Source organism: Humulus lupulus, chromosome 2 (genome assembly GCF_963169125.1).
Source record: "Humulus lupulus chromosome 2, drHumLupu1.1, whole genome shotgun sequence".
In the NCBI taxonomy this organism is placed as follows: Eukaryota; Viridiplantae; Streptophyta; class Magnoliopsida; order Rosales; family Cannabaceae; genus Humulus; species Humulus lupulus.
This window is the reverse complement of record NC_084794.1, coordinates 234,210,947-234,283,035: the sequence shown is the minus strand read 5'-3', so window position 1 is coordinate 234,283,035 and position 72,089 is coordinate 234,210,947. Positions and strand designations below refer to the sequence as shown.

Genomic DNA, 72,089 nt, shown 5'->3' with positions numbered 1-72,089 from the left:
AACAAAGCCAGGACCCTTCAGCGGCAAGCTGCTAGGTATATCCTGGTCGATGGAATCTTGTACCGAAGGGGATACTCAATGCCACTCCTCAGATGTATTACAAAGGAGAAAGCCAAAGACTTGATGAAAGAGGTGCACGAAGGTTTTTGTAGAGACCATGCTGGGGGGCAGAGTTTGTCAAAAAAGATCCTAAGGAAAGGATATTTCTGGCTAACGATGAATGAAGACTCGATGGAATTCGTGCGGAAGAGTGACAAATGTGAAAGATTCTCCAAAATCCCACGAGCAGCCCCTAATGAGCTTAAACAGATGCAAAGCCCATGGCCGTTTCCAGTTTGGGGTATCGACCTAATCGGATCTTTGCCCATGGGAAAAGGCGGTGTCAAATATGTTGTGGTTGCCTTCGACTACTTCACCAAGTGGGCCGAAGCTGAACCGCTTGCAACCATAATGACCAAGAAAGTGTTGGATTTCGTGATCAAAAACATCATTTGTCGCTATGGATTGCCAAGGAAGATCGTCTCGGATAACGACACCCAGTTTGACAATGATTTATTCACGGACTTCTGCGAGCGGTATGGTATTATTAAGAGCTTCTCTTCAGTCGCCCATTCCCAAGCAAATGGACAAGTTGAAGCAGTCAACAAAACGCTGAAGGAAACACTGAAGAAAAGACTAGAAGAAGCAAAGGGGATGTGGCCAGAACAATTTCCTGAAGTACTTTGGTCGTACAGAATTTCCCACCGAACAGCAACGAGTCATACTCCGTTATCTTTAGCTTATGGATATGAAGCTATGTTTCCTGTTGAGTTAGATCCGCCTTCACATCGCAAAATATCATACGACCAAGGCTCAAACAGCCAGCTATTGATGGAATCCCTCGATTTAATCAATGAGAAACGCGATCAAGCCCAACTCCGAGTAGCTGCGTACCAGCAAAAGGTCACCCGGTATTTCAACTCTAAAGTGCGAGAAAGAAAGTTCAGCGTTGGAGATCTTGTACTCCGAAGAGTTTTTCTAAACACCCGCGACCAAGCTGCTGGAGTACTCAGACCTAATTGGGAAGGGCCATACCAGATTGAAGAATTCCTTCACCCAGGCACCTATAAACTTGCTCGCTTAAACGGAGATCTCGTTCCTCGCTATTGGAATGGAGAACACCTGCGCAAGTAATATCAATAAACAATTCTTCCTAAAGAATTGGCTTGTATTAATTTTACTTTTTACAAGTTTTAAAAAAGGGTTGGTCATTTTATGTGACCGATCGCTTATAAGTGTATTGACGGTGAGAACTCGTCAACCAAGTTAAGTTAGAAAAATAGAAATGTAGAGATTATCAAAAGAAAAACTTTAAAGATCTAATTGGAAACTCAAAGAACACTTGCAGAAGGAAAATGGTGAACTAAATTTGTATTTCTTATGGTGTAGTGCTACAGTGTTTTTTCCAACCCCCCTCCAAGTGGAAGTGGAATTCTTTTATAGTGGGCTCTAATGGCCCCTGATACAATGTGGTCCAGGGGACCAGATAGTATTCAAGTACGGTGTCAGGAGAGTGGTATCAGGTGTAGTGGTGTTGGCTCCAGTACATGATCAGGGTTGGTGGGAGCACCTCCACTTTAGTACTTGATTGTGCCTCCACTACTTGCCTAGTACGAGTGTCAGGAGAAGTGGCACCAGATGTAGTGGTGCAGGTGGCTGTGGTGTCGACCCTGACACATGGTTGATGACGTACAGGTAGTGCCTTTGCCATTGGTACTAACTTGTACCACAAATACCTGTCTAGTACGAACCCCAGAATCACGCCCCTGTACTCCTCCTGGTCATACAACCCGTTCCCATACACTTGATTTGTATTTGAAGGTCTCTCTCGTGTATTCAAGATATGCCCTTGCTCCAACCCCTTTTCATTTTGCGAAATATAAGTGTACTTGCAACTTTGAGTATGCTAAGCAGGGGGGTGTCATACCCCGCTGGTGACGCCTTCCTAAGAGAGTAAAGAAAGGCCTCATTAGTGGGGTCTATGCTCATATCATAGGGGATGCAGGTGTGTGGGCGTAGCCAAGGCGTGCTCTGCGGACGGCCTCGTGGGAGTGGCCTCGCATATGCTGGAGCATGGATGCAGCGGAGGCGAGGCCATGCGGATGATGGGTGCGCTGAGTCGAGGCAAGGCACTGGGGATTGCCTCGCGAGATGGCCTCGCTAGAGGGGCCTCGCGAATGATGAGTGCATCGAGCCGAGGCGAGGCACTGCGGATGGCCTCGCGTGATGGCCTCATGGGAGAGGCCTCATGGGTGACGGATGCGCCAAGGCGAGGTGAGGCTTTGCGGATGGCCTCGCGTGATGGCCTCGTAGGAGAGGCCTTGCGGGTGACGGATGCGCCAAGGCGAGGCGAGGCCCTGCCGATGGCCTCGCAAGACAGTTGCGGGATATTAGGGGTGCGCGAGACCCTCACGCACCTGCGAGGCTACATGGGCACGAGGTGCCGTATGCACCCGTGAGGTGCGAGGCACCTTGGCTGGTGCAAGGCGACGAGTCCTGCGAGATGTCTGGGATGTCCGTGGGGGTCCGAGGCAAAGTGGTCATTTGGAGCAGGATCGATTTGAGCACTAATTTAAGGGTTCAAATGGACTTCAAACATGGTTGCTTTGGACCTTCCAGGGACCTGAGGCATGAGAGGTAGGTTCTTTACCGGTGTGGAATTTTGAGATCCCACACTATCCCCCCAGTCTAGGAGAGGACCTTTAGGTGCTCTGGTAGACTCTTCTCTTTGATTCTTATAAATAGGCCCTCATGCCAAGCCTATTATTTACACTTCATCTCCTCAGCTTAGTGGCATTTAGATCCTTGCTCCTTTCAAGAGGTAAGGGGTTCAATCCCCCACAACCTCACTTTTTCTATAGTATCCTCCCTTTTTTTATATATATTTGAGCTAATTTTTGGTATGTTTATATCCCTTCATATATTTGAAGGCTAACACATATTTTCTGTTTATTTTTGCAGACGCGTACTTTCGACCACTTGCCTCTATTTGACTGTGACGGTGCTTTTGGCCCTCGACCTCCTTTTAACCACGTCAACGCCCCATTTTACTTGCTTGAGGTATACTTTCTTTCTCCCCTATGTTTATTGGGTCCACATTAGCACCACTTGGGACGGGGTACTTTGGCCTGAGCTCGTCGTGAGTTAGCCTTGATGCATTCCCCTTTATTCACACCCCGTAGTGGGTCATTTAGAGTGTTTGTTCCTAGAGGTTTTGAGCCCATTCCTTTGTGTTTTGTAGCAATCCTCTCATTTATATGTGAACCCTTTTCGCTTTCGGGAGGAGGTCTCATGACAAGTGAAGGTCTGTTCGACATTCCTCTGGGGGTTGAGTTTGTTGACTTGTCTTCAGACTTAGAGTCCCTTGAGGAAAATCCTTACCATGACCATGACACCTTAAGGAAGGCCCGTATTCGTCATCTTGAGCACATGGCTGAACTTAGGCGTAAAATTTGGGTGGTAGAGAGTGAAATTGACTCGGTGTTGAGAGGAGCCGGAGTACCTTTCCCTCCTGACATTAGTGACCATGTAGCGAACCTTAGGGTGACCCTTTTAGATTTGCAGGGGGAGTTGGAGTTTATGGAGGGACATAATTCACCTGAGCCTCCTAGACCATCCTTGCCTAATGACTGTCATGGGGCCGCTCCTGCTTCTCTTCAGCCCTTACTTTCTATCTTCCCTAGCTTAGCGCTTCCGCAGCTGGTGCCCCAGTGGAAGACTCTTGCTAGAAAGAGAAAATGGAGGGTCAAGTGCTCTGTCTCCTCCTCACCTTTTTCTTTTGGTTTTGCAGATATGTTGAAGAGAGGACGACGACAGGTGTCCGTTAATGACCGGGACGACTCCCCCTATTGGCATCCACCCTAGTGTCCCACGTGTCTGAAAATAAATTGATGGAAATTGTAGAGCACTACTGTGTTACCCCGGAGTACGCATTATACACCCCTACGGACAAGTGTCGGGCTGACTGCCCTAATCCTAGCTTTGTGGCCCTTAGCGAGCATATCCTGAAGGCGGGTGGTACCATCCCATTACACCCGTTCTTTGTTGCGGTTCTCAACTATTTTGACCTCGCTCCACTTCAGCTGGCACCCAATAGTTGGCTGACCTTGAGCTGCCTCTTTATCGCATTTATGGAACTCGCCAAATGTGCTCCTACAGCCCAAGAGGTCCACTTCCTGTACAATCTCATGCCCTCTCCCAAATCCAAGGGCTTTTATTTCCTGCAAAAAGTTAATAATAAAGTCCCTTTGATAGATGGCGCAGTGTCCAACCCGGGGTCCTGGAAGCAGGACTTTTTCTTTATGAAAGGCCCTCTTTCTGTTCGTGAGCACTTCCGTTCTGCTCCCAGTAAGTACCTCGAGCCACCTTTTCTTCTTTTTTTTTGGTTGAAACTTATTGTTTTATAACTTATGTTTGTGTAAACAATGGTGTGGATCGTGCAGAACAGTTCGCCATACCTGTAGTTGTTGGGTCGAAGGTGAATGCCGTGAACGACCTTATCAGTGCTGACCCCGCTGTGAGAAAGGCTGCATACCTATTCACTGTGGAAAATCTTAACTTTCACAAGTTGTCCCCGGTTTCCGATCCCAGGTTGTTGTGGTCTATTCCCGGGTCAAAAAAGATGAAGGCTGCCTCGGCTGAGCCTCGTTCGGGTGAAGGTGAGGCTGAGGGTGTGCCGGAGGGACTCTCCTTTGGACACGGGCAACCTTACCAGCTATCTTCGCCCCACGGGGGATGTCCTCCCTTTGTCCCTTTCGACCCTGACATGGCTTCCCAATCCCAAGGTCAATAGGCCATGTCGGGGCACTTTGTTTGCCCCGACCCCGCGGACTTTGACACTTTTCCTCAAGCTCCCCTTGACCCTGGTCCATCGGGGGCTTACTTTCCCGATCTTCCTACACCCCCTCCTAATCTACCCAGGGCTCATTTTTCTGATCTTCCTGTGCCCCTTCCTGTTTCGGCGAGCGGGTCGTCTGTCCTTACCCAGCCAGGTACCCTTGGCTCGGAAGGGGCACCCTGGGTGGGTCGCATGGCAGCCTCTTACGGGCGGCAGTATGTCCAAATCATCTCAGACCTCCTAGAAGCTGATTGGAGTGGTCTTGGGTGTTTCGCCATGTCGGATCTTGGGGAGACTCTTACGCGCACTACTGCTTGGGTGAGTTCATGCATCTTGTGTCGGCGTTATCTTTTTTTTTTGTTACTTATCATTGTTGTTGTTATCTTTCTTGTACAGGCCTATACCGTGGCTCAGCGGTTTGCCGACTCGACTCACAACCTTTCCGCGTCGAATACCGAAAGGGACCGTCTTGCGACTCGGGTCCAGGAGCTCGAGAGGGAGCTTGCTGAGACCAGGTCTAGGCTAGAAAAGGCCTTGGTGAAAATTTCTGCCTCATCAAAAAGGAAGAAGAGGGCGGTTGCCCAGGCCACGATGTTGCAGGAAAAGGTCACCAGCCTAGAAGCCAAACTACAGGGTGCCAAGGCTACAGCGGCTGCGTCGCAGGAGAGGGTTTCTTCCTTAGAGGCCGAACTTGAGGGTGCTAAGGCTACTGTATTTGTGTCACAGGAGAGGGTCTCCCTTAGAGGCGGACATGGCAGCTATTGAATATAGGTCCATAGAGCGCACCTTTATGGTGTATGGAGGCAGGATCCAAACTTCGATTTCTCCTCCTTCGACGAGCACGTCGTTGCCTGGGCGGCTGGATGGAACGCCCGTAGCAGGAGGCCTTGAGATTTTCACTTCATAATTTTTTCCAGTTGGCCCACTGTGAATGTATGCTCGCTCGAGCCTTGTTGTGCTTGTAATAATAATTTTTCTTTTTTTTTAAATCTTGTCATGTTACCAAGACTCTCTTTTAATATATATATATACATATGCGGTTATTCATCTATTATTCCTCTATGTTTGAGGTCTTTTTGAGCCCGTATGATGGGGTTTGGTAGGTTTCCCTCTTTTATTTATCAGGCTAGAGATCCTTTGGAAACCATGTGAAAGGGTTCAATGGGTCCTTTTTTGGCGCCTCTTGGTTGTTCTCATAAGGATATATTGACCCCTTGGGTTCTAGCTATCCTTTTATGTATTTTTGCGCGCGCTTATTATTTCTTACGAGAAGTGTCCTTCTCGTCATTATTCATAGTACTATTTTTTCAACGATCTCTTTTAGGACCCTTTTTGGCTAGACGGCTTGGTGGCCGCTCTAGGCTTATTGGCGGGTGCTCTTTCTGGGGCTTCTCCCTTTGAGAGAGTATATGCCTTTATTTGGAAGCTTGTTGTTGTTTTTTTTTATAGGACCTTTTGGCCTCCTTGATGTTCGTAAGGGTAGCTAATTCTTGTGAACTTCAGGAGATGCCTTACAAGGTCTCCTCCCTGTTTGTTAGGGTTCACCATGAATTTTTTGGAGAATTCGTTTAATGCCCTGATACAAGGGGTCCTTTTGGGTTTCTCCTGATAGAGGGTCCTTTTTAGGATCCTCCTGATAGAGAGTCCTTTTTAGGATCCTCCTTTTTAGGAGCCCTTTTTAGGATACGAGGAGTCCCTTTAAGGAACTCGTTTAAGGCCCTGATATAAGGGGTCCTTTTGGGTTCCACCTTTTTAGGATCCTCCAGCTTGCTGTATGTTTTGCCCCTTGTCCTACCCCCCTAAGTGCTTGGTGAAATTTATTTCAGCAAGCACTTTGGTGGGTGCTATAAAGAAGAAGAATGACACATGAAGTTGTAAACAGTTTCATTCATAGCATGTGGGTTACAATGACATATATGAAAGAGTTACATCTAATTAAGAGGTTACCCAGGTAGCCTCTTTAATTCTTACTTACTAAGTGAACATAGCAGGGAACAAACTAAACATAGGTCTTTTTAGCCTCCGAAAACGAAGTCTCACTGTTAGTATTTCTTGAGGCGTTCCGCATTCCATGCTCTAGTTTCTTCCGTGATTAGCGTGTCCTTTTTGTGTGGGTTCGCGCCTTCATGCCCAACCATTGCCATAGGCACCGAAGGTTTTGCGGCCGTGCGGAGGGATGTGTTATAACATTCCCTCGCTTCCTTCTGTTTTCCTTTCATGCTTGCTATTCCTCCGGGAGTTGGGAATTTCATAGCCAAGTGGTACACAGAAGTTATCGCCTTCAATTCTCTCAGGGAGGGTCTCCCTAATACCGCATTGAAGGCTGAGGCGCAATCCACCATGATGAAGTTTTCCATTATGGTGGTTTGTCTGGGTTGTTCCCCCATGGTGAGGGCTAATTCAATTGCACCTAGGGGCTGAATCGAATCCCCTGTGAACCCGTAAAGGGAGGTATTGCAGGGCTTCAGGTGTCGGATGCTCAGTCTCATCTTCTCCAAAGCGGGGCGATGCAGGATGTCTACAGAGCTTCCATTATCCACTAAGACCCGATGCACTCTCATGTTCGCAAGCTGGATAGTTAGCACCAGGGGGTCATTATGAGGGAAATGTACCCCCTGCGCATCTTCTTCAATGAAGGTTATCGAGTCATTCTCACCCTTGAAAATCTTCGAGGGGTGTTGCTCCAAACTTAAGACGCACAGTGGTGGACTTTGTCTGGCCTCCTTGGCATATTTGTCTCGTCTCTTCCTTGAATCGCCTCTGAATCCTGGTCCTCCAAAGATGGTCCTGACCTCTCCCTGTACTTCTGGGGCCACCTCTCACGCCCGCGGCGGGGACACTCCTTCTTCTGTCCTCTGGTTCTCCTTGCGCACATATCTACCCAAATGTCCCCTGCGGATGAGCTCCTCGATTTCCACCTTCAAATGGTTGCATTCCGCGGTGGTGTGGCTGATATCTTTGTGATACTGGCAATACTTGCTGGGGTCTCTTTTAGACCGGTCTTTTTTCATTGGCGAGGGCCTTTTAAAAGGGACCTGGTTTTCGTTCGTAACAAAAATATGCTCTCTCGCATGGGTGAGGTCAGTATAAAAGGTGTAGGGGCCCTGTATGCGCTCATCAGAGCATTGATGCTTCCGGGGTCGATCATCTCTCATTCCCTCATAGACCCCCTTCTTCTTTACACCACTTTGGCTTTCTCAGATTGAAGGTTTCGGTGGCGACTGGCCTTTTTCGGCTTTGAGGCTTTCATGACCATCCTCCACGCGAATATATTTTTGTGCTCGCTCGTAGAAATCATCCAAGTCTGTGACCTCCCTCTTGAGCATGTTATCCCACAACTTGCTTCGTGGGCGCACTCTAGCTATGATGGCCATTTTTAGCTCTCTGCGGGTCAAGCTGCCAACTCTAGCTGCCTCCATATTGAACCTGTGAATGTAGCTCTTCAGAATATCATTTTCTCCTTGCTTCACATTGGCGAGGCTGGTGCCTGGCATCGTGTAGTCCCGCACGGCGTGGTGCTGCTGGAGGAATTCATCACAAAACTGTTGCCAAGATCTGATGGACCCCGGTCTAAGTCTTTTGAACCATTTGTACGCAGGTCCCTTTAATGTGACAGTGAAGCAATGACATCTGGCCCCGCTACTAATTCCCCTCAACTTCATCGGGTCGTTAAATGCATGTAGATGGTATTTTGGATCTGTGCTTCCTTCGTAAGGAGTCATATGGGGTTCTTTGAAGTTGACCGGAAGCCGGATGGCCTGGATCTCCTTGATGAAGGGCGACTCATGGTCGAACTCATCCTCAAAGGCTTGACCTCCAGAGGCAGTGACGATTTTGCTCCGTAGGCTTCTCATTTCTATGTCCAGGTCTTGCCTCCTCTTGTTCAAGGAATCTCTTAGCGTGGATGGGTTAGGACCCCCTTTTCCTTCGCCTCCCCGGGGCGGCGCAAGGGGTGTGGTCCTTTTACCCGCCCTCTTTTTGTTGAGTTCTTCCTGTAGATCTGAGGTGACCTCGACATCGTTATGAGGGGCAGCGTTGGTCTTCGGCCCTAGCCCCTGGGGCTGCTTCGATGGTCCGGGGCGTTCATGCTACTTCGTCCGGGGGGTGTTACTAGTGGAGAGTCGGGTCCGTCCATCATCTACTGGGACGATGGTTTCTACCCCCTCCTGGTCTCTCTCTTTCTGCTTAGGGAGTGTCACGTGTGATCTCCCTTGCAACAAACCATTTAGCACCTCTTGCATGTTCTCCAGGGTGGTTTCTAGCCTCTGATTCTTGCGGTGAAGTTCGCGTATCTCATCTTCGTAGAATTGAGACTTAGAACTATAGCTTTCTGAGTGGACCCTAGGGCGCTTATCAGCCCGGCTCTTCGATGGGCCTGGATCTTGTCAACCAAGGTTTGGCACCTGCGGCGGCCTTGGAGGCAGGAACTCACCGGCGCCCCTTGCTGGGGCAGCCGCCGACCTTGGGCGATCCTCCTCAGGTCGGACTGCCGGGGACGAGGACTCCCTTTCGTCTCTGGGCACCTCAGGCTCCCTTGGGGCCTCCATGTTTCCAGGTGGAGGAGGATCCCTCATGGAGGCTTTTAGCTGATCTCCGTCAAGGTGGAATTCCACCTTGCGCGACTCTCTCAACAGTTTTGAACGTCGCGACATTTTTTCTTATCGGAATCGACGGAAAAATAGTGACTTGCAATCTATCCTTCCCACAGACGGCGCCAAACTGTTGACGGTGAGAACTCGTCAACCATGTTAAGTTAGAAAAATAGAAATGTAGAGATTATCAAAAGAAAAACTTTAAAGATCTAATTGGAAACTCAAAGAACACTTGCAGAAGAAAATGGTGAACTGAATTTGCATTTCTTATGGTGTAGTGCTATAGTGTTTTTTCCAACCCCCTCCAAGTGGAAGTGGAATTCCTTTTATAGTGGTCTCTAATGGCCCCTGATACAATGTGGTCCAGGGGACCAGATAGTACGCAAGTACGGTGTCAAGAGAGTGGTATCAGGTGTAGTGGTGTTGGCTCCAGTACATGATCAGGGTTGGTGGGAGCACCTCCACTTTAGTACTTGATTGTGCCTCCACTACTTGCCCAGTACGAGTGTCAGGAGAAGTGGCACCAGATGTAGTGGTGCAAGTGGTTGTGGTGTCGACCCTGACACATGGTCGATGACATACAGGTAGTGCATTTGCCATTGGTACTAACTTATACAACCAATACCTGTCTAGTACAGACCCCAGAATCGCGCCCTTGTGCTCCTCCTGATCGTACAACCCGTTCCCATACACATGCTTTGTATTTGAAGGTCTCTCTCGTGTATTCAAGATATTCCCTTGCTCCAACCCCTTTTCATTTTGCGAAATATAAGTGTACTTGCAGCTTTGAGTATGCAGGGGGGTGTCATACCCCGCTGGTGACACCTTCCTTAGAGAGTAAAGAAGGGCCTCATCAGCGGGGCCTATGCTCATATCATAAGGGATGCAGGTGTGTGGGCGTAACCGAGGCGTGCCCTGCGGACGGCCTTGTGGGAGTGGCCTCACGGATGTTCGAGCATGGACACAGTCGAGGCGAGGCCCTGCGGATTGCCTCGTGAGATGGCCTCGCGGGAGGGGCCTCGCGAATGATGAGTGCACCGAGCTGAGGCGAGGCCCTGCAGATGGCCTCGCGTGAAGGCCTCGCGGGTGACAGATGCGCCAAGGCGAGGCGAGGCCCTGCGGATGGCCTCACGGGAGAGGCCTCGTGGGTGACGGATGCGCCAACGCGAGGCGAGACCCTGTGGATGGCCTCGCAAGACAGTTGCGGGATATCAGGGGTGCGCGAGACCCTCACACACCTGCGAGGCGCCACATGCACCTGCGAGGCTACATGGGCGCGAGGCACTATGTGTATTCGCGAGGTGCCGTATGCACCCGCGAGGTGCGAGGCGCCTTGGCTGGTGCAAGGTGACGAGTCCCACGAGACATCTGGGATGTCCGTGGGGGTCCGAGGTGAAGTGGTCATTTGGAGCAGGGTCGATTTGAGCACTAATTTGAGGGTTCAAATGGACTTCAAACATGGTTGCTTTGGACCTTCCAGGGACCTGAGGCATGAGAGGTGGGTTCTTTACCGGTGTTGAATTTTTAGCATCCACAAAGTGTAAGATCTTATTGATCACTCATACAGACATGATTCCTCCATTTATTACGAGAAATATAAGGGACTATGCGCAGCCAGTCATTTCTTGCCAATTATTGTATTTATTACAAGTATTTGCTCATTACGTGTGTTGTTTTGTTGTATTAAAATTTCAATTATTTTGGTCTGAGCAGCATTGTTCAAACAGGTTTTGGTCAACGCAAGTGACCAGAGACCTAAAGCTCCTCGATCTCTTGGGGGGCATATAAGGTGCAAGTAAGCAAAGCATATCATTAAAAGGTATGTAAACACATGAGAAAAATAAGTGAAAGCATGCTAGGGTACTTAGAGTATTTTTCAAAATATTTTTGTATTTTGTTAAATCAAACTAAAGTGATATGCTAAGTTCGGTCATGCGAACGGATATTATAATAAAATAAAAATGTGTTATAATATCAAAAATGAATTACTTTACACCGCGAGCAGTGCTACTCGGATGTAAATGTTTGATTAAAAGGAAAATAGTTGCCCATGCAGCAATAAAAAATTAGTCTTTACATCACGACCAGTAAGTCGTGTAATTAAAAGATTCAAAGATAAACAAGGGAAAGGACTAAGAGGTTGGAGGATCTTGAGGGGTGTCCTGGTCGACGACATCTGTAGTGTCATTGTCCACCCCGTCCAAGCCAGTCGCCAAGGAGATTTCGGGCGAGGCAGGTACCCTTGCCCTCTCCTCTTTAACTAGTCGAGCAATGCAGCGGGCTATCTCGGCATGCCTTGCGCAATCGGGAAGGTAGCTAAAGTCAACCCCTTGGTTGTGTTTCCAGAAATCATAAAAACATTTACTCGTGGTGTTCTTGTACCTTTCCAAATTGCTGGCATTGGTTTTTTCAGGTTTTTCGATCTGGCCCTCCAAGGTTGTAGTCTCTTGTCTACTCGCAATCAAGTCCTCCTCGAGCTTTTTAGCCGGCGGTAATTGACGCGGTTAGACTCCTTGAAGTTGTCTCTCTACTCAACGGCCTTATCCAGAGCACTTTGCTTCTCCTTCAACTCCTCAGCCAGTTTGTTCTTCTCCCCGAGCACTGCCTCAAGTTGTTCAGTGTATTTCGCTTTGGCAGCTTTGAGTTTGTTAGCATGTCCTTGCTCCAAAGATTTGGACAGCTCAGCGACGACGCCCGAGCGTAGCCGACCGGCAGTAAAGGTTAGAAATGCCTGCGATCAGAGTAAAGATTAGACTGACTGTAGAGTATAAAGGAAGTGTCTCAACAGAAAAAGATAACTTACACTGGAAAATTCATTCAAGGCGCGGGTTAGGATTTGGTCGACGTCCATTGTCTCAGTCGCAGCCATCGCCTCTCGGCAGCGATCGTGCTTCACAATTTTTGCGACCCTGTCTTTAACTGATCTGAAGGCACCACTTGTTATGTCGCCCCTAGTGGAAGCAGGACCATCCTGCTGAGTCTGATCAGTTGGGGCCGGTGGAGATTGTGTCGACCCGGTAGGATAAGGGGAAGTCTGCTGCTCGAGAGGAGAAGAGGGTGGCGTTGCATTGGCTGAGGATCCGTCCTCCAGGAGGCCTGCAGTGTGAGATTTCTTAGCCTGAGGCATTTTATTGCTTTTCCCGGGATGCCTCTTGCTCGCTTTATTTTTGCTCGAGGGAGCTTCAGGAGCCTCAGGGGCATTGTATATGTCGAACGCGCACTCAGAGTCCATATCTAGAAAAGAAGCAAATATTCGAACAATGAGATAGCATAAACAATTAAGTATGCTATGTCAGGAAAAGAAACAAAGAAAATTGTAAGTGAAATACCCGAGCTATCATTACTAGTCGCTACATTATATACTCTACTAGTCTTACACTCACTCTCTAGCATGAAGAAGGCTGAATCTAAATTTGGAGCGTACTTAAAATTTCCGTCCCCGTCAAATAAGTGACAGGGAATTGGCAAGATATCTAGAGTGAGAGATCAGTACTGTTCTCGTCCGAAGATTCATTGAAAGGCTCGAGAGGTTCAGTGGCTTTCTTTTTCCCTTTTCCCTTTGGGGCGGGGGGAGCAGCAGCCCGCGGGGTGCTGGAAGGTTCCCTGATTGTTACTCCAGTGGCCCTCCTCGGGGGGTTTGTTCCACGTCTGGGTGCTGCTTGGGAACTTCTCCGCCAGTAGCACTCCCCGCTGTTGACTCCCTCATGTCCTGATGAGGGGCCAAAAGGCCGACCAGCCTAAGGTTAGCCTCTGTGACCAGATGCTTGACGCTTTTCTCCACATCAGTCATACTGGCCAAGAGGGCTGATCTTAACTCCATGTCAGGAGTGGGGTCTGGTCGCAGCCATGGGCTTGAAAGGCATTAAAAGTCTAAGAAAGTGTAGAAGAAAAATTAAAGAGAGATTAACGACCAGTGGTACAAAGGTGTTACCTCTTTGAGTAAAGGCCAGATTGTTCGCGACCATGTGAGTCATAAGGAAATATTCCTGGTAGTACCTCCCCACGTTCGATATGTGAGTGGTGTCGGTCAGGAAGGTGCGCCCTGTTTCCTGATGACAAAAGTGAAAGAACCTTGTACCTTCTTGGTTGGGGTTAGACTTGAGGTCGAACAGATAATTAACCTCATGGGGTGTTGGCACAGGTCATTTTTTATGGCTATAAAGGATATAGAGTGCTGCAAGCAATCTATACCCATTGGGAGTTATTTGGAAAGGGGCAACCCCGAAGTAGTTGGCCACCCCTTGGAAGAAAGGATGAAGAGGCAAGGTAGCCCCTGCCTCAATATGGTATCTCGACCAAGTGCTGAAAGCGCCTCCAGGAAAATTCGTCCGTTGGTCTTGATTGGGTCGAACTAATGTCACCCCCCGGGAGTCCATATTTTCTAATATAGTTGGTGATCATCCTGATCGTCACCCAGCTTTCAGGTACAACATACCATTCAACATCTGGTTGAATGGCATTTCGGGGCTGAGCATGAGTTTGGATATTGGGGTCAGGAATATTTTATGCTCGACCACTAGTCGAGGGAATTTTAGCCCGAGGAGCAGGCTGATTTGAAGGATTGGGAGTTTTCTTTTTCTGGGCTTTAGTTTTTGCTCGAGCCATATTTTGGATGAGGGTAGATGGGATGTTTGAAGTGGCGCGAGAAAAGGGAATTTCAGGTATCAGCGATGGCGGTTGCTCCTCGTCCTCAACCAGCTGAGCTAATAAGTCGTCGTCGATGGGTTTTTCTCCTCCCCACGGATCTTGCATGAAAGCTGCGAACAGAGAATGGGGGAGATAAGACGTAAAGCTTAGAAGCTTGTGTTGAAAGTTGGAATAACGTTTCTCGCGTATAAAAATTATGTTTTTATACGACCAGCAGCATTCTTACAAAAACACTAAGTTCTATATGAGCAGCTTTAAAACCAGATTGAAAAGTAGAAGTAAACAGTTTTTCAGGAAAAAGCTTTTTCGACTCCGAAAGGGTGGGAAAAACCCAGTTTTTCACCTAGCTTAAAAATCAAATTTTTACTTCGATTTTACGCCCTAAATCTACAATCTCGACTGCCAAACTGGCTCCTAACTCCTACGGAACAATATTTCACTACCCTATCATCATCTGTCAACATGCAAACAATCCCCATACATTTTCAGCCAAGAACACGAAAGGATTCAGAGATGAAAGCAAGCATAAGGCAGTTTCGTATGGTAACTCAAAAGACAAGATAGTTCGTGAATCTTACTTAGATAAAGATTGAAGTCCAAAGGTGAAAGCTTTTGAACATTCGAGCATAGATGCTTGAAAATTTCTGGGCTCTAGAGCACGAGTTCTTCAATGTTCTTCAAGAAGGCAAAAGTAGGTAAAAGGTAAAAATGATAACTTGGGGGTTATTTATAAAGACCAAGGCACGTTAAAAGAGGTAATCATGAGTTACTTTTTCTAAGCATGGGGAAGTGAAATGGTGGTCGAACATATTCTTGGGAAACCGAAAAGACCTGATTAGACATGATTGGTCACCTTTTTCGAGAAAGCATGGGAGGTTCTGACAGATTTCATGGGGTATTCAAAGAGTCAGTTTCCTTAGTTTACTTATTGCTGGTCGCGATAAATAAACTTGGGGGACAAATGTTTACCCAAAAATGGCTATTGATGACGTGGCAAATATTTCTCACACGTGGATTGACACGTGGTGGAATTGAAGGGCAAAGGTGTTGTTCGGCTATCGACCAGAAGCACACCTCATCGTCAGTGTTAATTTTTTATACGACCAGGCTGATTGTGAAGCCTGATTTATTTCCTTCTTAAGTTGTAATCTAATATTAACTGCATTGAATATTTCTTCATTATTATCCTTGATACGCGGTTATTAAGGAAAGATAAGGCCCATTGGCCCATGTAACTCTCCTTGAGCCTATAAATAGGCATGAGATAGCTTAAGGAAGGGACTTTTGGATTCATTAGCTTTTTTGCTTAATATTGAGATAAAAAGAGCTATAGTGATTGTTCATCGCTCTATTGTAATCCTTCCAAGGTTTGTGGAACTCAAAGAACCCTAGTTCTTTGATCACGACTTTGAAGTTCAATAATAACAATACACTAAGTGGACGTAGGTTGTTACCAATCATTGGGGCCAAACCACTATAATTCCTTGGTGTGTTTTCCTTTTCCATTAGATTATCTTTTCAAGTGTCGTTCCATATTTTGTCGTATATTTGACTCCGTGTCGTTGGCCAATTTGAGGGTCAACACCCACTAAACCTCAAATTATACCTCAAATCTCTAATCAAATCCTCTAATCTTCCAAAAACCAATATTTTCCCCAATAATATCTCTTCCTCCATTAATTCTCAATATGTGCATAAATACTAAAATACCTCTTGGCTCACCCCGAGCCAAGAATATATCTCCATTGTGATTTTTCTACTGAATTGCTCAAAAGGATCGAATCCTGTCGAATATCATGAATATATCCACATAATAATGTGGTCTCGAGCATATAAAATATAAAATTACAATTATACCCTCAACTATTAAAAATTACGAAAATGCTCATTTTTAACAAAAGTGGGCCTTTAACAACAATTAATACACATAAACATGCATAAAAAATCATATCATATAACTCCCATAATCCACATAATCACATATATATTCGATTAAAATCACATCATTTCCAATTATGTCCTCCAGGCACACTAATCAACATATTAATCCTTGTTAGGAGTTTTGGGATGCTACAGTGAGGTTGATGTCAATGAGGTTGTAAGTGGCGATAATGCAAGCACGTCTGTCCCAAAGGAGGCTGAGAAGGAAGCTAAAATTGATGGGAAATATGAAGTCTTTGATAAAAAAAAAAAACTAATGTATTTTGGTGTTTTTAGAAAATCTTGTTCATGAGTATATGTTACCTTAAATTTGACTATTTCGATTTTATAATCTAGGTGTTATCTTGATATTGGTCCTTTTATTTTATATTAGATGATAGAAATTAAATGTAACACCCTGGGTAACCAATATCGTTCCACTGTGTGTTTAAAATAGTGCAAGACTTGCTAATCAAGTCATTTAAACAAAATGTGGATCTATCATCATCAATGGATTAGGAATAAAAGATTTTGGTCATAACAGGTTATTTTCATTACAAATGACAATTTAATACATGGAAACTCAATACAGGGTTTAGATGACATAATTACAACAAATTCCAGAAGTTATAAATAACTCAGGCCACTTTAATGGAAAAATACACATTTTAGGTTTCTGTCCCTATACAATCCCTCGACCGTGGCGGCCGAGCAGCTGAAAATGTACACCTCGCCCCCAAAGCTCTCAAACTCATGGTTGAGCCAACATACCCTTGCCTTTACCTGCACCACGTAGCACCCATGAGCCGAGGCCTAGCAAGAAAACATAATATCATAGCAAGATCAATATAAATAACCAGATTTTCCATAAAACGTAACCAAGCATTCAACAATTCATAACATTTGCCTATTCAGTGATAACAATTGACAAATCACAATTTTTCATCCAGATAATCAACATTTCATATTCATCAAATTAACAATAATAATCACATTCATAATCATCAATCTATCACAACCATTACACAATATTCAGGGTCAATGCCCTTAGGTTGCACCCTCTGTTTAACCCACTGTCTTTGTTTATCCAAAAAGCAGTTGTTGATGATGTGGCAAGAATTTTCAACACGTGGCAGAGATGCTGCTCACCTATCGACCAGAGATATTTTCATATGCGGATTTCAAGTTTTATATACGACCAGCCTGGTCGTATACTCCGTTTATTTATGTGTAAATCTGTACAATTGTAATGATATCCGAGAATATCTCTTCATTATAACCTGAATATCCGGTTATTAAGGAAAGATATGATGAATTGACTCATGTAACCCTCCTTGAGCCTATAAATATACAAGAAATAGCTCTAGGGGGATCTTTGGATCTTTTTTCGAATTGCATTACTATTATCCATCATTTGTATTGTTTTCTCCTTCTAAGGTCTGTGAAACTCAGGAACCCTAGTTCTTTGATCACACCTTTGAAGCTCAATATTAATAATAGTATTAAGTGGACGTAGGTCATTACCAATCACTGGGGCCGAACCACTATAATTATTTGTGTTCTTTACTTTCCATTAGATTGTTTTCTCAAGTATCGTACTATTTTCCTGTCGTTTATTTGACTCTGTGTCGTTGACCAAAACGAGGGTCAACAATCTTCGGCTCACTTAGGCCACCCCCAGTGTTATGTCCACTGACTCCGGCCAACTTAACCGAGCTCAGTGATTAATAAGCTGTCCTCAGCTACCAGTGGCTGAGCCGCGCCCTGTGTGCATATATTGATTCTAGCACTCTTAGGTCGTTTATCATATGTCCCCATGGCATAATACCATCTCATGACATCATATTCAAGTATAGGGAGCTCTTAGTCCCATTATATTCACATAGTCTATCACAATCATCTTACAATGCACACAAATATAGGGAACATTTAGCCCCAACCTAACCACATAATCAGGTGCAGTTTTCTTACCTCTTGTTCGAGCGAGAAATACATTACGAACGACCCTTAAGAATGATCAATCTTTTGATCCCTTAGCGGTCACCTAGTCATAACCAAATGTGGAATCCAATTAATGAAGATATCAATAAATGGGTCTTAACCTAAACCTCACTCCCGGGACCCCGAATTGTACCCAAACGGGTTGAAACCCCGAGCCAAAAACCCCTTAAAAACACCCAAAATATGCATCTGAGAAAATAGGGTAGCACTACAACCAGGGACATTTTACCCTGGCTAGCATTGTAGCACTACCCTCTGGGCGCTATAGCGCTAGGACCAGGCAGACATGTCCCTGGTTCTTCCTCCTTCGAATCCTCCATTTTCAACCTGATTCAAAAGTTTCCAAAAACCATTTAAACCCCCCAATTGAACCCAAATACCATATATACTAGTCCTAGGCATCATAACCTAACCAAGCTTTGCCAAAAACCCCATTGAATGCTCAACTTTCAAACCCAAAATCTCAACTGAACTCACTAATAAAACATAGCAGAAAACTAGAGTTCTAATGGTTAGAATCTTACCTCAAGCTCGGTTTGAACTCCTCTTCAATGATGGAACAATACCCTAGATCCTCAACACTTGATTCCCCAGCTTAATTCCTCAAAAGAAGCTTCAAAATTGAAGAAGAAAAGGAGAAGAAATGGCAGTCAGTTGAAGCAAGAGGAGGTGCTTTGTTTTCTTAAATCTTCTACAGATTTCTAATTTTAAGTATTGATATATATCCTTAAAGGTAAAAATAGACCTAAATTCCCTCAAGTTTAATTAAAGTCCATAACAGCCACCAAGGGCAAAATCGTCCTTTCGCACCTAACTCGTTAACCATAATTAACACCCTCTAATTCTCGTTATTCTCAATATTCTCGAATACCAATGATTCATATCTCGTTACCCCTTAACTCCCGGCAATGCTCTAATCACCAAATTACCCCGGGACTCACCCTGAGCCCTGAACTTAATCCCGTTATGACCAAACCGGTAACTTATACTCAAAGATCATCTCATGCCGAACAGCTCGAACAAATCAACATTATAATGTGGCCTCAACAATTGTTTACCAATATGCATACAAATATACAATTACGCCCTTAACGGGCCAAATTACCAAAATGCCCTCATAACAAAATATATACCCCTATGCATGCATTTATAATCTTATAATAATATGATCCACATAATCATGCATATAATCATTTAATGGCACAATAAATCAATTATGGCCCTCCCGGCCTCCTATTCAAGGTCTTAAACCTTATTAGGAAATTTTGGTCGGTACATTAAAGATCGTGTTCTTATCATGCACGACAAAGTTGTTGTACAATACTTTGATCCAATGCGTTTTGAACCCATGCCGTTGGTGGTTATGACGAAAATTTGACTTTCACAAGTCTTTCTTATTAAATATTAGATGTTAGGTTAAGTAAAGTATAACGTGCGACTTCCACTAGTCCTTCCAAATTCATTTATTGTGAACTCAATGTTTTTTTTAAAATAATATGATAAATTTCATAACGAGTAGTTATGGCATGCCCTAGGTATAGGCGGGTTAGGCCCATGACATGGGGCCTTATTCCAAAAAGGGCCCATATTTTAAAATTAAGAAAAAATACCACTATGATAGAATTATATTTAAAAATGGCATAAATGTTTTGAGAAAAAGGACCCAAATTTTCATTTTCCCTTAGACCCATTTCTTCCTAGGAACAGCCCTAATAACGACTAGATGTTGGCGCACTGAAGTCATTTCCATAATAATTTCCAATGATGTTGGAGTAAAGTCGCCTCCAGAATTGATCTTAGACATTATATGAACAATATAAAAGAATATTGAAAAGCGTAGGCATAAAGAAGAAGTGAACTAAAGTACTTTTAAACTTGAATATAAATAATTAAATAATTGATTTAAAGTGTCGCATGAGTTGGACCAACACAACTATAATATTTATTGTTGCATATTATTAACAATGCATGCACTTTGGCGCAATAATATTGTTTACCCTGGAAAATACTTACTTGTTGACGTGGCAAAATCAGTGAGCACATGGGTTGTACGTGACTATTTAGTGATTACATTCAGATCGACCAACGACCAAAGTATAAGCTGCTAGATGGATTGGAGAAAGATTCTGACTAGTACGGCAGAAGAGGTGCTGGCATATGCGACTAGGTCTGGTCGTAGTAACGACACCCCAGTTCAAAAACAGTTATAAGGCAAATTATGATTTCTGTTATTATTCAAATAAGCTTGTAACAAAATTAGACAGGGCCCATTGGCCCATATGTGCATCTTTGAGCCTATAAATAGGATTCATGGGACTCATTTAAGGGGGAACGCAATAATTTATATTCGGAGAGAACTAGTACTTTTTATACACGACTTTTTTAGCCTTTTTCTGGAGCTTGTGAAACTCAGTGAACTCTAGTTCGCTGATCACAGATTTCATAATACATCAATAAAAACACTAAGTGGAAGTAGGTTATTACCAACATCTGGGGCCGAACCACTATAAATCCTTGGGTTGTTTAGTTCTTACATTAAACTTATAAATCTTTATCATTTTAGTGACTCCGTGTCGTTGGCTAAATCATCAGTCAACATTTTGGTGCTTTCATTGAGAGCTGAACTCAAGACCTTCAAGAAATCAATGGCAAAATCCTCCAAGAAAGCGGGTCAGATAGGGCAGTCTTCTGGAAGTATGCCAAACCAACCTCATCCACAAGATGTAGTGGAGGACGAGCCACAGGTGGAATTGGAAGAGGAGGAGATGGATGTTGAAACCTTGTGAACAACTTTGATTGTATTGCAAGAAAATGTGGCTGAGACAATGGTGCTGCAGCAAAGGGAGAAGTACCGGTAGCACCAAGAACTGAATGAGCGGCAAGCTGACATGGATCGTCGGCAGAGAGATGCTACAGCGGCTTTAGAAGTGGCCATTCAGTTAGCACGAGGACAACCTGTACCTACCCCCCCAACCGGATTAGCCACCCAACACTCACCCTCAACAAAATCCACAGTCAAAGCATCCCCAGTACCATCACGATCCACCACAACCAAGGAATCCTCAAAGACCAGAGCAACCTCTCGCTGCTCAACAGGAAAGACCAGTCCAAAATCCTGACAGAAACAATGAGCAGCAACCACCCTCTCAATCTGGTCGAGAAAACATTCAGCAGCAAAGGAAAAATAGGGCCGAGCAGCATCCCAGAAGCCGTAGATGCTAGACAGCTGAGGAGCAAAACCCTCCTAGTAGGGGACAATGTCCCTCAGGAAACAGAAGATAAGTGGACTCAGGCTCTGGGATTAAGGGTCCCCCATGACACAGTAATGTCAGAGGACCTAATGACCAACGTAGGCCTCCCGCTGTTTATCGAGACATACTAGCAAGGAGAGAGGGGAACAGTGCGTACAGAAGGTCGCACACTCATAGGTCACAATTCAGAGATGGCCATGATTATAATGAGGTAGACTGTGGCAGGAGGAATGAGGGTCGGCAGCAGGAGGAGAGAGGCGGACGGTAAAATCCTCCACCGATGGAGAATCGATCAATTAGCCAAAATGCTTGGGGGAAGCCTAAACAGCCCAATGTCTTTGATCGACTAGGTGCAAGCGAGCAAAGGCGTAGAGATGATGACCTGAGGGATGTACTCAACAATCGAAGAGAAATACAAGACGAGTACTTCCCCCCAGCTCCAGTCGCTCCAGCAATACCGGATGTTGTACAGGCCCAAATAGATGCCTTGAATTAGGTCGTGCAGCAACTAGTTGGGAATAAAGCATCCCATATAGAATTTGATCAGAGAAAAGGCCCCCATTTGTTGATAGAATTTATGTGTCAGAGGTTCCAAGCAAATTCAAAATGTTAATCCTACCCAACTTCACAGGAGGCGAAGATCCAGTATCTCACGTGAACAAGTTTAAGATACAGATGGACATCCAAAAGGTGTTAAATGATGCTCGGTGCAGGATTTTTCTTACCACTTTATTTGAATCTGCTCAGGAATGGTATTTCAAGTTCCCCCCGGCCAGCATAGTTTCCTAGGAGATGTTTGTAAAAGAATTTTACAAACAGTTCTATGTTGGTCAAATACACCCAATAGAGGCTAATCAGCTGGTTGACATTCGATAGAAGGAGGGAGAAAGCCTAAAGGAGTATATCCAGCGATTCATGCGAGTAGCTGCTCGGGCCAAGACTGCTGGAGACGAGGGAAAGATGATGGCACTCACAGCTAGAGTACGGCGCCATTCTCCCCTCTGGAGTAGTTTGTGAAAGAATGGAGTTAAGAGCACTCAAGAATTTCTGGATCGAGCAGACAAATATATTAAACTTGAGGAGGCCATCACCAATGAAGGAAAGTCTCCTAAAGATGACCAGGGCAAGAAAGAGGACCCTACCAAAGCCATCAATGGGTCTAGTAAGCCCAACGGCAACAGCAAAGGTAATGGAAAAAATAGGGGAAAAGGGGCGAACAACGTACCAACAACATATGATAGCAAGTGCCCCGAACAAAACAGATATGAACCAAGGTTCACCAATTACACTGCCCTGGTCGATAGCCGAGCTGAAGTATATCAGGCTAGTCATACGACCGTTCCCTTTAGGCGGCCAGCCCCGATTATAAAAGATATATCCAAAAGGGATATGACCAAGTATTTTCGTTTTCACAATGACTATGGCCATGACACCAACGAGTGTAACCAGCTCAAGGACAAAATCGAGTTCCCTATCCGACAAGGACATTTGAGAAGATATAGCGTCCCAAATTTGATAATAAGGCTTAGGGCCTTGGTTAGCGTGCCTGAAGGTCAATAATTGATTTAACTACGTTAATATACGAATTTGATGATTTTTTTATTAGAAATGCATGTGTTAGGTGAATTAAATATGCATGTGGGCCCCATTTGGCTATTAGGGGCATATTTGTAATCTTAGCCCATTGAGGGCATAAATGTAATATTTGTGTACATTGTGATTGACACCAGGAGTGAGTGGTGATATATTCATGATGCACGATCCGAGATGGTCCTAGAGATCAGTTTAGCTAGAAAGTCACAATGGGGTCAAATACTCGACTCAGGAAGAGCCTAGGGGTATTTTGGGAATGTTATATGTGATCAAAAATTACCGAGTAACAGGTAGTAATTTAGCAATTATTTGGACATGATGGGATTAACCGGGAATTTATAGGAATACTCGAGGAATTAGCGAGATTTGGCAAATGACGAAATTGCCCTTGTTCGCACTTGAGGGTTTAGATAGGCTTAGGGGTATTTTAGACTTTTTGGCTAAGGGATAGGCTTAAGCTTTGGCTGCTGAGGTTCTAGGAGGGGATTAGAAGGAAAAGAAGGAAAACTCTCACACACTCTCTATCAGTCGGTTCTCACACTCTCTCTTTGGTTTTGAAGAATTTTTTAGAACCTTGAGGATTTAGGCTGAAGAACTGGTGGATTGGAAGCTTAAGGACTTAGGAAATCAACTCAGGGTCGAGTACAATTTAGAGGTAAGCTCTTAAACTTGGTCTTCAAGTTGAATTCTGTTATAATTATAAGCTTGCATGAAAATGGGTTCTAAGTGTGATCTTGGATGTTTGCTAAGTTTAAGGGAATGTTTATGGACTTGTTGTGTTGACTAGGGTATGTGAATAAGGAATTTAGGTTCAATTTTGAGTTTAATTGATATTTAAAGTTTGAAATTGGGGTTTAGGCTTGAGGAAAACGCAGAAAATAGCTGGGATTTCTGGGTATGGGGGCTCGGGCCGCGACCCTGTTCTTCAGGCGTTGCGGCCCGTGTGTGTCGAAGAGGCTGGAAGCCTCTATCTGTCCTAGCGCGCCGCAGCCAAATGTTTGGAGCGCCACGGCCTGTCTCCCTCAGGAGAGAGTCATTTTGCCTCTGACTTGAGAGTGTTGTGACCCTTAAGAGGCTAAGCCATGGCTCAAATGCAAGATATTGTCTGTTTGAAGGTTTTTTAGCTCGGGAACCCAAATGTTAAGGCTCGTGAAGGATTTTACCACCCGGTTTGGTAGAATCCTAGGTCCCGGAGGCTAGAATTATAATCTGAAGTTATTTTGTTGGATTAGAACTTGATGGATGGCTATTATGAATATGTTGTGACTAGGTTTTCAATGAGGCTCAGGTTAGAGGACTGTGTTCGGGATTGCGGTGCTCAGGAAGCTTGGGACACAGGTAAGAAAACTGTTGTACGCGTAGAGCAGGGTGTGGCCCTATTGTTTGAAATTTTAGGGCGTGGCCCTATTAATTGAATTTCATAGCGTAGCCCTATTGTTTATGTTTAGTGTATGTTTAAATATCTGTTGATATTATGCTATGTAATGCATATTTGTGAGTGAACGGCGTAGGCCAAAAATGGCGAAGGCCGAGAACGGTAGGAAGCCAAGTACGATACGGGGCCGGGGATCGGCATTGAGCATGAGGAGTACAGGCCATTAGGGCGACACCCTCCTAGGATGCTGGAGACATCCTCTCGGTGAAGACCGCGAACCCAAGGCCTGGTAAAGCTCCTGGGATGGCATGGCCGCTATGTGTTTAGCCTGTTGGCTGCTTTGTTATATGTTGTTGGTAGATATGCATATGTTATCTATTTTGTGTTGATTTTTCTTGCTAGGCTTCGGCTCACGGGTGCTCTATGGTGCAGGTAAAGGCAAGGGAAAGGTCGATCAACCATGAGTATGGAGAGCGTGGAGCGACGAGTAAATGTTCGGCTTGCCTGGCCACCACGGCCAGGGTTATTTTTTGATGATATAATGTATTCAGTTGATTTTTCACTTTGGTCGACCTTAAATGTATTTTGAGATGTAAAGTATTTTCTTAACAGTATTTTGGGATCTTAAATGTTTAACTCTTTATGTTTTCAATGAATGACCACATTTTTATATCAAATGCCTTTAAATGACTTTTTAGTACAGTTTAGCTACACTTTTATCCTAAAACCTCGATTAGCGAGCTAATGGTACGTTTTTATCTCACTTAGTAACGACTCTAAGGAAGTAGGGCATTACAACTTGGTATCAGAGCGAGCAAAGGTTTATGGTTCCTAAAGATTGACTGAACATGTACGCTCGCTACCAGTGACAAGCTCGACTCAGGGTTGGTTAGTAATTATTGAATTATATGCTTGATTGTTTGTTAAAGTGCCATGTTTCCCTGAATATTTTATATAGAGCGTGATGAATGAGTTGATATATGCATGATGCTAGGGCATGGCCCCCTTGTTTGTTGCATTCTATCTATGTTATGCGGATTTGCTGAGTGTGATTGGTTGATGAATTTGGGAGGTTATTTTGGATGTTGTTATCATGCTTGATAGGCGGCGTCATTGATTGCAGGCATATTGTGATAATTCCTCGGCGATCAATCAGACTCCGCGGCATTAGGGCCAAGGATGACGACTAGGGTCAGGACCCTACACCTGCCCCACCGAATTAGGAAACAGTTATTTGCCGAGATAGAAGCTAGACTTCACCGAACAAAAGAAGAGCTTCGATAGTTGAGGCAACAGGCCCCTCCTCAGGGCATTGGGTTGCAAGTTCCATAGGCTGTGGCACCAGTGCCAGCCTAGCCTGCTGTGGAGAATAGATGGGAACCTTTGTATGAGAGGTTCAGGAAGTAGCATCCTGCCACCTTCGAGGGTGGACCAGACCCACTACGGGCAGAGCAGTGGATGAACATGATTTCTTCCATCTTGGATTTCATGAGGGTGGAAGGGAATGAGAGAGTAGCTTGTGCCAGCTACATGTTGAGAGAAGACGCCCGCATCTGGTGGGATGTTGTGTCACAGGGAAGGAATGTTGTAGTTATGACTTGGGAAGAGTTCAAAAACATTTTCAATGAGAAGTATTACGGTGTCGCAGTCTAAGCTGTGAAGGTTGATGAGTTTACCAACCTGACTCATAATCGAATGACAGTTACTAAGTATGCTCTAAATTTTGACCGGTTAGCGAAGTTCACTCTGGATTTGGTGTCGACTGACTTGGCACGAAGAGATCGATTTATGCGGGGATTGAATGTTATGATCGCCCGTGATGTCAAGATAACTTTGGATCCAGGGACTACCACTTATGCACAGGTAGTGGACAAGGCCCTTATAGCTGAGGGGGCCGAGGATCATATATGGAGAGAAGGCGCTGCTAGGCACGATGCTCGAAGGACGATGCCTCATTTCACTAGAGTCGGGGTAGTGGCCTCAGTGAGTAGAAGAGAAAGGCCCCGAACTCTTTTGTTCCTCCTGGCATGGATAGGAGGGCACGGGGTGCTTTCAGTGGCTGTCAGGGTGGGGGAGACATTTGGAGGAGTTTCCCAGTGTGTCCTCAGTACAAACGACGACATCAGGGAGAGTGCAGAATCAGGGCCTGCTTTACTTGTGGGAATATCAGTCATTTGAGGAAGGATTGTCCACAAGCCAGGAAGGAAGAGCCAAAACACACTACACCAAATATCCATTTCCATAACACACAAATATAATACTAATAAAAAAGTTTTATCCTATAGTAATATATTGGGCCACTGAAAAAAAAAAAGGCGGTAATAATTCACCATCCCGCCACACTTAGCTTTTTTTTTCAAGACCTGAAAATATGTGAGACCCGAGAGAACCAATTCATTCCCTTCAATTCTTTCTCTTTTTTCCTCATCATTCTCTCCTCTCTCTCGGATCTCTTTCTCCCACCAGACCCGTTGAAGCTTCGACCACGCGGGCCAAGAGAGCTTCCGAGTTGTGAGGTTTAATTCTGCCAAGAGAGCTTCCGAGTTGAAGTTCTTCTTGGAGGACCCTGAAAATTTATTCATTCATTCAGAGAGAGAGAGAGAGATCGAATATTCAAAATCTAAAAAAGGTGAGAAAGGTATTGATTAACTCTGGCTTTATTCATTTCTGCAAATCTAGACTGAAAATCCCAACCTTAGAAAATAAGAAGAACAAGAAGAAGAAAGGGAGTGTTTTTTTGTTGGAAAGCTGTGATTTTTGAAATCTCTGAAGAACACTTCATTTCGTGTACCCCAGCCATTACCACGGAAGATTTCAGCAAGATCTTCGAATTCCCATTTCCCAAAACGCCATCAGAATTCGGGACAATACGACCCAGAGAGGGAATTCGTTGTTGATTTGATTCGGAAGAGTCGGCTGAAAGGAAATGGCTTTTGACCCTTTTCTCCGCTGCATTTCTTTCTGTTGTTCTCTTTAACATCCGCCGCCTTTAGCTTCTCGGAACCCTTCCCATTGATCCTTCACAAACCGCTCGCCTGTTATTGAAACAAAAATTATATATATATAAAAAAAACAATAAGGAATCCATAATCTTATTCCCTCTATTTGAAGCTTCAAGTTCATTCTCTTCTCCTCACTCTCACGGAGCTGGTTACGGTGCTTGCCCAGGTGAGTGAGGTTTTTTGAGACATTTGAATCAGAACCTTTCCTTATATAAACTTGTCAGTTTTGTTATGCTATTTGATTTTTCTACGAGTTCTATTTTGATATGGTATTGTTCTTGCCCTGATATATTACTTGTCAATATTATATATATGTGTATTTATATATTTATTTTTAGGTAAATCTTCATTTTTGTGTCTCGGTTTGGAGTTTGGACTCTTGGTTTTGATTGTAATATCTCTGGCTAGTTTTTTCCCTTATTCCTGCATCAATTCTTCAGTGCAAGAGACTTAGAGCCCTTGATAAGGCATCCTAATGTTGTAACTTTGAAAGCTTACTACTGGTCTGTAGATGAGAAACTGCTCATATATGATTACATTTCCAATGGAAATCTTTCCACTGCACTTCATGGTAAGTTTCAACATATCCCATTATCTGACTTGTGCTCATGAATTATTTAATTATTTTGATTATGGTTTTGGAGTTTGATTGATCACAGGTCTTGTGGTATTCATATTTTGATCAATTTGATCTCCTTTCATATAATCAGGGAGATCTAGAACAGAGTCATTCACACCCCTATCATGGTCTGTTCGGCTAAAAATCATGAAAGGAATTGCTAAAGGTTTGGTCTATCTCCATGGTCTGTTCAGCAACAAGAGCATGCTTTCAAGTGTTATTTGAAATTGAGTTTGTTTTTAGTATATGTGAGCTGTGCTATTACTCTTCTAAATTTTAAAACGCCTCCACCTACTAATTATTTAAACATTTATCTGCTATTATTTCATTATTGAATTGTTTTTCTCTTTTTTCTTTGCCTCAGGCCTCAAGGGTACTGAAATTGGAGAGAAATAGTCTAGAGTATCTTCTACACCACTTTTGTGGAGTAACTGCTAATAAAGAGTTGGGTTTTTTTTTCCCTTACTGATATTCATTTCTTTAAAATTTGTGGGGCGTTTTATATAGTTTTAATCTGTGTTTAGGGACTATAAACTTTCATTAAGGGGTTGTGAATGGTTTAATGTGATAAGGCTTGAATTATGGGCTTGAATCTATCTTTTGCTTTCATTGGGTAATTGTTTGTTTTATTGTGATGGCTGAGGTATTTTTATATGAATGATGATGATTTATTTACCCAATAATCTGTTGCTTTTTTGATTGATTATTCTCTATTTTCAATGCTTGCTTGTGCCTTGTACTTAGTTTCTAGCCAATCTAAACTCACTCTTCTGTTATTTAAGCAAATGGCATACGATGATCCATGAGCTAGAAAATGATTAGTTTCAATTTTTTGAATTTTAAGTAAGTAGTATAATGATCCATGAGCTAGAAAATGAACAAACAATTTGTTTCTGGATAATTCATTAGACAATAAAAAAAAAATTATCAAGATTATCCTTAAACTTTAAGCAAATGAAGCATAAAAATGTCTAGTGATGAAAAATGAGAAATCATTTTCTTTCTTGGATCTCTTTCATTATTATTATTATTCATCGAAACACAATTTTCCCTAGCATAGTATAGATTCCATAAATGTGATAAAATTAGTACTGTACCTCTATTAATCTTGGCTCAAAGTAATCCCTTTTTCAAGTGTTTGCTTCCTAGACTGAATCAAGATTTATTTACATAGATAGATACTGCACATACTATTATTAAAACTTTACTAGAAATTGACTTTAGCTTTATATGAAAAGGGTATGTGGAAAAAGTTACAAAATGAGGTGAAATTAATGTAGAGGCACATATCAAGGACTCAATAATGTATGACTATGAATTATCATTATCAATGCCCATGTAATATCTATCTTTTTTCACATAATATCTATCTATGTTGTGTCCATCAGTTTTACACGTATGAGATTGAATTCGTACATCAGTTTTACACGTAAACCTTATTTGCAAATTCTATTTTTGAACATCAGTTATAGTCTGAAGCCCTTAGATTTGTTTACAGTGTAGCTTGTGTGTTTATTTTAGGATTTTCTTATACTAACATCTATTGCATTCGGTTTCAGGTTCTGGGGAGTGGTTTTGAATTGCATTCGGTTTCAGGTTCTGGGGAGTGGTTTTGAGGTGATTTCTGTTGGAAGAAAAAAGCTTGTTCGTTCTGTTCCAACAGAGTTGAACAAAGACCATTTCATAGCTGGTGAAATGGGTGAAGCTGAGAACAGTTCAGTGCTTAGAAGAACACTCAAGAGTCTTTGTGTTAGTAATGGTTGATCTTATGGCGTTTTCTGGTGTTTCGACCAAAGAAATCCCATGTAAGTTTTTTCTTTTTGTTCGTTTTGTCTTTTCTTCTTTACACCACACTCCTTTTGTTCTTTTCTTAATCAATTCTATAACTTTTTTTAAAATTTTAAAATATTTTTCCCAGTCACATTTGAGATTTGTGTACCCATGGTTTTCTCAAATAAAGCATAGTTCTTTCTTATTTTCTTTTTAAAAGAATAACTCAAGTTGAGAAAATGAAAATGCTTTACATGGGTTTTTTTTTAAATTATTTGGAGAGAAAAATAAAAAATTAATGTTGCTCAAAACCCATATTTTGTTTTTCTTAATCTGCATTTTTCACTCTGAAATTTCATTTAACCATTATAATAAGTTAGCATCATTAAGAAGATAATGGATTTGCAATATGTATTTTCTCAATATTAATTTAGCTAACTGTGAATTATGCTCTTTGGAATGGTCTCAGGCTGTTGTCTCTTGAAGATGCCTACTTTGAGGACCCAGTTGGAGCTGTCATTGAAAATATGCTATTAAAAGTCCATGTTCTTGGAGAAGGGTATGCCCCTAAACATTTGTTTTTTTCTTTATAAATGTGTCAAATGCATTAGAGAAAATATTTGTTTCTTTTCTCTAAAAAATAATAAAGTTGATTAGAGGAAAATAGAGGGCTAATTTTTGTTGTTTGTATATGTGTCAATGTATAATTATTGGTCAAACTGCTTTAAATGGGAAGTACCGATGGATTCAAACTGATGGGCCAAGTGGGGAATGGAATTCTTTCAGATCTACTGAAAATAAACACACATTTCAGGTATTTCTTCTTTCTTTTTCAGTTTTTAGAGTTGAAATCACATACATATGTTGTATTTTTTGAAGTTAGAATTCTTGTTATGTTTGCTTATTTTGTGAATTTTCTTTCACTCTACAGGATGATTCTGAGGTTTGCTATCAGTTTTCCTCTGGAATAAAGGTACAATTTTTTTCTTTTTGAGTACTTTAATTGAGATTAGTATGGTAGAAACTTGTGTTATAAATTTTATGGTTTCTTCTCATATGTTGTCAAAGTTGTTCAATTCTAGCTCACAACTCAGAATTATTAACAATCAAACTCACTTTGTAGACCATTGTGGTAGTACTGGTTGAACCACGAGGACTAGTACAGTTTGGATCTACTGAGAAGGTTAGATCACTTCTATGAATATTTATGCTTAACCATTCGATTAGTATTCTGTGATTTTCTTATCTATTATTAACATTATTAAAAGAAATTTATATCTATTTTTACAACTGCAGCTAAAGAAAAATTTGAAAGAGGTTAAAGTAGCATGCAATCATTTGCAGAATATAAGGACTTATAAGATTACTGGGATATCGACAGAGCCACTGAACAAATTAATGTGAGTGTGCATATGTCATGACCTTAACTATTCCACGTTGGTATGTGCTATGTGCTGCTATTTGATTTTAATAATTTGGGAAGATTTTTCTTGGTGGTATTTAAACTTCTTTACTTTTACTTTCAAATTGTTTTACTAACATGTTTATATTTTATTTTAGGCTTACTCTTGATGATAAGATGACACAGATTTTAGTTGCTGCTTACTTTCAAGAAAAGTACAAAATCAAACTCAGATATGTGACATGGCCTGATTTGCAAGCAGGAAATGCAGCAAAGCCTATTTACTTACCCATGGAGGTTCCCATCATAGTTTCAATAACATTTTTTTTTTGCGTGCTAAGTTTTATTGGACAACAGCTATTTTCATGATTATATTTCTAAATGTTGTATCTGTTATAGGTTTGTACAATTGTTGAGGGGCAAAGATACTCAATGAAAGGCAAGTAACCAATCTATTGAGGGCAACCTGTCAAAGACCAAACGACAGGGAAGAAAGCATTTGGCGAATTGTTAAGCATAACAAATACAGTGATCATAAACTTGTCCAGGATTTTGGAATTAGTGTTGCAAAAAATTTGACAATGGTTGATGCTCGAGTTTTGCCTCCACCAGTGGTATTTTTCTAATATGTGCTTGCTTTTGTGTTTGACGAGTGAGTTCTACTCTTTCAATTGGAACTAAGACTTGTAACTATGAAGTTTGAAATGCCATTATAACATTTTGTGTTAGCTAAAAAACATTACATGCCTGTTCCAAGGATGATTAAACGAATTTGTGAAACTGAGCTTGGAATTGTTTCACAATGTTGTGAGCCTAAACGGGCAGTGAAGCTCAACAGACAGTTTTTGGAGAATCTATCCCTGAATATTAATAACAAGGTTCATTTACCTAAATTCTACTTTGATTTATTATTTGTTGTTGGAGCTGGTGTTGCTTTGTTGTTTATTTCTTTGTACCTATTTATATTATATAGGTTGGCGGCTGGAATACAGTGTTAAGTGATGCTATCCATAGGAAAATCCCTTTTGTGTCTGATTGTATTTTTGGTGCTGATGTAACACATCCACAGCCCGGAGAGGATTCTGGCCCTTCAATAGCAGTCGTAACCATGTGTAAGGAGGAATGATAAGGTGAGTAACCATGTGTACATTCTACTCAACTTTTCAGAATCTTCTCCATTATGTTATTCTAACTCTTTCTTTTTATTTTCCTCCAACTAGGGAACATTTAATTGCTTTCAGAAGATCTACTAGAGCCAAACCTCACCGGATTATATTCTACAGGTTATTTAGCAGACATAGTAAATATTTGGTCTTTTGTCATTACTGCTTAATTAACTCTGTTTTGTGGTCTTTGGCAGAGATGGTGTTAGTGACGGACAGTTCAGTCAAGTGATGCTTCACGAGGTAGATGCTATAAGAAAGGTATGTACTATTATCACTAAATGATTGAGGAATAGCCTTTAGAGCAGATATCAATCATTTCACAAAAACATGTAATTGATTTAACATTACATATATGCATTGTTGTTGATACCCAAATCTGCCACCCAACTGAGTTTGACTTCTACCTTAACAGTCATGCTGGAATTCAGGTTCAATTTTTTTGCTTTGGTCATGTTTAATGTCTTTGTTAATTAATATAGAGTATTAATGAAAGTTATGTCTTGTAATATATACTCTTGCAGGGAACCAGTCGACCTACTCACTACCATGTCTTGTTTGATGAGAACAATTTCCCTGCTGATGCCGGTATTTTTGCGACTTACTAATTGGTTAGTTATTTTTGAGATTCTATACTGATACTGGTTTATACATTTAAGGCACCTTTCCATTTACATGGTCCTCATGGTGTTTTGCGGCATCTGAAATACCTCATTGAGAAAAAAGGATTAGCAGTGGTCTGTGTTGCTAAGGGAGCAGGGCAGGTTAGTCATAGTATAACATCAGTTTTTCACTAGTTGAAACATGATCAACTGATTGGAACTAGTATATTTTTTTTCCTTCTGGATCTAAATATTATGAAACCCCTCCAAAAACAAAATGCCAGCCATATGTTGAGATTCAACTAGCTAAAAAGAAACAACAAATTGATGTTTATCTTTCTAAGGATCTAAGTTAGGTATGTTACATCAATGGTTTTGAAGATACAGTTGGATCATTAAATTTTGATAGCATGTTGAGTGTTTTGTTATGATTGACCTGGGAATAGTGATTTTTTTTAGTTTAGCACATTTTTTCTTGTTAACTTGTTTTTCCAGCATACTAATAGTTGTTCAAATATTGCCTTTCATATTTTGGAAAAGGCCTAAAGCAACAATTGTTTCAGATATATGATGTGGTGCCTGCATAATAGTTTCTTATTCTGTCATGCTTTATGTATATATGATAAGTTCATCTTTTCAAATGATTATTATTTAAAAAACTGAAGTTAAAATGTTGAATTTGTCTCAGATTCTGTCATGAATGAAATGGTATGGAGCTCTTTTGTTGTAGCTTCTGTTTTGAGTATCAAAAGGGTAAAGCTGCACTTCAGATTGTAAATTACAAGATACTCTATCTAGGGCTGTTGAATCATTACCATAGTTTTGGAGTTCAGCCATTAGAATAATTGGTGGGTTTTTCATCAAGAATATATGTGAAGTTGTATTATTTTGCATAACTTTTTTGTTTTTTTTAGCATAGTTTCTTGAAGTATTTTTTAAAAAAGACTTTTGTGGCTGCTTATTTCCTATGCAGAAACTGTGAAGCTATATGAAACAGTTGGAATGGGAAATGGAGAGAACGAGCCAAAGCAAGAGTGAGAGTTAGAGGATGTTATAGTAGACAATACTCTCCAAGTTTCTTGTTATAGTAACTTTTCAATATGTTGAATATTTAAGAATACTTAAATACTTAAAGAACATTTTGTTGTTGATGATAGTGTTGAATATTTTAAACTAATTTGTGGATTGTTAATACAATGTTGAATGTTTTTACTTTTTGTTATTTGAAAATCAAGTTTATTTGATGATGTTAGTATATATTAGAAAGCTAATTTTAATTATATAAATAAAAAATAAAAATATAATAGAATAAATTAGTGTTATATAAATGAATATATAATGAGAATTTAAACTTATCTAAATATTAAAATAATACAAAAAATGTGTTATAATATCTATTACAATAACACTTTTTATAAGTAAAGAATTTTGTTATGCATACTTCATTATATAACACAAATAATGTGTTATACTAAAGTGTAGTATAACAGAGAAAAAGTGTTATACTAAAGTGTAGTATAACACAAAAAAAGTGTTATACTAAAGTGTAGTATAACACAAATTTATAAGTATTGAAATGTGTTATATAATCGACTATAAATAACATAATTAAACACTTATCTATATATTAAAATAACACAGAAAGTGTGTTATCGTTGACAGTACAATAACACATCTGTATAACACTGATAAAGTGTTATGTAAAGTACCCTAACCTACGATAACATAGTCGGTCTTAACACATCAGAAAGTGTTATCGTATGTTTTGATAACACATTTTCGGTGTTATTAAAAGCATTTTTTCTTGTAGTGACAGATCGACAATCTCACTCTTGCTAGAGTATTTACCTTGACCCAGACTGAGGCTGAGGCTAGCCCCTCGATCGTGACAAGTCAGATTTCTAGTGTTGGTTCTTCTTTTACTGCATTGATTGATTCGGGAGCTACTCATTCATTTGTTTCTACTAGAGTGATAGATCAGTTGCGTAGACCTAGTGATTTGTATGCTAAGGGATTTCGGACTTTGTTGCCAACTGGGGAACTGGTAGTCTCTAAGAGATGGGTTAGAGCATTGTCAGTAGAGATAGACAGTAGGGAGTTGTCTGTGGATCTGATTAAGTTGGCAATGGATGACTTTAATATGATCCTAGGGATGGATTAATTATTGAAGTATGGGGAAACGATTGACTGCAAGTGCAAAATGGTGACCGTTAAGCCAGAACGAGAGGTACCCTTAGTATTCGTGGGGATAGTGAGTGGTCCGCGAGTACCTATAATTTCGGCACTGAAGGTTAGAGACCTGATGTAGGATGGTTGCATAGGATTCCTAGCAAACATTGTGGATACTTCTGTAGTTGTGTCAATTGGGCCGAGTGAGACCAGACTTGTATGTGAGTTTCCAGAGATTTTCCCTGCAGACTTTCCAGGGTTGCCACCACATCGGGAGATGGATTTTGTCATAGAATTGGCGCCAAGGGCAGAGCCAGTATCTTGGACACCTTATAGAATGGCTTTGGCAGAGTTGAAGGAACTGAAGATTTAGTTGCAAGAGTTACTGGAATTGGGATTCATTAGACTGAGTTTCTCACCATGGGGTGCTCCAGTGTTGTTCGTCAAGAAGAAGGATGGATCCTTAAGGATGTGTATCGACTATAGAGAACTGAACAAGTTAACCATTAAGAACAAGTACCCACTACCTAGGATTGATGACTTGTTTGACCAGCTACAAGGGAAGGCAGTGTTCTTCAAGATTGACCTTCGGTCAGGCTACCACCAGTTAAAAATTAAAGAGGACGACATACCAAAGACCACTTTTTGCACGAGGTATGGACACTATGAATTCCTAGTTATGTCCTTTTGATTAACCAATGCCCCAGCAGCCTTCATGGACTTGATGAATAGGGTCTTCAAGGACTATTTGGAAGAGTTTGTGATTGTGTTCATTGACAACATACTGGTGCACTCTCAGTCAGAGATGGAACACGAGCAGCATTTATGCCTGGTGTTACAACGGTTGAGGGAGCGTAGGTTATATGCTATGTTCAGCAAGTGTGAGTTTTGGCTACCGCAAGTAACATTTTTGGGTAATATTTTCAGTAAGGAGGGGCTCCTGGTTGGCCCAAGCAATATTGAGGTAGTGAGAGATTGGCCTAAGCCGATCAGTGTACCAAAAGTTAGGAGCTTTTTGGGATTGGCAGGGTACTATCAGTGGTTAGTCGAGGGATTCTCTAGAATAGCCACACCATTGACCGAATTGACGCGTAAGAAGACTAAGTATGTATGGACAGATAGGTGTGAGAACATTTTCAAGGAATTGAAGCGGTGACTGATGAACGCTCCAGTATTGAGTCTGCCATCAGACAATGAGAAGTTTGTAGTTTATTGTGATGCTTCTAAACAAGGTTTAGGGTGTGTACTGATGCAGGCTGGAAAGGTAATAGCCTACGTGTCGAGACAACTGATGGAGTATGAGCAAAGATATCCTACACATGATTTGGAATTAGCAGCAATGGTATTTGCACTTAAGTTTTGGAGACATTATCTATATGGCGAGAAGTGTGAAATAAACACTAACCATAAGAGTTTGAAGTACTTCTTTACTCAGAAGGATCTGAATATACGCCAGAGACGCTAGCTAGAATTGGTAAAGGACTATGATTGTGACATTCTGTATCATCTTGGGTAGGCCAATGTAGTGGCTGACGCGTTGAGTCGAAAAGGCCCAAGACAGTTGTTCAGTTCGAGGCAGATATCAAATAAGTTAGCTGAGGAGATGACTAGAGTGGGTATAGAGTTGGTGGTTGGTCAGTTAGCCAATATCACTCTTCAGTCTACACTCCTTGAGAGGATCAAGTAGGCACAGGGGGAGGATTCCCAGTTGAGAGAGCACAAAGAGAGCGTCTTAGCTAGAGCAGCTAAAGACTTCTCTATTTCAGAGATGAGACTACTAAAGTACAAGGGTCGGATTTGTGTTCCGATGGATTCAGGTATTCGGCGAGAGATACTGGATGAGTCTCACACCACTCCCTATTCTTTGCATCTGGGTACGACGAAGATGTACCAAGATATGAGAACTTTGTATTGGTGGCCGAGAATGAGGAGGGATGTGGTAGATTATGTGGCCAAGTGTTTCACTTGTCATCAGGTAAAGGCTGAACATCAAAGGCCAGCAGGGTTGTTGCAGCCTCTAGGGATTCCGGAGTGGAAATGGGAGGATATCACCATGGACTTCATGGTTGGATTTCCGAAGACCGTGGGGCAACATGATTCAGTGTGGGTGATTATGGACAGGTACACCAAATCTGCCCACTTTTTGCCTGTGAGGACGACTTATACTATGGAGCAGTATGTTGAATTGTATGTAAAGGAAATTGTGCAACTACATGGAGCTCTAAGGTCGATAGTATTTGACAAGGACCCCACCTTCACCTCCAAGTTTTGGGAGAGCCTACAAAAGGCTATGGGCACACATTTGCGGTTTAGTACCACTTATCATCCTCAAATGGATGGACAGTCTGAGAGGACGATTCAGATATTGGAGGATATGTTACGAGCCTGTGTGTTGGATTTTGGGGGATCTAGGAGTAAGTATCTCCCTTCGATTGAGTTTTCGTACAATAACAGTTATCAGGCGACCATCGGAGTGGCTCCGTATGAGATGTTATATGGGAGGAAGTGTAGATCACCCATCCATTGGGATGAGACTAGTGAGAGAAGATATTTAGGTCCTGAGGTTGTTCAAAGGACCAATGAGGTGATCGAAAAGATTAGAGCTTGAATGCTAGCCTCCTAGAGTCGGTAGAAGATTTACTCAGACTTGAGACACATGAGTGTAGAGTTTCAAGTCGGTGACCAGATGTTTCTCAGAGTTTCTCCCTTGAGAGGGGTGAAACGGTTTGGTGTGTGAGGCAAGCTGAGCCCTAGGTTTGTTGGCCCCTTTGAGATTCTGGAATGGGTTGAAGAGGTAGCTTACAGATTGGCGATGCCTCCAGCTCTATCAGGGGTTCACAATGTGCTTCATGTATCCATGCTCCGGAAGTATGTCCCAGATTCTACGCACGTGTTGAGTTACAAGAACTTGGAGCTGGATCAGGATTTATTGTATGAAGAGAAGTCGGTTCAGATTTTCGACTGAAAAGATAAAGTCTTGCGGAGAAAGACCATCGCTTTAGTAAAAGTGTTAAGGAGGAACAGCAAAGTGGAATAGGTGACTTGAGAACTTGAGACAGATATGCAGGATCGGTATCCCGAGTTATTCAGGTAATTTCGAGGACAAAATTTCTGTAAGGAGGGGATAGTTGTAGCGTCCCAAATTTGCTAATAAGGCTTCAGGCCTTGATTAGCATGCCTGGAGGGAAATAATTGATTTAATTATGTTAATATATGAATTTGATGATTATGTGATTATAAATGCATGTTTAGGTGAATTAAATATGCATGTGGGCCCCATTTGGCTATTAGGGGCATATTTGTAATTTTAGCCCGTTGAGGGCATAAATGTAATATTTTTGTATATTTTGATTGATACCACAAGTGAGTGGTGACATATTCATGGTGCATGATCTGAGGTGGTCCTAGGGAGCAGTTTCGCTAGAAAGTCACAACGGGATCAAATATTAGGCTTGGGAAAAGCCTAGGGGTATTTTGGGAATGTTATATGTGATCGGGAATTACCGGGTAACGGGTAGTAATTTAGCAATTATTTGGACATGTTGGGATTAAACGGGGATTTATAGGAACACTCGAGGAATAAGCGGGATTTGGAAAATGACGAAATTTCCCTTGGTGGCACTTGACTTCTTCCTGCTCGGAGGAGCGTCTATGGAGGCGTAGATGTCGAAGGCATCATCAGATGGCATGATTGGAAAACAAGAACAAACGAGCAAGAATGTTAAAGATAATTTGGCACAATAAAGGAATAAAGTAAAGAGAAATTCTAAGTAGTATACCCGAACTATTATTACTGGTCATTACACTATCTAAAGAACTACTGCTACACTCATTATCTGCCTTGAAGAAGTCCAAGCTAAAACTACTGGTCGTAAATTTAAACTTGCCATCCCTATCAAATAAATGACAAGGGATGGGCAGATTATCTAGGTGTGAGAAATCTATATTGTTCTCGTCTGAAGATTCAAGTATAGGGTGGGTGTATTCAGGTCATTTTTGTTTTCCCCTCCCATGTTGGGTAGGGGTATTAGCAGCTCGAGTGATAGGGGTTGATTCTTGGATGGTCACTCCTGTTGGTCACTGCCTCTACGGTTGTGACACATCTTGATGCTGCTTGGGGATGTCTTGTCCGTCAGTGACCTCTCCAGTGGCACTCCCCGCGGTGGATTCCCTCACTTCCTGGTGAGGTTCTAAAAGGCCGACCAGCCTTAAATTGCTCTCCGTGACCAGCTCCTTGATGCTTTTATCTGTATTGGTCATATTGGCCAAGGCTGCAGCTCTTATCTCCATTTCTGGAGTGGGGTCTGGTCAGTACCATGGGCCTAGATGCAGCACAAAAACAACTAAGGACAAGGAAAGACGAAAAAATGACTAGTGAAAGGTCGATCAAAGATTAAAAGTTTACCTCCTCGAGTGAAGGCCAGGTTGTTAGCAACCAAGTTGGTTGTATGGAAGTACTCTTGGAAGTACCTTCCTACATTGGACTTGTAGGTAATATCACTCAGGAATGTGCGAGCAGATTTCTAGTGGAAAAATTGGAAGAACCCCGTGTTGTTCATATTGGGGTTGGATTTGAGATCGAACAGGTAGTTGATCTCATGTGGAGTAGGCACAGGCCACTTTTTGTGGTTGTATAGGATATAGAGTGCTGAAAGTACTCTATATCCGTTGGGTGTTATTTGGAAAGTGGCGACCTCAAAATAATTGGCCACCCCTCGGAAAAAGTCATGCAAGGGTAAGATTGCCCCAGCTTCAATGTGATACCTCGACCAAGCGCTGTAGGCACCTCCGGGAACAAAAAGAGGGAATTAAAAAAAGATAAGGCCGACACAAGATGCATGAACTCACCCAAGCAATAGTGCACGTAAGAGTCTCCCCAAGATCCTACATGGCAAAACTCCCAAGACCACTCCAATCAGCTTCTGGGAGGTCTGAGGCGATCTGCACATACCGCCGCCCGTAAGAGGCCGCCGTGCGACCCACCCAAGGCGCCCCTTCTGAGCCAAGGGTACATGGCTGGGTAAGGACAGACGACCCGCTCACCGAAACAGTAAGGGGCGTGGGAAGATCAGAAAAATGAGCCCCGGGTAGATTAGGAGGGGGTGTAGGAAGATCGGGAAAGTAAGCCCCCGATGGACCGGGGTCTAGGGGAGCCTGAGGAAAAGCGTCAAAGTCCGCGGGGTCGGGGCAAACAAAGTGCCCCGGCATGGCCTGTTGACCTTGGGATTGGGAAGCCATGTCAGGGTCGAAAGGGACAAATGGAGGACATCCCTCGAGGGACGAAGATAGCTGGTAAGGTTGCCCGTGTCCAAGGGAGACTCCCTCTGGCACACCATCAGCCTCACCTTCACCCGAACGAGGCTCAATCGAGGCAGCCTTCATCTTCTTTGACCCAGGAATAGTCCACAGCAACCTGGGATTGGAAAACGGGGATAGCTTGTGAATGTTAAGATTTTCCACAGTGAATAGGTATGCAGCCTTTCTCACGGCGGGGTCAGCACTGATAAGGTCGTTCACGGCGTTCGCCTCCAACCCAACAACTACAGGTATGGCGAACTGTTCTGCACGATCCACACCATTGTCGACACTAACATAAGTTATAAAACAATAAGTTTCAACCAAAAAAAAAAATAAGAAAAGGTGGCTCGAGGTACTTACTGGGAGCAGAACAGAAGTGCTCACGAACATAAAGAGGGCCTTTCACAAAGAAATAGTCCTGCTTCCAGGACCCCGGGTTGGACACTGCGCCATCTATCAAAGGGACTTTATTATTGGCTTTTTGCAGGAAATAAAAGCCCTTGGATTTGGGAGAGGGCATGAGATTGTACAAGAAGTGCACCTCTTGGGTCGTAGGAGCACGTTTGGCGAGTTCCATAAACGCGATAAAGAGGCAGCTCAAGGTCAGCCAACTATTGGGTGCCAGCTGAAGTGGAGCGAGGTCAAAACAGTTGAGAACCGCAACGAAGAACGGGTGTAATGGGATGGTACCACCCACCTTCAGGATATGCTTGTTAAGGGCCACGAAGCCGAAATTAGGGCAATCAGCTCGGCACTTGTCCGAAGGGGTGTATAATGCATACTCCAGAGGAACACGGTAGTGCTCTACAATTTCCATCAATTTATTTTCAGACACGTTGGACACTAGGGTGGATGCCAATAGGGGGGAATCATCCCTGTCATTAACGGACACCTGTCGTCGTCCTCTCTTCGGCATATCTGCAAAACCAAAAGAAAAGGTGAGGAGGAGACAGAACACTTAACCCTCCATTTTCTCTTCCTAGCAAGAGTCTTCCACTGGGGCACTAGCTGCGGAAGCGCTAAACTAGGGAAGATCGAAAGTAATGGCTGAAGAGAAGCAGGAGCAGCCCCATGACAGTCATCAGGCAAGGATAGGCTAGGAGGCTCAGGCGGAAGATGTCCCTCCATAAACTCCAACTCCCCCTGCAAATCTAAAAGGGTCACCCTAATGTTCGCTACATGGTCACTAAGGTCAAGAGGGAAAGGTACCCCGTCTCCTCTCAACACCGAGTCAATTTCGCTCTCTACCACCCAAATTTTACGCCTAAGTTCAGCCATATGCCCAAGATGACGAATACGGGCCCGCCTTAAGGTGTCATGGTCATGGTAAGGATTTTCCTCAAGGGACTTTGAGTCTGAAGACAAGTCAACAAACTCAACCCCTGGAGGAATGCCGAACGGACCTTCACTTGCCATGAGACCTCGTCCCGAAAGCAAAAAGGGTTCACGTATAAATGAGAGGATTGCTACAAAACACAAAGGAATGGGCTCAAAACCTCTAGGCACAAATGCTCTAATTGACCCACTATGGGGTGTGAATAAAGGGGCATGCATGAAGGCTAACTCACGACGAGCTCAGGCCAAAGTACCCCATCCCGAGTGGTGCTAATGTGGACCCAATAAACATAGGGGAGAAAGAAAGTATACCTCAAGCAAGTAAAATGGGGCGTTGACGTGGTCAAAAGGAGGTCGAGGGCCAAAAGCATCGTCACAGTCAAATAGAGGCAAGTGGTCGAAAGTACGCGTCTGCAAAAATAAATAGAAAAGATGTGTTAGCCTTCAAATATATGAAGGGATATAAACATACCAAAAATTAGCTCAAATATATATAAAAAAAAAGGGAGGAAACTATAGAAAAAAGTGAGGTTGTGGGGGATTGAACCCCTTACCTCTTGAAAGGAGCAAGGATCTAAATGCCACTAAGCTGGGGAGATGAAGTTTAAATAATAGGCTTGGCATGAGGGCCTATTTATAAGAATCAAAGAGAAGAGTCTACCAGAGCACCTAAAGGACCTCTCCTAGACTGGGGGGCAAGTGTGGATACTCAAAAGTCAACACCGGTAAAGAACCCACCTCTCATGCCTCAGGTCCTTGGAAGGTCCAAAGCAACCATGTTTGAAGTCCATTTGAACCCTCAAATTAGTGCTCAAATCGACCTTGCTCCAAATGACCACTTCGCCTCAGACCCCCACGAACATCCCAGACGTCTCGCGGGACTCGTCGCCTTGCACCAGCCAAGGTGCCTCGCACCTCACGGGCGCATACGACACCTCGCAAATACACATAGCGCCTCGCCCATGTAGCCTCGCAGGTGCATGTGGTGCCTCGCAGGTGCGTGAGGGTCTCGCGCACCCCTGATATTCCGCAACTGTCTCGCGAGACCATTGTCTCACCACACCTCGACGCACCTGGCAAGAGCCTTGCCTCGCCTTGGCGCATCCATCATCCGCGAGGCCCCTCCCACGAGGCCATCCGCAGGGCCTCGCCTCACCTTGGCGCATCCGTCACCCGTGAGGCCATCACGCAAGGCCTCTCCCACGAGGCCATCAAGCAAGGCCTCTCCCGCGAGGCCATCCGCAGGGCCTCGCCTTGCCTTGGCGCATCCGTCACCCGCGAGGCCATCCGCAGGGCCTCGCCTCGGCTCAGTGCACTCATCATTTGTGAGGAACCCTCCTGCAAGGCCATCTCGTGAGGCAATCCCCAGGGCCTCGCCTCGGCTCAGCGCGCCCACCATCCGCAGGGCCTCACCTCGACTGCGTCCATGCTCCAGTATCCACGAGGCCACTCCCACGAGGTCGTCCGCAGGGCACACCTTGGCTACGCCCACACTCCTGCATCCCCTATGTTATGAGCATAGGCCCCACTGATGAGGCCCTTCTTTACTCTCTATGGAAGGTGTCCCCAGCAGGGTATGACACCCCCCTGCTTAGCATACTCAAAGCTGCAAGTACACTTATATTTCGCAAAATGAAAAGGGGTTGGAGCAAGGGCATATCTTGAATACACGAGAGAGACCTTCAAATACAAAGCACGTGTATGGGAACGGGTTGTACGACCAGGAAGAGCACAGGGGCGTGATTCTGGGGTCCGTACTAGACAGGTATTGGTGGTACAAGTTAGTACCAATGGCAAAGGCACTACCTGTTCGTCATCGACCATGTGTCAGGGTCGACACCACAGCCACCTGCACCACTACATCTGGTGCCACTTCTCCTGACACTCGTACTGGGCAAGTAGTGGAGGCATAATCAAGTACTAAAGTGGAGGTGCTCCCACCAAACCTGATCATGTACTGGAGCCAACACCACTACACCTAATACCACTCTCCTGAAACTGTACTTGTGTACTATCTGGTCCCTTGGACCACATTGTATCAAGGGCCATTAGAGCCCACTATAAAAGGAATTCCACTTCCTCTTGGAGGGGGGTTGGAAAAAACACTGTAGCACTACACCATAAGAAATACAAATTCAATTCACCATTTTTCTTCTGCAAGTGTTCTTTGAGTTTCCATTTAGATCTTTAAAGTTTTTCTTTTGATAATCTCTACAATTCTATTTTTCTAACTTAACTTGGTTGACGAGTTCTCACCGTCAACAACATGTATTATTTTCTATTGATTTAATTATTTAAATCATTTATCAAATTATTTATTTATAATTTGAACCTTGATTTAAACTTATTTATTAATTTAGATAGCAATTTATCTTAATTAATAAATCTGCCATAATTTCTCTTTTCTTCTCAAAATTACACAACTCTATGAAACTATCCAAAACTGACCTGGTCAACTTTGATAATTCTAATTGATAACTAAATCAATTAATTGAGACTATCTAGATGATTTTATCCAAGGTACAATAGGGGACTATGGGCTTATGAAATCAAGCTCCAATAAGTTATCATAAATCTAACAAATAAATTTACTAACTTATTAATTCCTCGTGACTCCACTATAGACTCGGAATTGCACTCTTCAATTCATAGAACACTCTATAACAAATATAGATACGCTATTAATTATCCATTGTTACAACCATAATTGTCACTCAATCCTCTATAGACGGTCTACAATGAGATGGGACTAAAATACCGTTTTACCCCACATTGTATTATATCCTTAAAACACTTAGTTCCTTGTAAATGATATTCAGTAAACTAATTTAATTACTGAAATGAGATCTCTATCATTTAACACCTTGAACCAAACTAAAAGGAAACCATCGTTTCACTTCTTCATCAGAAGCTATAATTGTTCATATCTTTGATTAACACTCCCAGTCAATTATACTACCGAGTTCCCAAGATGTAAGTATGGGCTAGTCCGTAGGGTAAGCTAGTAACGAACAAGTCAAAGAACTCAAATAATTCAATCAGTTAGAATACTAACCACTCAGAATTGAGAATGAATTGACCTATGGTCAACTATATGATATGACTAGAATAGATAATAATGGTATGTTTACTTGTCTTATCAACTGTCAATATCAGTCAAGTCTGATGTAACAAATACATCCGATCTTATCTACTTTGCTAATGTTCTGGAAAGAACATAACACTACAATGTGTAAGTAGATCATATCGTAGATTGGCAAGCCAGTGTAAATCATGTGCACTAACTAATCTTAGGACTAACTTATTTTGAACATATATTCATATTTATATTCCACTGTGATTACGTCACTATAAATACGATTAGCTATATGCTCGGGATTTAATAGAATTTTATATTAAACAAATAATCATGAAAATAAAACATGTGAGCAAAGTGATTTACCAAGTCAAAAAATAATTTCTATTCTTTTATTGATAATAAAATGAGATTACAAAGAATTTGGGTTTTAATTAGGGCATAAAACCCCAACAAACTCCCACTTGCACTAATTGAAACTAATGCCTTAATTCTACTAATCCCATTTCCTTGATATGCTTATCAAATGTAGCTTCTGTTAGTGTCTTTATAAACGGATCTGCAAGATTGTCTTCAGCTGCAATCTTCATAACCTTCACAACTCCCCTGGCCACATATTCTCGAATAATGTGATACTTCCTTTCTATATGCTTACTCCTCTTGTGACTTCGAGGTTCTTTTGAGTTGGCTATCGCTCCTGTATTGTCACAAAACAACACAAGCGATTTATCCATTTCTAGAATAAAACCACGATCCGAATAGAACTTCTTTAGCTAGACTATTTCCTTAGCTGCTTCTGATGCGACTATGTACTCAGCCTCCATGGTGGAATCTGAGATTGCTGACTGCTTTACGCTTCTCCAAATCACAGCTCCACCCCCAAGAGTAAACACCATTCCAGAAGTAGACTTCCTGTCATCGACATCAGTTTGAAAATCTGAATCGGCGTAGCCTATAGGGTCCAGAACACCACCCTTGTAGACTAACATATAATTCCTAGTCCACCTTAAATACTTCAGGATATGCTTAACTGTTATCCACTGTTCCGGTCCTGGGTTTGACTGATACCTGCTCACTACTGCCACTGCATAGCAGATATCTGATTTAGTACACAACATGGCATACATCAGACTTCCAACTGTGGATGCGTAAGGAACTTTTCTCATTGCATCTTCCTCTTCAGGAGTCTGGGGAGACTGCTTCTTTGAAAGATGAATTCCATGGCGGGACGGTAGACGCCCTTTCTTGGAATTTGTCATTAAGAAACGTTCAAGCACTTTATATATGTAAGTTGCTTGAGATAGAGCTAAGAGTCTGTTCTTTCTATCCCTGATAATCTGGATACCTAGAACATAACTTGATTCACCCAAATCCTTCATGTGGAATTGAGTGCTCAGCCAATTCTTCACATCTAATAATTCTTAACATTGTTTCCAATGGGTAAGATATCATCCACATAAAAAACCAGGAATACCACTATTTGATTTGCCTTCAGTTGGTAAACACAAGGCTCATCAATATTTTGTTCAAAGACATAGGTTTTGATTATTTCATCAAACCTAAGATTCCAGGAACGAGAAGCTTGCTTAAGTCCATAGATGGACCTATTCAACTTGCAAACCTTTCCTTCTTGTCCAGCTACTTTAAATCCTTCTGGTAGATCCATATAAATGACTTTGTCAAGCTTTCCATTAAGAAAAGCTGTCTTGACATCCATTTTCCAGATCTCATAGTCGAGAGCGGCTGCTATGGATAGGCGAATGCGAATGGACTTGAGCATGGCTACTGGACTAAAAGTTTCCTCATAATCCACGCCTTCTCTTTGGGTATAACCCTTTGCCACTAATCGAGCTTTATAAGTCTCGATATTTCCATCAACACCTCATTTCTTCTTGTAGATCCCCTTGCACCCAATGGCCCTAAAGTCACTATGTGCTTCCACAAGATCCTAGATGGAATTTGAGTACATGGACTCCATTTCCTGTTTCATGGCTTCGAGCCATAGTTCCTTTTCTAGGCTAGCCATTGCCTGTTTGAAAGACAACGGGTCCTCATAACTAGTGTCACCAACAACCATATTAGCTTTACCATCCAATCCATAGCGAACTGGGTTCCTAGAAACCCTCCCACTACGACGAGGCTCTGTGACAGTTTGCTCAGAATAGTGGTACTTTCTTCGTTTAAATCGACTTGCATCGGTTGGACATGAAGAGTGGGAATTTCATCATCAACTCGCATTGATGACAATGGAAAATTGGTTGGAGTCAAATCTTTAACCATCTCCTCTAAAACTACTTTTCTACAAGGTTTGAAGTTTTGGACATAGTCATTTTCCATAATAGTAGCATTTGTAGAAGTAAACACTTTCTTTTCTGAATGACTATAAAAAAGTCCACCCCGAGTACCTTTAGGATAGCAAACAAACATGCAAACTTCAGTTCGCGGTTCTAGCTTTCCTTCCTTTTTCCTCAGGACGTGAGCGGGACATCCCCAGATTCTATAATGGCATAAACTAGGTTCACGACCATTCCAGCGTTCTAAAGGTGTTTTGGGGATTGATTTAGATGGCACGTGTAATGCCCCAAAATCCCTAACAAGGTTTAGGACTTGATTAGGAGGTCGGGAGGACCATAATTGATTTATTATGCCATTAAATGATTATATGCATGTTTATGTGAATTATATTATAATATGATGATAAATGCATGCATATGGGTTCATTTTTAATTATATGGGCATTTTGGTAATTTGGCCGTTGAGGGCGTAATTGTGTATTTTCATGCATGTGGGTGAATTATGAGTAATACCACATTATATGTGGTTTTGTTCGAGCCATTCGACATGAGACGATCATGGAATGCAAGTTATCGATTTGGTCAAAACGGGGTTGGTTTCGGGGCTCGAGGTGAGTCTCGGGGTAATTTGGTGATTAGAACATTGCTGGGAATTAAAGGATAATGGGATGTGATTTATTAGCATTTGAGAATAATGGGAATTGGAGGACATTAATTATGATTAGCGGGATTAGATGGGAAAGGACAATTTTGCCCTTGGGGGCTGTTAAGGATAGAAGATAAGCCTAGGGGCATTTAGGTCTTTTCACCCTAAGGATAGATATAACTTGAGAAGGCTGTGGAAAGTTAAGCAAAAATAGAGCTTCTCCTTCACCTTCTTCTTCTTCATCTGTTCAACATTTTCCTCTTCCTTCCCTTTGAGATTTTGAAGCTAAGTATTCAAGTGTGGGAATCAAGGCTTGTGTTCAGCCATTGAAGAGGGTTTAATCTTGAGCTTGAGGTAAGATTCAGCCATTAAATTTCTAATTTATACTCTATTTTGAAGTTAGTTTTGAGTTAGAACTTTTGATTATAGAATTGAGTAATTGGTGTGGTTTTTGGTGGTTCAAAGCTTGGGTTTTGTTGTGGGAATGTTGATTGTGTTGTGGGAATGCTTGGTTTGGATTTGGAGATGTTTGAGTAAGTTTTGGAAGGATTAAAAGAGGGAAAAACAAGGTTTTAATGGGAGAAAACAGGGGATTTTGGCTGATGGGGAGGCAATGTCGCGGTGCTTGGGAGGCAAAGTCGTGGCATAAGGTGCAGGAGCTTGAGACTAGCACCTCTATTTGGGAGGCGGGCCGCGGCATGGTGAATGTAGGGTCGTGGCCACTAAGAGCATTTTTGGCCAGAATGATGTTTTCAGCATGGGAACTCAAACCTTAGGCCTCGGGATCGTTCCTACTACCCGGTTTAGTGGGATTTGATGTTCCGGAGGTTAGGTCTTGGTCCGGTAACCTTTATTATTGATTTTATTGATGGAATCCCATATTTGGTTATGAATAGGTGATCGCTAAGGGATCAAAGGATTGATCATTCTCAAGGGTCGTTCAATTGTTATTTCTCGCTTGAACCAGAGGTAAGAAACTGCACCCAGTATGTGATGCATGTGATTAGGGTATGCCGTGAATGTTTAATATGAAATTGATCAGAGCTTTAGTCTCTGTGTTTGTGCATGATCATAATTATGCTAGCAACTGTTAAGTAAGCATGCTGAATGCCCTACATTTGGATATTTGACATATGATATATGCCTAGTTGCATTGCTTACTTGTGCGTGGCACTGACTAACTAGTCAGAATTTGCAATGGTGTCAGTATTAACTGTGAAGTTGTGACCTACTTGTCGAGTTCGGCAGTAATACTGAGCACTGGTCACATGGCTTTAACTAAAAAGTCAAGAACGATCTTAGCGTGTTTCACGCAAGCCGATAAATATTAGATCTAATCAACATCTGCATTGAATGACTCAAATGAGCATTAATTCTGGACCGACCTCAAGTTCGATGAAAACTAAAATGAATGACTCGATCTTGACTTTGGGATTGACCTGTGATCAACTATATGATATGACTAGAATAGATAATAATGGTATGTTTACTTGTCTTATCAACTGTCAATATTGGTCAAGTCTGATGTAACAAATACATCTAATCTTATCTACTTTGCTAATGTTCTGGAAAGAACATAACACTACAATGTGTAAGTAGATCATATCGTAGATTGGCAAGTCAGTGTAAATCCTGTGCACTGACTAATCTTAGGACTAACTTATTTGAACATATAATCATATTTATATTCCATTGTGATTACGCCACTATAAATACGATTAGCTATATGCTCAAGATTTAATAGAAGTTTATATTAAACAAATAATCATGAAAATAAAACGTGTGAGCAAAGTGATTGACCAAGTCAAAAAATGATTTCTATTCTTTTATTGATAATAAAATGATATTACAAAGTATTTGGGTGTTAATTAGAGAATAAAACCCCAGCAGATTATATTTACACTGCTTGGGGCAGTAATAAAAGGTGATGATGGGAGTAGGGTTTCGATGTGTGGGGAATTGCGATAACCATCAAAACATTTTTGGGAAACTGTAAAAGTCATAATTACTTGCTTTTTCGAAAAAGTACTGACAGATATGACGGGTCATATGGATTGCTGGTCGAGTAAGTTTATTAAATGTTGATCACATTGAATAAACTTGGGAGTAAATGTTTACCATGAAAAATACTTACTAGCTGACGTGGCAAAATCAGTGAGCAAGTGGGTTGCATGTGACATTTAGTGATTACATTCAGGCCGGCCACCGACCAAAGTATAAGTTGCTCGATGGATTCAAGAAAGATTTTGAACAGTACAGCAGAAGAGGTGCTGGCATATGCGACCAGGTCTGGTCATAGTAACGACAGCCGAGTTCAATTAAAGTTACAAGGCAGATTATCATTACTGTTATTATTCAAATATGCTTGTAACAAAATTAGACAGGGCCCATTGGCCCATATGTGCATCCTTAAGCCTATAAATAGGATTCATGGGACTCATTTACGGGGGAATGCAATAATTTATATTCGGAGAGAACTAGTGCTTTTTATACACGACTTTTGTAGCATTTTTTGGAGCTTGTGAAACTCAATGAACTCTAGTTCGTTGATCGCAAGTTTCATAATACATCAATAAAAACACTGAGTGGAAGTAGGTTATTAGCAACATCTGGGGTCGAACCACTATAAATCCTTGGGTTGTTTAGTTCTTACATTAAACTTATAAATCTTTATCATTTTAGTGACTCGGTGTCGTTTGTTAAATCATCAGTCAACAAATATCTACAAAATGAGAATGGATAGAAAAGGATGGACGTGTGTTTAGGCCTGATAGGAAGAGTGAAATGAAGAATTAATAATTACTGAAAGCAGTAAGCATTGTTCTTCTTTTCTTGGCTTAATTAGGGAAATGAGAAATTAAAAGTCCCCATATTATATAGTGTAATAGTGAGCTTGCTGCCTAAATAAGGAAATAACTTGTTGTCAAAGAAAGAAAATAGCTTACCGCTCAATTTTTCCAGCTACGTATTTAAAAAGGTAATTTATTGGATTTGACAAGTGGCGTTATTGTGGGATGGTTGGGGATTAAAACTTATTAATAAAATCTACTTACCAAGGAACGCAAGTGTGCCACTTTTAATCCATTCTCTTTTGTTCCCTGCTATATTACTACTACCACTCCTCATATATTATTACTCAAAACTTTCCCTTCTTCCACACTATTCAGTTTGTATATTATCCTAAATCTTTCTACTTTAGTTGATCATCCATCATATGGCATCAGAAGAAGGAGATGCAAATAGACCACCCATGGATGATAGCTTCAACAATAGTACTTCACATTTCCCTTCTGTCGTCGATAGAAATTTTTTGTTCAGAATAACAAACGTCACGATATACGAAATGAAGATGGCAACAAAATTGGTGAGAAGGATTGAATGGACAAATTTTCCTTGTGAAGACATAGAACTAAGTCTTCATACCACGGAAAATCTAATGTTGGTGCTTCAATTAGTCCTTGACGATATCCTAAGTTGAGTGTAGCACAAATATATTCAAGGTTAAATATTATTATATGACATTGTCGAGAATGTAGTTTTGGTATATATATATATATATATATATATGTGTGTGTATTTTTTTCTTCTTTCTTTTTTCTTTTTTCTTTTTATGGAATGTATTTCTTTTTTGGGTTTGTAAGTCATTTATTTAACTAAGGATATAAAATATAATGTACATTTTCATTCATAGTACACCTTATTTTTATTTGAGATCCAAATTATACTAAACTAACAAATATTTTTATTGAAGATAGTAATTATTACAAGTTCTCTAATCATAAAATATAGTCAATAAAAAAAAACTTGAAACTATAGAGCGCGACTTTCTTTATTCGATCCCTCATCTTGTCACTGACCATCAGTTGCTACATAATCTTTTCCTTGTAGTGATCCCATGGTACACGAACAACCGAAATTATTTTGTTAGAGTTGTAGTGATAGACTTTCATGTCGTGCCTTTAACAAAGATGGTACATGAACTCCTTTAAACGTATTTTTTTCTTAATTAAATATGTGGGATATAGATCCATGAATGCACTAGACATTGCGTCTTTTACTGAGAAGGTACATTACATGGCTCCATTCGAAGAATAATTCAATCAATCATTGGTATAGAGATGAACCAAGATGTAATTGTGTCCTATTGCTCAAGGATGTATGAATGTTCATGCCCTTCATAAGATTTTCGATGATGACTGTTGATGAGTCAGTTTTTAGTATAGTTTTTAACTTGTGTTTAGGGTAAGTTTGAGTCGATTTAGTGGAATATTGTGCGGTATTACGCTTGTTTTGGTATGATTGTAGGAAATAGAATGAGGAAGCATGGAGTTGAGGAAATGAATGAAAAATCATAGCAATTGGGAAATTTATGCTAAAAGTTGACAAGAAGACAGTTGAGGATTCATATGCGGAGAGACTTGTTCATTTTGGAGCCTTAAAAGTAAGTTTTGAGGTTAATGTCAAGGGCTGCAGCTCTCAAGTGAAGAGCTGCAGCGAAAGGGAAAAACGGAGAGAACATGTTTTCTGGAATTGCAAGGGTTGCGGCACAAGTTTGAAGGGTCGGGGCGTGTGCTGGAACCCGAGACCAGGATTGTGCAAATTTGTAGAGGCGGGTCGCGGCGCTTAAACACTAGGGCTGCGACGCATGTAATTTTTTCGTGGCCATCAGAAGGGCGAAATCGTCGTTTATTTTGAAAAATAGTTTTTAGGGTTTCTATTTAAATGTTTGTTGAGAGTTAATTAAGAGGGTGATTGGTGCATTGCAGAGATTACTGGAGACCTTGGAGATAACATTGAAGATCTGAGAGTTTTATTTCTTGATCTCTTTATTTTCTTCATTCTCTTTAGTCTTGAGTTTATGTTTATATTTAGTTTGATGGATTCCATTATGTTTGTCATGAACTAATCTTATTTTTAGTGTGTTAGCAGATTCTTCTTGAAGCTTTTGATTTCTTAATGCAGTTTTTCTGAGTTTCTTTCTACTATTGTGAATTATTTATCTTATGCTTAATGCTTGTGAATGTTTGATCACCATTTACATGTTTTAGATGATTTTAACCTAGGCTCTAAGAAGAGAAGGCTAATTATGCTATAGGTAGATAATCACAAATTTATATTGGACGAGAGTACTTCTATAATTTGTGTAGTTTAGGGATTACGTGTTTAATGCCTGCAATATGTTGATTTACCACAGAGTTGTAGGAAATAAATGTTGTAGAGAATTATAGATCCTAGCAAGACTATAATATATTATTGTAATCTGCTATCACAGTAGAATTAAGAAATATTAAAAATTGGTTAGAAATCATAAGTGGATGGTTGATGAAACTAAAACCCTAACTTTTACATCCATTGAATTAATCATATTTTTATCTCTGAATTGCTCTAGTGATTAATTACTTTCTTTAATTTTAGTATTAATTATTTAATTCATAATTATGAAATTATCATTTAAATCAATTAGAATCATGACTTAATTATTTGTAATTAATATCAATTCTTGTGGGAACGATACTCTACTTATTATTATATTACTTGTTAGCGATACGTACACTTGCGTATATAAATTTTCACAACAATTGTAGGGTTCGACTTGATTGGAGTCCCAATGCCAATGGACAACGATTCGATGGAAGTGGGAGGATCATACTCTACGACTACATGGCCCGCGAGGATGACCTCCTTGATTTCAATCGTCATTCATCACAATGTTTGTCTTACACTGGACTTATTAGTTAACTGCAGTGGATTCTTTAACTGTAAAATGAATTTGTAAATGTTGGCAAGATTTCCCTAACAACATATCCATTCGTGCAAATGGATAGGTAGAGTTTCTCTCAAATTCCAGATGAAACCCTTTGCGGAGACGGTGTTGGAGAGAAAATTACCCAAAATAGTAGCTGGAGAGGGAAGGGAACATCCACGGGTCCACTATTGAAGAAATTTCTAATATTCATCGTTTTCTCATATTTAGTATTTATCTTAATTTGACGTTGTTTAAATCTATCAATTTTTCCAACACATGTAAGACTATGCATAATAATTAAGCAATACCCAACAGTTGCATTTTTTCTTAATTTGACCTTGTTTGATTCTATCAGTATTTTCAAATGTGTACTGCCATGCACAATAATTAAGCAATACCAACAGTTATTTACAACTTCTACTGAAATTGAAATTTTGTCAACTAATTACAAATTGGTTTATGTTTATCATACCGATCAGGACTACGTCAGTGATTTGTTTCAATGAACGTATGAATTCTTATGAAGAAGGACTATTGTTATTTCGTGAATGATTTCTTAGAAAGAACGAATGTCGAGCGGAAATATTTAGTCGCAATGGAAACGATATAAATTTTAATAAAGAATGACTTACAAAGAAACGATAGAAAGTAGTCGAGAAAGCACTAAAGTCTTGGTCAATTTATGAAGACCGGTTATGCAGTGTGCACGAATTTTATATTACATAGAACAAATGTTGAGCAAAAACATTTAGTCGCAATGGAAAATTCTTAATAAAGAACAACTTACTTATACAAAGAACTACCTAAAACGATAAAAAGTTGTCGGGAAAGCACAAAAGTCTTGGTCGGTTTATGAAGAGCGACTATGTAGTATGCACGACTTTGATATTACAAAGAACGAATGTCGAGCAAAAACATTTAGTCACAATGGAAAACGAGATCATATTCTAATTAAAGAATGACTTACTAATATGAAGAACTACTTGAAACGATAGTAGTCGGGAAAGCACTAAAGTCTTGGTGGATTTATGAAGAGTGACTTTGCATAATGCACGACTTTTATATTATAAAGAATGAATATCGAACGAAAATATTTAGTCGCAATGGAAAAAGAGTTCGAATTTCAATAAAAAGATACGAAGAATAACCAGTAATTGCAGCTGGTAGTCGTGTAAGGACTAAAGTGATGTTCGTGATTTAATGACTGATGTTAAGACTTTTATATTACAAAGAGTGACTTTTTACAAAAAAAAAGTAGTGCACCAAGAGTATTTTATTTAAAATAAATGATATGTTGTGGCAAGATTCATGCTAACAACAACGAGACGTATATTATGGCATTGATTCAGAGGTCAAGAATGTTCCTTATGACCATATAATTTTCACACTCGTATCCAAGATTTTCCCAAAAAAAAAAATAAAAGGTCATCATGGATGAAAATCCCATAAAAGAAAAAAAAAACTAGAGAAGGGAAGGTTCCAAGAACACGTCAAGGAGCCAAAGCATTCTCACTAACACAATATAGTATACTGATATAAATAACTTAAAAGATAGTAATAAAAACGTAACAACAATATATTTTCTTTTTAGGGGAAACAATATAGTTTCACTGTTTGAAATAATCTGTAAATTTTAATTACGAGACTTTAGAGTTTACACAACATAGGATATAGACTCGAAATTTGGAAAACTAACTCCTTACATGGATTTAGCTCGTCGCATAATTCCTCACAAAGTATTCTACAAGGCCGATTAGCAAAGGACATAAAAAGGAACTCCAAGTGAGAGTTACGCAAAAGTGTCTTACAACAAATGAATTGAAAGGTCCTCACAAGGACAAGCACTGTATATCAACGGCACTAAAAGTTACAACCGTGCAAACACTAGAATGAGAATATGGGGATGTTACCCCTTGTTCAGAATCAGAAAGTAATAAAGGTGTATAGTGAAAGAAAGTTTTTCATAGTAATATCTTACTTCTGGGTTTGTTCCACCTTGGCTCGAATTTTTTGCTCCAAGACAGATATTTCTGTCTCGAGACTGAACATTCTATTAAGTGCGTGCATATTCTCAAGAGTTTCTGACAAAGTCCGGCTATCACTACCATCACATCTCAAGTGTTGCATTGGACCATGGAGGAGCTTGTTCATGATACCTCGGCTAAGATCATCCACAGCTTTTCTTGTTTTCTTGGAGATATCGTCTCCCATCTTTGATAAGCATTTTTCTAGCTCAGCAGCCCTAATTCTTTCAGCATAAGCTCTCAGTTTCTTGATGGTCGGAACAGTCTCCAGTGAGTCCCTCCATGCTTCAAACTGTTTTGATTCATCAGCAATAATTGCCTGAGCCTCCATTGCTTTGCGGAGACGATCTTCTTTATTAGCAGCCACAACCTCTTTAAGGTCATCAACATTGTAAATTCTCACAGTCTCAACCTCTCCAACACATGAACCCACATTCCGAGGAACAGAAATATCGACGAAGAGCCTCAAACCCCCAGTTTCTTGACCAACAGCAGGAAGATCCTTCACATGCTGTTTCAAAAACAATGGAGTCTCTGATGCTGTGCTAGTAAACACAACATCTGCTTCAGCAGCACAAGTTAGCATTTCAGTAAGGGGTTTGTAGATAATCTCTACACCGTTAATCTCCTCACGGATGGCAGCAACTCTTTCTTCGGATCTATTCACAACCACCATTTTTGTACAACCTTTTGCGGCCAAGTGTTTTATCACAAGCTTTCCCATCTTTCCAGCTCCAATCACCAACATACGAGCAGTAGTGTGAGATGGTTCAGGAAGCTTCATCAAGGCAAGTTCAACAGCAGCAGAGCTCACAGAAACTGCACCTGCAGCAATGTTGGTCTCAGTTCTAACCCGCTTTCCCACAGTGATTGCATGCTTAAACAGCCCACTAATGTTCCTACCAAAGCCAACAATTCCTTGCCCAACTTTGACAACTTGCTTAACCTGTGCAAGAATTTGACCTTCTCCAAGGACAAGAGAGTCAAGACCTGCTGATACTTCAAAGAGATGTTGTGTTGCATCATTGTTATACAGTAGAAACCGATGCTTGCAAATCTCTGAAGTAGGGATACCACTTGTCTGCCAACAAAAGCGAAAAAGACTGGTTAGATAAAATTAAAAAAAAAATTGTGCTGTCATTTAACTAATAAATGTTTTTATTCTCCAACCTATTAGTAATAAATTCCTGCATTAAACTTATAATGGCAATGACGACAAAAACAATATAGCTTCTGAGTGCACCTTTGACATCCACTCTGTCACTTCTTTTACACCACGATGCTGAGATAGAGCTACTACATATATCTCCATTCTGTTGCAGGTACTGAGAACAGCAGCTTCTTCTATATGATTTAAACCGCAAAGCTCTCCTACGGCTCGAGGCCATTCTGCTTCTGGAATCGCAAGCTTTTCACGGATTTCAACAGGTGTAGTGTGAACACTGAGTCCGATGACCACAATACTGCTCCTCTCCTTCGTATACCCTGATAAAAACATACAGTAGTTTCACTCCAACAGTTAACCAAAACAAGAATAAGAAAGAAAGAAAAAGAACGATAAAACCCCATGGGCAGAAGTTGTATAATAAAAGCTACTAACATGGCATTTTAGAAAAGTTTTCTCGGCAAGAATCATATAAATAACAGATAAATCCTAAATTTGCAGATAAATGAACAGGGTTTGTCTCCAATATACAAACATGTGTGATTATATTATGAAATTTAAAACAATTATCACATAAAAATAAATAATAAAACCATAGAATGAAGAGATTACAAAAAATGTATGGCTGTTAAAAATAACAGAGCCCATATAGTCCAATATAAATAAAGGCTCGTAAATATATATTTATATATATAAAAAAACTAATTCACAGACAACCTTCTCGTGGTTAAAAATTCCCAAATACAAACGCCACCTATTTTATTTATTTATCTTCAAACTCCACATTTTACTAAAAAAAATTCCTATTGAAATGAAAGTCAAAGCATTCACCAACCCAAGTTTGAAAGACAAAAGAATCACCATTCAAAATCGAAACAAAAAGCAATAACCATCTCCAAAGAGCATTTGCAGAAACACACTAAAGTACAGTTTTACTTATTGTTTTAATTATGAAAAAAATCCCAAAATAAATTGTGAGAGACGTACTATCAGCAGCAGAGGTCTTGAGCTGTTCAAGTGCGGAGATATTAGAACCACCGGGCTGATCAGTCTGAACCGAAGCCTCAGAAGCAGCGACCTCGCACCTAATGATCCTCCCTCTCTGAAATAGGGCTCTTCTGGCACGAATAGGTTTGCACAAGGGCGAGAGCTGAGAAGAGGAGGAAGCAACCCTGGAGGAGGAGGACGTCGTCGTATTAGCCGAAGAAGACTTCAACAGTAAAGCCTCCAATTTTGCACCGGCGAAACTGGTTGAGACGACCATTGCTTCAAAACGGAGACGACGCCCTCTGAGAAAAGCCCTAACCCTGAATTTTCACAACTTCGGAATTTAGCAGTTGGCGAAGAATGAAATGAAATGGAAATTATGATTATTATTATTATTATTATTTGAAAAGAAAATAAGAAACTCACTCACTCTGTATGGAGTGAGTCTTTAATGGGTTTGTGTTGGGCTTAAGAGGTTTAAAAGAGACGGAGTTGATGGCCTTTGCTGATTTTTGCGTCTTCTCATTGGCTGGTGGATCGCACGTTTTATCCACACTCTCTCTCTCTCTCTCTCTCTCTGACCTTTTTTGGCCCCACATTTTGTTCAAAATAAAAAATATATATTTTTATTTTTTTTAAATGTTTTGTTCGTTATTTACCTACCATATATAATTATTTTATTTTGTAAGTAAATAAAATAAAACAAATTAATCAAAAGTTAAAAGTTTTAAATAGTTAAATATCACTTCATCTTATTTTAAAGTGAAAATTTCACACTATGCATCATAGTGTATACTAATTCAAATACACGCTAATATTAGCATACATCCTCGTACTATGTCATTTTATAAAGAATGTAATTTATTGCCCATTCTAAGAGTTCCAAACTCTCTCCCTCTCTCTACGACCTCTCTCTCTCTTTAAGGCGGTACAACCACCACCACAACCTGTCCACATAGAAAAACTCCACATCACAATAACATCGTCACCATTCATATTAGAGTAATGATATGTGCACCCAAAATATACACCCAAACATTACACACAATGACGTGTTACTGAATTTTAAAACAGTAGGTCCCAGTTTTGATAAATGTGATTGACTAGGCTAAACTGCCACATCACCGTATGTAATGTTTGAGTGTATATTTTGGGTGCACATATCATTACTCTTAATATTATCATCAACATTAACGCCGCCACCTCCACCACCATTGAAGCACATCTCTCTACATTTATTTTAAGTTTTAATGATGAAAAATGTGCTTTGAAACTTAAACCCAAGAAAATATTGATTTAAGACATAAATTTATAGATTTCAAACACTTGTGTACAAGATTTTTTGAGTTTATTTCTGATTTTTTTTTTCACATCTAGAACTCTAAAAAAATTGCAGAAAAATGATGTCTCACGATACAGTTACAATACCATTGCGATTGTGCATTGACATATTAGTTTTTGGCAAAAACGATCCATAACGATGCCGATGCGATGGTGCCTTGAGCACACGGTTTCAAGCCAAAAAAAAAATTGATGCCTAATGATGTTGTTGCGATGTAGGTGCAATGGTGCATTGAAAACATAGTTTTTGACCAAAAACGATGTCTAACGATGTTGATGGGGTGTTGGAGAGATGCAAGTGCGATGGTGCATTGAAAACATGGTTTTTGACTAAAATCGATGTATAACGATTCTTGTTATCTCCAAAATTTGAAAACGATGACGTGGCAATAGAAATAACAAATGGCAAGGAATGGTTGGGTGATCTGGCTTAGGAGTGCCCTGGTAGACCAGTGAAGAATGTTAACTAGCCAGTCAAGTGTCATGACCGACCAGGAATGATCTTGTCCGACCAGTCACATGTTTACCTGCCCAGGCATGACCTTGGCCGACCAGGCATGGTCTTGACCGACCAGGCATGACCTTGGCCGGGCAGTCATGACCATGTTCGACCAGCCAAGTGCATATCTGCCCAGCCAAGTGCATGTCTGCCCAGTCAAGTGCATGTCTGCCCAGCTAAGTGCATGTCTGCCTAGTCAGGTGCGTGTTTGCCCAGTGAAGGTTTGGCTGACCAACCTGAATGTGATATGGATCAACTAGACAGAGCAGGGCTACGTGAAAAATCCCAAAAACGGCTTCAACAAGAATCGGTCCTGGCTTGCGCGGGAATCTCTCAGTTTATCCCATGAATATAGTATATTGTTATATTTTGAATATTATTGTAAATTAAATATTATAAGAATAACAAAATATCCCGATTATGAGGGACATCATCTGTACGATCCTGAGCCTATAAATACAAGGCTTATGGCATCATAAATGGAACTTTTTCGAATTCTAATTTTCTGGAGAGAGAGTACTTGTATCTTGAGAGAATTCTTGTATTCTTGTAATCTGCACTGAAGAAACTCAGTTGACTCAGGTTCATCTGATCTTGAGTGCAGATCTATAATTACAAATCTAAGTGGACTAGGCTATTACCAACACATTGGGGCTGAACCACTATAAAAATCGTTTGTGTCATTTATTTCTCTTGAAGGTTTTTGTCGTTTGGACGTCTACACGTCATTGGCCAAAAACGCGGTCAACAATTCTGATGCGATGTCAGTGCGGTGGTGCATTAAAAACATGGTTTTTAGCAAATACGATGCTTAACGATGCAGTTGCGATGCCGATGCGATTGTACATTGTAAACATGAGTTTCGACGAAAAAATGATGTCTAACGATGTTGATGCGATGTCACTGCGATGGTGCATTAAAAAGATGATATTTAACCAAAAACGATGCTAATGCGATGTTGGTGGGATGGTGCATAGAAAATATGGTTTTTCACCAAAAAATGATCTTTTCAATGCATCATCGCATCGACATCGTTTTTTTATCAACAACCACGTTTTCAATGCACCATCGTACTGACATCACATCAACATTGTTATACATTGTTTTTGGTCAAAAACCATATTTTCAATGCACCATCGCACCCGCATCGTAGCATCATTGTTAGATATCGATTTTTTTTTTGCCAAAATTCACATTTCAAGGCACCATCGCATGAACACTGCATCATAATCGTTATGCATCATTTTTTTCAAAAACCAAATTTTCAAGGCGCCATCGCAATGGCATCGTTTTTGCCAAAAAAACCATTTTTCAATGCACCATCACACTGGAATCGCAATAGAATCGCATTAGTATCGTTATGCATCGTTAGACATCATTTTTGGTTAAAAATCATGTTTTCAATGCACCATCGCATCAGTAATGTTAAACATCATTTTTTTTTATCAAAAATCATATTTTCAATACACCATCGCAGCAGCATCGTTATGCATCATTTTTGCCAAAAACCAAGTTTTCAAGGCACCATCGCAATGGCATCACAGTTGCAATTTTAGACATTGTTAGACATCATTTTTCTACAATTTTTTAGAGTTTTGAAATATATAAATTAGTGTCTTAAGTCAATCTTTTCTTGGGTTTAAGTTTTTGAATAGATTTTTCATTATTAAAACTTAAAAAAAATGAAGAGAGAGGTGCTTCAATAGTGGTGGAGGTGGCAGCGTTAATAGTGATGAGGATATTAATGGTGACTGCAGCATTGTGATATGGTATTTTTTCGTTGTGGGGAGGTTGTGGTGGTGGTACGCCTTAGAGAAAGGTTGTAGAGAGAGGGAGAGAGTTTGGAACTCTTAAGGGTAATAAAGTCCATTTTTTTTTATAAAATGACATAGTTTGAGGATGCATGCTAATATTGGCATGTATTTAAATTGAGAAATTTACATTCCTTACTGTTTTTTATAATTTAATTACAAAAATACATTTCCTAATTTAATTTACAATACTATTGTTTTTTATACCGCTTTTTCAACTTTTTTATTATTATTTTCTTTTTGTTTTTTGTTCACTATACGGGGCCCTCTCTCTCTCTCTCCACTATACTTTTTTTTTATTAATTTCTTACATTCTCTCTTATCTTTAATTTCAAAAAATATTTTTCGGTCACACCACTAGTCGGTTGGCCTCAAAAGTGGTACAATCGCGACCTACTCTTTCAAGGTGATCATTTTGATATGTGGGAAGTATATGTTTTTTGGCTATCGCTAGAGAATATGACCAAAATAAAAAGCAACATTTTAGTTTTTTTTTTATATTGTGTTGACCAAAAAGTAACTAAATTTTAAACTTGATAAATTTAATATACGAAAAATTGTATTCTTATTTTACATTTAAAAAATACTATATTGTATTTTAAACAACTAAAATTTATTTTAAAATATTCAAAGTAACTTTTTTTAAAATAGATTCTTTAGGAAATCGTTTGGTAACTTTTAAATAGAATATAAAACATACTCTTTTTGATAACTCACTAAGTTTGTTGGTTACTTTAAATTTGTGGCATACTAAAAAATTTAGTCATATATCAAATACTAATCAATTGATATCTTAAATGATTTATAAAAGTGAAAATTACATCTATTATTGATTTTTTTTTCATTTTATTTACACTTTTACCATCGCGACCTACTCTTAAAGGTGATCATTTTTGTATATGATAAGCATGAGTTTCTTGACCTCGTCAGAGAAGATGATGGGGATAGGATAGTTTTTGTGTTGTTTTTGAAAAATAACGTTTAAGTTTCTTTTTAGCTTTGTTTATTTAAAAAAATGGAAAAGTTTCTTAAAAATTGGAATAAGTAATTTCTGTGTTGTATTTAAAAAGTAACTATGTAGTTGCTTTTTATTTTGATCAATCAAAACTTGATAATAAAAGACAGAAATGTGTATTTATTATTATAATTCGAAAGTAACTTTTAAGTTTATTTTTTGTTTGATTAATAAAAAAAAACACTATTGTAGATGTGATTTCCTACAATTGATTAGACGGGCACCAGCAACCTGTCAAGAACAAAGAGAGAGACGAAAGATCAATTGGGAGCACCGGTGGGGTGTCAGGCAAAGAGACTCCGATGCTTAAGTTAGTCGGGCTGTAATGAAAGCTAATCGAAAATAATAAAACTATGATGTAAATAATGAAATAGTGATGGATGGATGAGTAGTGGAATGGTCAGAGTGACAACGACGGCGAGACTAAACGACTGGGTCAAGTCCAGTCAGATCAGATGGACTGATTCGACTTGCTTGACTAGACCGCTGAGAGAGATGGCATAATCTTTGCTTCAATAAGAAAGTAAAAGAGTGTCAAGTGATTATCCGATGTGTCGTTCTCAACCCCTGAGGGTCTTATTTATTGTTCTTCTTTTCGTTTTGTTCTCCTCCTCTCTATCTGCCCGTCTGACCCGTTCTTAGTGGTTCTTCTTCGATCTTTATGGGAAAAAGAGCGTGCACTTTGACTGCTTCAAGGTCCCTGGCTGACTGAATGCATCCGGACTCGGGTCTAGGTACCAGCTCGGCCATTGGATGGTTTATCCAATATGTGTGAGCCCAATTGCATTGGCTTGGGCCTAGCAAATTAGTCTGGCTGACTAGTTGGGCTTTAATTTGTAGACAAATTTTGTCCACTACAGTTTGTCCCTCACTCTCTAGTTAGAATTCATTCTAGCTATAGAGTTTATAATATCGAATTCTAGGAATCACAGACCTTTAAGGCTACCTGGTCAAGCGGTACAAATTTCAGAGTGCCCGAGTAGCCTGGTGGTCGAGTGGGTGGCTGAGTGGCTAGGTGATTGGCCAGGTGGTCGAGTGGTCGAGGTGACCTAGTGGCAGTTCGGGCCGAATGGCCTCTTGGCCGAGCGGTCTGTGGGGAGGCTGAGAGGCCTGGCCGAGTGGCTCATTCGTGGTGACTGAGTGAATCAGGCCGAATGGGTCACGTGTTCACCGACTGAATTGTGTGCATGGGCCGTATGGCTTGCCGAGATGGTTGTGTGGCCAGGAGATATGGACGAACAAGCTGAATGCTCCGCTTGGGTGTCCGAATGAGTGGCGCACCTGGGCCGAGTAACCTGCCGAGGAGGTTATGTGCTTGGGAGAGGCAGCCGAGCGGGCCGAGTGCTTTGTCGGGGTGGCTGAGTGCTCCGCCGGGGTGGCCAAGTGACTCACGCGCTTGGGTCGAGTGGCCTGCCAATGAGGCTGTGTGCCCAGGAGAGATGGTTGAGCGGGCCGAATGCTTCGCCTGGGTGGCTGAGTGACTCACACGCTTGGGCCGAGTGGCTGTGTAACGCCCTGGGTAGCCAAGACCGTTACACTGTGTGTTTATAAAGTGCCAGACTTGCTAATCAAGTAATTTAGATAAAATCGTTTCATTGAAACTATAAAGGAACTAGGGTTAAAAGCGTTTTGGTCTCAAAAGCCACGTTTTCATTAGAAAGTATCATCTGTTACATGGGATCCCAAAAAGAATATTAAGTTTAAAGACCATTTACAAAAGACACAAGGTTTATGTTCAACAACCGCCCATAATAAGGCAAAACAAGCAGTTAGGTGATCCCTGTCCTGGTCCACTCCTCGAACGTGGCGGTCGAACCGCTAGCTATGTACATTCCACCTAGGAGCTCTCCACCTCAGGCTTGGTCCAGCTTGCCCTTGCCTTTACCTGCACCACGTAGCACCCGTGAGCCAAGGCCCAGCAAGAAAAACACAACAACAACAGAGCATGAACAATTAACAGACAAGTCGACATCTCACATTGCATCACATAAATTAAGATATATCACTAGTCAGTAAAATCATGTATTCCACATACTAGGCATATCAGTTCATAACATACACAATTCTCAAACGATAACCAGGGCTAGCGCCCTCAGGTTGCTCCCTCTGTTATACCATTGTCCTTGGCTACCAGTGGCCAATATGCGCCCTGTGTGCTAATATCATGTACGGTACCCTTAGACCGCTTTCACATGTCCCATGGCATAATACCAACATTGACACGATGCGATTCTCGGGAGCACTTAGTCCCATCACAATCATACAACCGAGTGCAGTTTTCTTACCTTTCAATTTACTAGTTTCTGATGCCACGAAGCCGCAAGCACGATCCTCTACCCCGAGCCTCTCCAAAGACCTAGTCACAATGCAAATGAAACATCCTTTGTCACTAATCAATCCAAAACTACTTCCCGGAACCAATCCCACACTCTCGGAACCCCCAAATCTCCAAAACAATGCACCGAAGGCATCCCCCGAACCCCCGGAGCAAAGGCTCAAAATTGCAAAATCTCATGTCCTGAAATTGGCCTAGCACTGCGGCGCAGCCCTGTAGGGCCGCGACGCCCTGTAGGGCCGCGACGCCCAGCAAGTTTGAGCCGCGGCGCCCAGCAAGTCAGAGAACTTGCTCTGCCCAGAATCAGCCTTGCGCCGCGGCGCTCCTTCGCGAGCCCAGAAACCTGGGTTTTTCCCTGCGTTTTTCCTGAACCCAAATCATTCCAAATCACCCCAAACTCCTACCTAAGCCCCAAAACCAATTCAAAACTCCAAATAGACCATACCTCAACCTATAAACATCATAATCTAACTCAATTAAACAACTATTCTCATAATTCACACTTAAGTTTAAGATTCAAACACTTAAACCAAAACTTTAGAAAAGTACAAACCAGACCTCTAAATCCTTAAACCATAACAGCTACGAGATTGCAAACATATTTAGAACCCTTACCTCAATCAGAAATTCGACTTGAGCTTCCTCCAATCCAAGCTTTGAACTGAATTCCTCCCTTGACAAACCAACTGAATTTCCATGCAAAACAAGCCATGGCTATCTTTCAATTCCTTCCAAAATCAAATTCAGAACTTAATAAAACAGGGACCAAATCCTTACCTCAGTATAAACCTTGGCCTAGGCTTAACTTAATTGCCTTGAATCATCAAAATTCTCTTCTTAGGTCTCCCAACTTTAGCTTCCCCCTTCTTCTCTTTTCTTCTAGATTTTCCTCTAATTTTCAGCATAAATCAATCTTCCTAAGTGTTATACGTGACTAACTTTTCCTCTCAGCTGAAGCTCATCTATTCACTGCCAAAAGACCACTTTAGCCCTCCTCAAATATCCCTTTCTAACTAAACCTCAAGGGCACACTTGTCTTTTTACCTAATTTACAATTCTACCACTTTCCAACAAAACATGTTACTCTCTATGGTTACTAACAGTCACGCAGGTTACCAAATCACCAGTTACCATTATTTAGCTTTCTAGAACCGTCTCGGCACGTGCATCACATTGATATCACCACACCCACGTGGTACAAATCACATAGCATAATTATCACATAACATAATACACATAGTCATAAAACATGATTTAGATGCATAGTCATGCATCTTAATCATAAAAATCACACATAATCTCCATTATGCCCTCCAGGCACACTAATCAAGGCCCTTAAGCCTTATTAGTGAATTTGGGTCGTTTCAGGCTGGTTGATGAGGCTGTGTGCTTGGGAGAGATGGGCGAGCGGGTCGAATGCTCTGCCTGGGTGGCCGAGTGAGTGGTGTTGTGTGCTCGGGAGAGACGGCCAAGTGGGACAAGTGCTCCTCCTAGATGGCCGAGTGGCCTACTTCTCGTGAACTTCATCTATCTCTGAAACTTTAGGTGTTCCCTAAGGAAAGTTGAATACCTTTTGGTATGGCCACCTAATGGTTGACACATGGCACCCATCTGGTGGAGTTATATGCCTATTTAAGGGGAGTTTGATTTTTTTTACCCTTGCATTCATTTGAGGAAGGCTTGGAGGGGAGGTGCAAGGTGTGGAGTGGAAGAGCTCTTAAGAGGTAGATTTTCTCCCTTTTATTTTCCTTCGAATGTTCTTATGTGTGTTCTTCGTGTTATTTACTTTAGGTTAGGTAATTCAAATTGTTGTTTTTGTTTGATCCTGTAGATTTTCTGTTTGTGTTTGATCTGGTTGTAATGGTGGCAATTGCATTTATGTTGTTTATCCATTTTAGATTTGTGTATGTCTGATTCGTGTGTTTCGCTCCTCTAGCCGAGTGGTCTGTCTGACTGACTAGTAAAGACTTTTAGGCTGACCGACTGCTGTCTAACTGATCACATTGTAATTTGATTTGGTATAACTGTCTGTTTGCCTTGTTTCATTGTATGTTTTCGATGTTAGGTCAGTTTTGTTGACATCTTATTTTTCCTTAATTGAGTCTTAATGAGCGGGCTGTCTAACTGATTGATGGGTTGTTTGGAGGTTCTCATTTGTGTATCTAGCTGAATGTTCTTCATGTCTTTTTTGTGTTCCTTCAAGATTAGTTGTTGTTTTGCTTTAGGTGATCAGCTCAATGTATCTACAAGTAGGTGCGATAGTCATGCTGACTCAGTCATTCGACTGTCTTGTTCATTTAGTGGAGAATATTTTAGTTCTCAATTTCAGAGTTCTACTGAGATGGTTGATTGCAACCGAGTTACAATAGCAGAATTGAGGGGTTGTCCTTTAGGTGATGCTACTGGAAGGGGAATAGATTCTAACGAACTTATTGATGGCGGTATGCCCGGTTCTGGTAGTATGCTTAGTTCTAATCCTAGGTCTTCGATAAGTTTAGGTGAATTGCCCTATCTTCGTCGTTATTATGAGATTCCTGATACCATTAGTTTGCATGCTTCTGCTAAGGCAGAGCGGCCTGACTGGCACTTGCCTGGTTGGGTGTGTCTATATGAACTTCCCTTTAGGGAAGGGTTTGGTTTCCTATCCCCCGATTAGTGGTTGAGTTGTGTGAATACCATGAGATTTCTCCTAGACAACTAATTCCAAATTCGTGGCGGGTTTTGATGTCTCTAGAAGTCCTTTGTGAAAGACACAACATAACGCTTGGGGGTGGCTGACTTGTTGAGAGCTTATTATTTGAAGACACATCTATATGACAAGGCTAGGTACCAGTTAATGGTCAGGGGGAAGGATCCTCCTCTAATTATTAGTTTGAAAAGTGGAGATAAGAGGTGGAAGGACCGTTACTTCTTCGTCCCTTTTGTCTCGTTGGGGTTACTTGCTGATAGTAGGATACCTTGTTCATGGTCTCCTGCGTGTGAGTCTATTATGCTTGCCTGTTAATCTGTTTCTTTGCATATTCTTGTTTTTTCCTGATACTTCTATTATTTTGCAGGTAGACTTCGAGTTGAGTACCTTTGGGATTCGAGGGAGTCTTCCGGTTGGCTCAAGAGTATTCTTGCTATTCCAGAGGCGAAGCGTGAGTGGAATGCTCTGTTGTCTGAATCGAGTCTCCGTCAGAGTTCTTTGTGGCGTTCTGTTGAAAAACTCCCTGAAGGTATTCCTCTTCTCTAGAGTCCTGATCATCCTCGTATTGTGTTTATCAAGAGAAGTTTAGAAGTCTTAGGATATAATCCCAATTTGTTGACTGAGTTGACGAAAAATGAGCGGTTTTTTGCAGACATAGCTATGTCTCGACCCTTTACTCTTCCTCTAACTGGTTCCAAATCCTTGGAATGTTTACGTTAAGTGAAGAAATCATCCGTTGGGAGCTCCAATGTTGATAGAGAGGTCATCGCGCCTCCTGTTTTGACGCGGAGTCAGACAAGAAAGAAGAAGAAGGTTGTACGGGCTGAGTCTTCCAACCCGTTTAGTGACATCGTTGCCCTTTCATTCCCTTCCAATGCTACCACTTATAGTGAGATTGGGCCTCACTTAGGAGAGATTGATAAGTTGTTGTGTCCTGAAGATGATCAAAGGATGGAGCAAGTCGGTATGGATGGGTCAGCCGACACTACTGTTTCCCATTTGTTCCAGGTATGGAGATTTCCCTTAGTCTCTTCTGTGTTGACTAGCTGATATCTCATGTTGTCTTACGTTTTTTCAATTTTTCAGGGTTTGCAGGGGTCATTTGGCTGAAGAAGAAAATCAAGTCCTTAATGGCAACTCGGAAGGGAGTAAGAGGTCAAAGAAATGATCTACGGGGTGAAGTTGGCCGACTAAAAGATTCCAAGAAGGAGTCTGATCAACTTATAGCTGACTTAAGGATTCAACTAGAATCCAAGGAAGCTGATGTCGAGAAGCTGCGGGTGAATCTTGGTCAAGTTGATGTCTTGAAAGCTGAGGTAGCTTCGTTGGAGAATCAGATGTTAGTGATTGGGCTGGAAGCTAAGATCCAGTGTCGTGGCGTAATGGCTAGTGAGTTTCGGGATGGTAAGACTAATAGCTGGGATGTTCCTAAATACATTGCAAATTTTGAGGAATTGGAGAGGATGAGGGCTGAAGAGACGACCCATGCCGAAGAGTTAGTCACTTCTTTTGGTGTCATGACTGCTCATGACCTAGTTGCGGATGATTTACTCCTCTTTTGTTCAAGTTCTCTGTTGGGGGATGACTGAGTTTATCCATCCTATGTATTTTTAGTTGTTGTATGGACCTTTTCTTATGTAGTGTTGTAAACGAGACTTTTTCTATTATTTTGTTGTTGTATCCTGACTGGTTGTAGCTGACTGGTTGTAGCTTATGTTATTATTCTATAAGTTGTTGTATCGGATGCCGGTTGGCTGTATGACTTATGAAGTATTAGTATCTTATTCCCCCCAATCTAAGTATGAAGTTACTTAGTCAATTTATACTTAGATTTTTTATTGGTCTGTTCGTAGTATATGTAAAAAAAAAATGGTTGTGATAGGGGACTGCGCTCCATGGAGCTGCCTACATACCCTTTGCAGGGATCAAGCCCAAATGTAGTTTTGACACTCCATGCATGACAGTGTCAGTATGTTGCTTGAATGAAGATCTCGTGAGATCATTGATGAAAGAAAATGAAAGGAGCCTAGATTGAGTTAAAAGTGATACTGTTTTAAGTGGATAGCGTTCCAGCTATTGTTGATTTTGCGTCCCTATTTAGTTTGTAGCTTGTATGCTCCATGTCCGACTACCTTTGTGATCAGGTAGGGACCTTCCCATGTCGGGGTGAGCTTACCTTTTCCCGCTTCCTTAGTGTTCTGGAACACTCTTCGTAGTACCCAATCTCCTACTTTGAATGTCCGAGTGCAGATGCTCTTGTTGTAATGTCTGGCTATGCTTCGTTGATAGGCTAAGATTCTTAAGAGTGCTTTGTCCCTTCTTTCGTCGATGGTGTCGAGTTCATGGCACATGTCTTCCCAATTTACTTCGTATGTCGTCAGCTCATATCTGGTTGTCGGAACTTCACTCTCGGCAGGGACGACTGCCTCCATCCCGTAGGCTAGTGAGAAAGGTGTTTCTCTCGTCAAAGTCCTGGTTGTGGTTCGGTAGGACCAAAGGACTCCTGGTAACTCATCAGCCCATCTTCCCTTAGCTTTTTCAAGGTGCTTCTTGATGTTTTTCATGATAGTCTTGTTGGATGACTCTGCTTGTCCATTTGCTTAGGGATACATTGGCGTGGAGAAGCTGAGCTTGATACTCCAGAATTTGCAGAAGTCTTGGAAGTTGAAACTAATGAATTAAGAGCCATTGTCCGTTATGATCTCTTTTGGTACTCCATACATGCAGATTACATTCTTCCAAATGAAGCCCCTTACTTCTTTGTCTCTGACTTGGTGGAATGTGTCTGCTTCGATCCACATGCTGAAGTAGTCAGTTACTGCAAGCATGTACACCTTATGTCCTAGTGCGATTGGAAGCTTTCCTACTATGTCCATCCCCCATTTCATGAATGGCCAAGGGGATGTGATTGAGATGAGAAGCTCCGGAGGTTGGTGGGATATTTGAGCGAACTGTTGGCATTTGTCGCATCGTCTTGCATAGTTGGAGGAGTCGGCCCGTATAGTTGGCCAGTAGTAGCCTTGTGTTAGGGCACGGTGTGCCAAGCTTCGTCCTCCAGAGTGGTTGCCGCATTCTCCTTCATGCAACTCAACCAGTACATATTTGGCCTCTGTAGGGTTAATGCATTTCAAATATGGACCAGAAAAGGAACGTTTATAAAGTTTACCTCGTATAATAGTGAAGCAGGCTGATTGAGCCTTAACCCAACGTGCTTCATTCTTATCTTCGGGAAGTATGTCCTGCTCCAAGTACTCGACTATTGGAGTCATCCATGTTTGATTGTTGGAGAGGTCACTAACTTGCTCTTCTTCATCTTTCCAGACAACTGGCCATTGGAGATATACTACAGGTATCGTCTTGGGGTTGATTTTCTGGATGGAGGATTCAAGGTTTGCTAATGCATCCGCATGACTGTTCTCCCCTCTTGGTACTTGGTTGATAGTGAACTCGTCGAAGACCAACTGCAACTCTTTAGTCTTGTTGAGGTAGGTTGTCATCTTGTTATCCCGAGCCTGATAGCTACCTTGCATTTGGTTGACTACCAACTAAGAATCACTGAAGACCACGATCCTTGTGACTCCCATGTCTTTGGCTAGTCCGAGTCCAGTTATCATTGCTTCGTATTCGGCTTCATTATTGGTAGCTTTGAACCCGCATCGGACTTCCTCTAGTGTTACTTGAGCCGTCTACTTACAACTTACAGATTTTGGCTGACTGTCCCTCGGTCAAACATTATCAATGAGCTTTTGAACTTCTTCGTTAATGGCTTTGTTCCTTTCAGGGGAAAATTTTCTTCTTTTTTGCTTCCTTGGTGGGTAGTCTGGATCAACCTTCAATTTATGGACAATTACTTCGGGGTCAATTCCAGTCATGTTCACATGAGATCAAGCAAAACAATCATAATGGACAGATAGAAAATCAATGGGTTTAGTTCTGATGTCAGGGTCCAATCATGATCCGATTTGGACTTTGTGATCTGGGAAGTCCCGATGTATCTGAACTTCGTCCAACTCCTCCATGTCTGGTTGGTTCATCTGGGAGTCAGTCAGTCAGTCTTCCTATAATTGCTATAACTGAGCGAGTTTGGCCTTCATGGTAGTCTGGTAACATGCTCTTGAGTCTTTCTATTGGCCTTTGATTTCTTTTACTCCCCATTTAGTTGGGAACCTTAGAACTTGGTGGTATGTTGAAGGGACTGCCTCCATTTCATGTATCAATGGTTGACCTAGTATCATGTTGTAAGCAGACAGAGAGTCTACTACCAGGAATCTTGTGCACAGATTGACTCCTTTGGCATAGACAGGTAGCTCGATCTCTCCTAATGTGTTCTTTTGCTCTCCACTAAAACTGATGAGGATTGTCGTCTTCTTTATGATCTTTGATTCATCTATCCCTATTTCCCTGAGAGCACTCAAAATAAATGTTAGCTGAATTGCCATTATTAATAAGTATATGTTTAGTAAGACAATTAGCAATGTAAAGTGCAATAACAAGAGCATCATGATGCGGGTTGAGGAGTCTAGTTGACTCTGTTGTTAAGAAACTGATGGTTTGAGCTGGTAGGTTGATGGTATTCTTCTCTGTCCCGCTGGGCTCTCCTTTGATCCAGTTGGTCTGCCTGGCATGTCTTTTGGCTGCTGAATGGGTGACTCCGCTTACCTCAGAGCCACCAGTTATTATGTTCACTGTTCGTTCATGAGTAGGTGGCTTCGGCGGGGTTACTTCTCTTCGGACAACTGACCTGTCTGCCTCCTGCTGGAATGTTCTTTTGCCTTTGTCTTTGAGCAAGTCAGTCAGGTGACCACGTCTTAATAGGTTGGATACTTCGAGTCTTTAGGCAATGCAC

The 72,089-nt window shown here is 41.2% G+C and overlaps 1 protein-coding gene and 1 long non-coding RNA gene across 3 annotated transcripts; one reads left to right on the top strand and one right to left on the bottom strand.

The window, feature by feature from the left end:
* Window positions 1-32,090: 32,090 nt before the first annotated feature.
* LOC133816584 (uncharacterized) lies at window positions 32,091-34,020 on the top strand. Of its 2 annotated transcripts, XR_009885349.1 has the most exons (6): window positions 32,091-32,178; window positions 32,269-32,331; window positions 32,409-32,642; window positions 32,736-32,799; window positions 32,871-33,169; window positions 33,787-34,020. It is a non-coding gene; the product is annotated as an uncharacterized LOC133816584 (long non-coding RNA). The 2 variants fall into 2 exon arrangements; XR_009885348.1 differs by lacking the exon at window positions 33,787-34,020 and having other exon boundaries at window positions 32,871-33,177.
* A 21,123-nt stretch (window positions 34,021-55,143) lies between these two features.
* Window positions 55,144-57,996, bottom strand: LOC133819059 (glutamyl-tRNA reductase 1, chloroplastic-like). Its single transcript, XM_062252214.1, has 3 exons — window positions 57,554-57,996; window positions 56,645-56,886; window positions 55,144-56,482 (listed from the first exon to the last, which is right to left on the bottom strand). The coding sequence occupies exons 1-3, from the start codon at window positions 57,828-57,830 to the stop codon at window positions 55,352-55,354; spliced, it is 1,650 nt and encodes a 549-aa protein (XP_062108198.1). The 5' UTR covers window positions 57,831-57,996; the 3' UTR covers window positions 55,144-55,351.
* Window positions 57,997-72,089: the final 14,093 nt, after the last annotated feature.

Bases quoted from the DNA above. Each gene is read 5' to 3' on its own strand.
- LOC133819059 (XM_062252214.1), bottom strand. From the start codon at position 57,830: ATGGTCGTCTCAACCAGTTTCGCCGGTGCAAAATTGGAGGCTTTACTG. The intron at 56,887-57,553 runs GTACGTCTCTCA...TGTTTTTATCAG, and splicing joins CAAGACCTCTGCTGCTGATA to GGTATACGAAGGAGAGGAGC. The intron at 56,483-56,644 runs GTGCACTCAGAA...TTTTGTTGGCAG, and splicing joins TGACAGAGTGGATGTCAAAG to ACAAGTGGTATCCCTACTTC.